General features: G+C 45.5%; 3 protein-coding genes across 13 annotated transcripts; 2 read left to right on the top strand and 1 right to left on the bottom strand.

Annotated features, from left to right (window-relative positions):
* Positions 1–14,239: 14,239 nt before the first annotated feature.
* SMYD1 (SET and MYND domain containing 1) lies at positions 14,240–40,124 on the top strand. 2 transcript variants are annotated; one of them, XM_039723864.1, is made up of 10 exons: positions 14,240–14,663; positions 23,832–24,008; positions 25,271–25,484; positions 26,926–27,056; positions 28,768–28,806; positions 31,495–31,687; positions 35,333–35,425; positions 36,422–36,585; positions 38,074–38,242; positions 39,664–40,124. In XM_039723864.1, the coding sequence occupies exons 1-10, from the start codon at positions 14,527–14,529 to the stop codon at positions 39,820–39,822; spliced, it is 1,476 nt and encodes a 491-aa protein (XP_039579798.1). In that variant the 5' UTR covers positions 14,240–14,526; the 3' UTR covers positions 39,823–40,124. The 2 variants fall into 2 exon arrangements, with proteins under 2 accessions (XP_039579798.1, XP_039579799.1); XM_039723865.1 differs by lacking the exon at positions 28,768–28,806 and having other exon boundaries at positions 14,241–14,663.
* Positions 40,125–42,377: 2,253 nt separating this feature from the next.
* FABP1 (fatty acid binding protein 1) lies at positions 42,378–45,718 on the bottom strand. The gene is made up of 4 exons (XM_039723867.1): positions 45,574–45,718; positions 44,127–44,299; positions 43,025–43,117; positions 42,378–42,493 (listed from the first exon to the last, which is right to left on the bottom strand). Exons 1-4 carry the CDS (start codon positions 45,638–45,640, stop codon positions 42,443–42,445), a joined length of 384 nt encoding a protein of 127 aa, XP_039579801.1. The 5' UTR covers positions 45,641–45,718; the 3' UTR covers positions 42,378–42,442.
* A 9,680-nt stretch (positions 45,719–55,398) lies between these two features.
* Positions 55,399–64,004, top strand: THNSL2 (threonine synthase like 2). 10 transcript variants are annotated; one of them, XM_039723973.1, is made up of 9 exons: positions 55,399–55,537; positions 56,188–56,412; positions 57,052–57,246; positions 57,496–57,648; positions 58,355–58,585; positions 59,402–59,550; positions 62,210–62,335; positions 63,258–63,397; positions 63,520–64,004. In XM_039723973.1, exons 2-9 carry the CDS (start codon positions 56,190–56,192, stop codon positions 63,752–63,754), a joined length of 1,452 nt encoding a protein of 483 aa, XP_039579907.1. In that variant the 5' UTR covers positions 55,399–55,537; positions 56,188–56,189; the 3' UTR covers positions 63,755–64,004. The 10 variants fall into 10 exon arrangements, with proteins under 10 accessions (XP_039579907.1, XP_039579908.1, XP_039579911.1 ...); XM_039723974.1 differs by having other exon boundaries at positions 55,409–55,537; positions 56,185–56,412; XM_039723977.1 differs by lacking the exon at positions 55,399–55,537 and adding an exon at positions 55,761–55,853.
* The last annotated feature ends 5,084 nt before the right edge of the window (positions 64,005–69,088 follow it).

The following is a 69,088-nucleotide window of genomic DNA, read 5'->3' as shown; positions in this document are numbered from 1 at the left end:
GTTGGGCAGATTTTCTGAGCACAGCAGCTCAGCACAGGTGGCTCTTCAAACAGACCCACCCTGGGGAAAGCACAGTCGGAGGGTGCACACCAACAGTCTGATGGCTTTCAGGTCCCACATCAAGGCTTCCAGGAGCTTTCCTGTGACCTGAAGACAACGAGAGAGACACTAAACAGCCTCTTATGAAATTGCTTTTAAATGATCCGTTTTCAGAACCTCACAGTTCTTGCTCAGTCCAGCAGCTTTCAGTACAATGTCACTCAAGCTCCAGGGGCTCTGCACAAGCCCTGCTCTGAGCCCTGCAGGCAGACTGGGCAATTCCCCTCTTTCTCCTGCCATTCCCTGCCTAGCCCAGGCCCTGCAGAAGCTGATGTTTGCAATGTCTCTGGCTTATTGAAGGTCTCACTCGTGAGTCGTGGGAGCAGCACGAGAGCTTGAACACTTTATGAAATTATAAAATCACAGAATAGTTTGGGTTGGAAGGGACATTTATAGATCTTGTAATCCAATCCCCTTCCCTAGATCAGGTTGCTCAAAGCCCAAATCCAACCTGGCCTTGAGCACTTCCAGGGATGGGGTATCTATGGCTTCTTTGGATGGCCTTTGCCATGGCCTCACCATCCTCACAGGGAATAATTTCTTCCTAATATCCAATCTAAATTTGCATTCTTCTTTAAAGCCACTCCCTCTTGTCCTGTCACTCCATGCCCTTGCCCAAAGTCCCTCTCCAGCTCTCTTGTAGCCCCTTTAGGCACTGGAAGGTGCTCCAAGGTCTCCTGGAGCCTTCTCCTCTCCAGGCTGAACCCCCCCAGCCTGTCCCCACGTCAGAGGTGCTCCAGCCCTCTGAGCATCCCTGTGGCCTCCTCTGGGCTTTCTCCAGCAGATCCATGTGCTTCCTGTGTTGGGAACCACAGGGCTGGATGCAGTGGGGCCTCACCAGAACAGAGCAGAGGCAGAATCCCCTCCCTGGCCTGCCCACCCTGCTGGTGATGCAGCCCAGGAGTGGTTTGACTTTCTGGGCTGCCTGTGCACATGTCCAGCCTCTCATCCACCAGTATCTCCAAGTGTTCTCAGCAGGGCTGCTCTCATTCCTTAAAAGTCAGGAATATAAGAGGAAAATCTTCTAGACAATCACAACATCACAACAACATTTCCATGTTGAATGGACTCTTTTTCCATTTAGAACTGGTAACTAAAAAAGCAAAGCAAACCAAAACCCCAATAGCAAATAACATGAGTAATAGTTTTGTTAAACTGCAGACAGGCCTATAGCAGTTTCCTACATTCCTGTTTTGAAGATTGTAATTCTATTCTAAATAAATATTTAAAATCACACCAGTTCTACATCACTCTTTTGTGGTTTTATTATTATTATACCTTCACTTAGATTTTTTTTAATGGCCAGACTTGATGATCTTTGAAGTCTTTTCCAACCTTAACAATTCTATAAAATGCTTTATCAAAATGCTTAATATGTAAGCAATTTTGATATTTAGCCCAGTTGCACAGCACTCTCTAAGAACTACATCTGAAATCACAACAAAAGCCATTTTGCAGTTAACAGTCAGCAGCCCTCTCCTGGGTGAAAGAGAAGGTACAAGAGCTTGATAATTCAATTCAATTCAATTCAATTCAATTCAATTCAATTCAATTCAATTCAATTCAATTCAATTCAATTCAATTCAATTCTTGTGCCAAACGTAAAATGAATCCTGAAAACAACACAATTGCTGAAGACCTGGCACTTTTCAGGATTAAGCCTTTGCCTTGTCAAAGGGAATCTTTAATTTCAGAGCACTTCCTTCTAGACTGAGCACTGCAGATCCTGTGCCAAAATAGGTTCTGCTACCCCCAGAGAACAAAATCAATGGGAAAACTGCAAAGGTTGAAGGACCTTCCCTGGGGTTGTCACTGCCATGAGAAGTCTAGGACTGCATCTCAGTTTAAGTAGACAGTGCCTCTTAAAACCATTAAACCGAACAACAACAAAAAACCCAATCCAAACCCAAAACAAGGAAAAATCCCCATAAACTTAGTCAAGTCAGTTAACAGCAGACAACAGGGCTCATGAAAAAGTCTGAAAGTGCAAACTACAGAGGAATAGGAACAGAAGAATTACTGACTTACTTAATCTGGTGTTTATTTAATGCCATGTGAGAATGGAGTTATGGAATGGATTTACTACGGAAGAAAGGTTGATATTACAGACAGGGCACAGGTAACAACCAGCCCCAGCTGCTGGAAAAAAGCAACCTGTAGGTTAGAGACTGCAAAAAAGGCACAAAATTCAAAGCACACCATGATCCCATCCTATGCAAGAGTCCTGACACAATGACATGAACAGCGTTTATAAAAAATCCAGCCTCTGCTGCAGTTTTACACTAGAATTGATAAATTTTACACTAATATTTATGAAGGGAGCTGGTAAGGTGTCCTGTTGCAGGGTAACCATGGCTTAAACATTAACAAAGAGTATTTCTGATGTCTGAAGTGATACAAGATAATTCCAGCAAAATGTTGTCAAGTGCTGATGAGAATAAACCATTCTGAAAAATTAAGCAGTATTATGGATACTCGACCCAAAGCAAGCACCAAGAGATACCAATCTAGCCAGTCCAGATTTAATTAAAATAAGATCAGTTTAAACATTATGTGAGACAGTATCACCCTAGGTGTGCAGCCCCAACGAAGAATGCCAAACTGGCTATCAAAATATTGCTGACTGGCATGGAGTGCCATTTGTTTCCAATATAGGAATTAATTTTCCAATAAAAACTTTATTTTTATGACACACAATGGGCCTGGTGGCTCATGTTTTAGAGATTCTGTATGCTGTGGTGTAAGTCACCCAAAAAACTTCAATATTCTACTTTTGCTGATGTTCATGCAGTTTAACCCCTTCAATACAGGAGTAAAGATGGACACAATAACTTGAGTTGATTCACACAAGAAAATCCAGTGACTAAGTTCTGACCATTAGATGAAAACCTTTCTTGCACACAAAATACATGAATTGCCAGTGTTTGTAGCAGAAAGGGCATTTACAGAGGAAAATGGCAATTTGCTCAAGTGTACTGAACTGTAAAAACAGCTACCTAGAGAAAGATAGAAGGAACAATATTCTCTGTTAAAAACTTCCCACCCAGTTAAAAAGGCAGTTAGGTACAAGCCTATGAAATGTTACTGTCATGGGCAGTATTCACTCCATTTCAATTTTCATAACTTCTCACTGGAAAATGTGTATTTGTTTCAAAGACAGGTTTCTTTATATGAATTAAGGACAGTACTTTCTGCATATTTTCCTTGAATTAGCAATGAACTGCACAGCTTTCTTGGACATAACCCAACCAAGTGCACACTATAAAAAAGCCCTAAAACTTTATAATGTAAATTTTAAAATGAGGTTTAGTTCAGTTTTTCTTGCTGACCACTCTACTGAAAATATTGGATTATAGGGAGTAACAGTCTGGTTGGCCAAGTAACATCTATTGTGCCTCCTGGAGCAATCCTGAACCCTTCTGTGACCTTGTCCTCAACATTTTACAGTAGTTGATGAATTGCACTGAAATATAGTCTAGGGACAGCTTCAAATATTACCCTTCTTTGTTATTAAAAGATCCATTTTCATTCCTTGGTGTTGTAAAAAGGCTGACAGGAATTAAGATCCTTTCTTCTTTGTAAATTCATCATATTTTGGTTCTCTTTTCATATTACTGTCTTTTCTCTTGCTCGTTAAGTCAATTTCCCACCTCTTAACAATGCAGTGCCTCTGTCTGTGCTCAATCTTTGCCAATATAAAATTAAGCTGCTACAGCTGAGTCAGCAGTGATGGATGCAGAGCTACAACAACCTCTTACCTCAGTATAACACTTGTAGTGCTGTTAAACACAATAATTCATTTATCCCAAGAGAGAAACAGCCTCAAAAATAAAGACACAGAATTCAAAACATTTGTGTCCACTTCGGAACCCTGAAGATTCCCTCTGCTCAGGCTTTCTGCATGCTCACAGGATGATGATCCACAAACGGGGACAGCAGCGGCTGCTGGGGATGGCTGGAAGCACAGCAGCATCAGGAGTGCTGGTAACCACTTTTAAAAAGCCTGATCTGGTATAATTTCAGCTTCAAACCACATGAAAAAAATGTACAAACACACGTAGCATTTTAATTTTTATTTCTGTGTAGTTACCGGATTTTTAGGCAAATACATGTTTGTGTGTATATATATATATATATGTGTGTGTGTGTGTGTGTGTGTGTTTGTATATGTATATGTATGTGTGTGTATATATATATAAAAAATAAATAAATGTACATATATGTACACACAGACATATATACATATATATATGTATAAAAATAAGTGTACATATATATGTACACACATACAAACATATGTATATACACACACACATGTATTATATATATGTGCATATATGTAATACCTGGGCAGGGTTTTTCTACATGGCATTCTGACAAACTGCACGAGACAAGCTCAGGAATAAACTGATGTGTCTCTCACTTAATTCCCAAGCAAGCAGTGAGCTGTAAATGGCTTTCACTTTGGTCTGGGACACTGCAGACTCCTTCCCAAGGGCACCAGGACATCCACAGCTGCTGAATGACACAGCCCTGCTCTCTCCCAGAGAGGGCTCAAGAACAAGCCTGGCCTTTCTCCTTCTAACTCTGCCTCAAGGCCATTTGTTGTTCACAAAACTGACAGAGCATGGGGAGATCCATGCTCCCACTGCCTGTGTGCAAGCAGTTCTAGAAATATTAAGCCAAATTTTAGGTTTTTTGCTTTCAGATTCACGAGACATCTTTCCTGGCAATGAAGAAAAACTTCTTTAAAAGGCTACTTGACAGTTTGTAACCACGTCATCAGAAACTTTTGAGAGAATCAATCAAAAGCTGTGGCCCTGCAGAACTGCCAGACTGACATTGTCATTTATATGCCTCCAAAATTTTTAATGGTGCTGGTGGTGTGAATTTGGAGTGGAACAAATTTCTGACATTAGGAAATGGTTCACTGCAGAGCAGACCAACTACTGATTGTCACAAAGGTGCACCTCTTTAATAGAAAGATATTGATAAAAATGTTTAGGAAATGTAAGACAAGATTTTAGTTGTTGGGGTTTTTTAATAAAAAATATAAGCATTCATAACACATGATGAAGTCAACCAATAATTTTCAGTGTAGTTTTCCCTTTCTTTTTAGTCTAAACAATTTGTTTGTCAACAGCCAAATGTCAGAGGGAAAACCAGATTTCTGGACTGGAGACATGGATCCAGCCCACATCTCCTATTTACCAGGATCTAGTGGCAATATCTCCTCATGTGATTCTTACTAAATCCTATGGTCTGTCCTTGCCACGGGTTCCTCAGCTGTGTTTTGGAATTTATGGCACCTGGCAGTGCCACAGACATGCTGTGGGAGTTCATGGCTTGAGATGTCCACTGACATACCACGGCTACAGCAAATATTAACAGCAGTTTAAGTATCTCAGAGGAATGCATAAGTGAAGCAGCAAACATAAGGAGTTTCTGGAAAACAAATTATGAATCTGATCCTACTGAAATGCTAAGAAGGGCTTGGCAGGTGATTTTAGCACAAGACATTTAGTCTCAGATACTCAGGAGATTCCATGAAGAGAATTGCAAAGATTTAATTTCACATTCATGGGAAGTGTGGAGCTGTAACAATTCCCTCTGGCTTCTGAGGTGAGAAATCCACTGAACAGATTGGTCCCTCTGCAGTTATGGCCCTGTTTTCAGTTTCACAGCTCACCATCTGCCTCACCTGTACCATTTGCTTTGCCCCATCATCCTTCCCAAGCACTACAGAAACACTTCACAGGGAACTGGGCTGCCAAAAGCACCTGTCAAAGCTGATTAGACAGAATGGAAATGAGTGTGCAGGCACCATCCAGGCATAAAGGGAAAAATCCAACAATAAAACTGGCAGCATCTTCCTGTTCTGTCATACTTAACTCGTGTTCCCAGAAAGTAAATGTGAAATACAGCCTAGACTTCCATGAATGTACTACCTAAAAGCTGTCCTTTAAATAGCAGATATTTGTGCCAAGAGAAACAAAATATTATTTTGTTTGGATTGTCAAGGCCAAAGAAAGCAGACCTTGAGACTACTGCTACCCATAGTGACATGATTCTTTTCACTACCAACTCTCAGCAGCCATATAGTATTTCCTGTGATTATTTTAGATCTATGATGATTCAAGAACTTAAAATCTAGGACAGAGAATTGGTGCCAAAAAGATATTATCTATTAAAATGCCTGCAAAATGCTGAAAAAGCAAAACACATGCACACAAAAGTCAATCTGTTTTCCTTCTTGGGCGTGTAACTATTCATTTATAGTAGTCATCTGAGATACTTGGGAATTTTAATAAAGGGCTGCTTTACAATCAGACTTAAATTCCAAATGTGTTCCAGAGGCTATGGAGCCCTAACAGAAAAGAAAGACAGGTGGGAGGAGGTGAGAAAGAAGAAGGCTGGAAAGTTTGTTTACGGCTCTGGACAGAGACAGGGGACAAGGCTTTGTCAACACCCTCAAATATACATTCTCACATGTAGGTACTTTTGTAAGTTTGAAATCTGGTTTCACTTCTGTGCATCTCTGAATCCTGCAAAGCTAGCACAGGAGAAATTAGTTACTGTAAAAGGATGAGTTAAAACTTAATTCTTATGAATGTAACTTTGGTGGACCTTTCATTATTACCCTAACCAGCAGCACTGGCATAAACAGCATCACTTAAAGTGGCTATTTTCAGTTGGGATATGAACAATCTTTGTTTGAATTCACTGGTTTTATCAGAAAACATGTGTTTCAAAACTGTTCAAAGTGCTTGACTCCTTTGAGCAAACACAGTCAGTGTTTTTGCTGCATCACTGCTCCCTCTCAGCCGATGTTAACCTTAAGTCACTCTTGGAGTTCTGCCTCATAATTTAACTTTTTACAATACCATTTTAAAAGCTCGAGATAGAGGTTTGTAAGGTAATAATTTGATTCAAAACTAATGCTTTAATGAGTTGGTCTCAGTCTTACAAGTTCTCCAGCATAAGACAAGCTGTGGATCACTGAAAATTTATTAATTACCAAAAACCACTCAAACTTTACAAAAACTGGTGGATGAAGAATTTTCTAAACACATCCACTTTTGCTCTCATAAAAATGTCTTCCCATTCTTATCTCCAATGTGACTTAAAAATGGCATGAGTAAATAGAAAGAAACTGTTATTAAAGCAGAATAATTTGTAACAATAAATGCATGCTTCAAACCACGCAAATTTTTGACTTGTGCATTCTGAGAGGACACAGCACCTAATACATCAGATGAAGTGAAATTAAAAGCAGTCTGAGATAATAGTGAATAGCAGTGAAGACAGAGAACAACTTCATTTTTTCAACGTTCAGACACAGAAATTATGGACATTGAGAAGGCAATGAGAACTTCAGGCTCTCTTAACAAAAAACCTGAAGCCCTTTAAATAAATAAAAAGAATAAATGTAACTGAGGTGGATTTTGAAAACCTGAAACCAAACAAGTTGCCTAATAATAATGAATCAGATTCTTACTGTGTGAATTGAAATATAATTATTTGCTTACTGTTTCTCTATTCTCCATTGTGATCTTAGAATCACACTCTGCTTCTTTTTAGAAGTTTTTATTTCCTCATTGTTACAGCAATTCCATAAAGCCACGAAAACTTTGATGTGAGAACACTTAAGAACATTTTAACATTATTATATTTGCATATTTTACTGCGTGAGAGAAGTTTGAGAATGTCTTTCCAACTTTAAACCATTGCTGTCTGTTTTCTTACTTTTGCTGCATTAATTGTAGAGGAATCTTTGTAGAATTGCATGTAGGAAAGGCAAGGAGAAACGTGTTCCCTGGGGGCAATATAAACATGGTAGGAAAAATAGTAACATTAATTAAAATATCAGAAACCAGGTAATTTTAAAAAGTCTGTTCACCCCAGGATTTTCTACCACTTGATTAAAAAGGAAATGCTCCCAGCTTTAGCCTATTATTAACTTTTCTTTCTCAGTACTTCAGGGCAAAGAAGACAAAAAACAGAATAATGGAGTAAAGAAAATGCCTACGCTAGACAAACCCTTTAAGGCAAAGACATAAAGTTTAGAGTTCAAGGTATTAAACCCACAAAATGACACGGCCAAATTGTACCTTCAGATGCCAACAGCAAACACAGCACTTTAATGAGAAGTAGGTGGATGTGCATGAATCAGGTCCAACAACTGCAGTTCCTCAAGAGCAAACACTGACTCACACCTTTCTGTTTATGAGCCCTTCCACACAGCACCTCTGAGGCACAGCCTCACAAGCCAAGGGTGTGGGAATCCTTACAATCAGAGGGTTTTGGGAAAGCTGCAAAAGGCAGAGCTCAGAGAGAGCAGAACTGTGATTTGGGCTGAGCAGAAGGCATAAGATTTGTCAGCAGAAATGTTATATGAGAATTAGACCGTAAGGACAACTAGAACTAGTCTGTGTATTAATGCTTGGCTAGAATAACTCCCTAAGCTACAGAAAAGTATATCTAGTGAGATATTAGGAAGTTCTAAGCTCAATAATGGAGCTCTGTGCATTGTGCTTTAAGGCTTGCAAGCAGGTATTGTATCCAAAATAAGCATTGTTTTAACCAAAGGTACGTGTGTCACTGCCATATTTTTTGGGAAAATTTCTTCACCAAGATTTCTCTCCTGGGAAGCTGAAAAGGCTCAGGGAAAAAGGAAAACAATATTATCTCATTTGTTTCTCCTGTGTTTTGCTGCTTTGGAATGCGGTTTGGACATTGTTTACCAACAGGACATTGTTTCATTGGTTTCATGTGAATTGTTTTTACTTAATGACCAATCACGGTCAGGCTGTGCTGGGACTTTGAGGTTAAAGTGAGTTGCAACATTGAGGTCTTTGTCTGCTGCCTGGATGTGAGCTGCTGGCATCTTCCCATTGTCATAACCATGGAATGAGGGTGATGCTGGACAACAAGCAGCTTGAGATGTGTCCCACAGCAGCCCCGTCCCATTTGTGACTTGTACACAGACCCCTGGCTGGCAATACTGGGGTGACACACCTCACCAGGACACCTGCCAGCCCCACTGTACCTGTGCATGCTCAAGCCTGTCCCAGCAGCACACAGAACAGGTTAATTTGCACCACGTGCACCTCATTAATCCACATCCATTTGTTTCACTCTGCGAGCAGCAAAGCAGTGCCTGCAGGCTGTCACTGTCTCAGCTGGCTGCTTGCAGTTCCACATGGTGTTAAAACTCCATTGCTTGTCATCAGGCCATCATATTCCTACTCCATAAAGGGAGGAGAGATTAACAAAAACTTGGATGCTGAGAGTATCAGGTGTCTCAAGCTGCAGGCAAAGAGCAGCACTGAATTCCCTTTTGGCTGTGGGCAGCAGGAAGCATGGTCAGTGCCCAGGAGGAGTCAGCAAACACAGAAATTCACTCAGATATCCACAGAAATTCAACTTAGGAAGGGCAGGCAAAGGTAACAGACTTTAAATCCCCTGTCAAGTTCACTGGACTGTGGTGTTACAGCTCTGAATTCCAAAAGAGGAAGGGATGCTCTACCCGTGAGATTTCCATTTCTGTAGTTAGGTGAAAGACTTTTCCCCAAGGAAACAATATTGTAGTAACACTAAATTTTCATTTTCTCAGTGAGTTTACTCACTGAATATATTTTCAGTGATTTTTGTTTTGTTTTCAAAGCTCATGGGAATGCACAAAAATGAAACAGCAAACTGGTTTCTGCTTGGAAATGAATGCTGTTAATGCTGGCACTGCATGTTTCCATAAACTAGTTTCATCACTCAAACCCTAAGAATTTTCCCCCACAGAATACCATAACAAGAGTTAATTTATAAGCTTTTATATGCATCTCTGAACACTACATTAGCATTAATTTGGCTACAACACAGGACTAAGCCTGTCCTCTGCTTCCTCCTTCCTATCACATCCATGAGAACTGGGTCAGATTGTCAGTGCTGCAGCAGACTGAAATCAGCTATTCTGCTTTTATCAGAAAAAAACCCTTTTTTGACACTTTTTTAAAGTGTCAAAAGATTTTTATTGAAACCAGTAGCTCAGGATTTCAGAAAACAATTTTTATTTCAGTTTCTGTGAGCATGGTTTGATCCAGCTGTACTTTTCTTCTTGAAATACACCAAAAACTTGACTAGGGTGCAGCAGAAAGCTGAGTAAATCCATGCTGAGTGGTTGATTCCTTCTAAAGAAGAATCCTTAGGGTGATAGACTCTTTTCCTTTTCCACACTGGCATGTTTTAGTCCTCCTTGTGCCCTAGGAACACAGTAAGAAACACACCTCACTTTGCAGGCTCTCTGGGGCAGGTTAAGACAAGGCACTTGTCCTTCTGCCCAGCTCTGTTCTGACACACAAATGCTCCCATTTGATTTTAGGAGAGCAGTTTGTACAATGTTATTTCCCAGCCTCCTCTCAGTGCCCTTTGAGAGGGGTTTGTGGAATACTGGGTGAGAAACATGGTCAGTAAATTGGTACCCAAACTCTTTCTCCTCTCCAGTAAGTGAATAAGATGTGCTGAAGAAAGAAGAGGGGAAAATAAGTAATTTCTAACATCTGAGAGCTATTTATTGAGCCTTGAAAAAGGATGCATGACTTTAATTACAGATTGACTCCATTCCTACAAAGGGTTTTAGCTTGTTAACACTGAGTCAAAAGAAATTCCTCATACTAAAACAAAAATTATAAATTCATTATAATTTTATCACACAGCACACACATGCTCCAAAAGGAGGATGTGTGTGTTGTGTGATAAAATCATTAAGAATTGTGCCATTGAGTCTTTCCAAGCTGAAAGTCACTGCTGATTTTGCATTGAAGGAAAGGATACCCTCTGTTCTCACAGATTCTCAGACCAGAAAGTACCCATGATATGCAGTTCCACACCTCTGTTTGGCAGAGGTATGAACTGACAAACACAACCGACAATCCTTGCTGTGTCTAGCTCATGACAAAACCTGTACCAGCTCTGCACTAAAAATAAGAGTGTGAGCTACCACTAAAGGTTAAAAATCACAACCCTCAGACTCCTAAAACCCCTTGAAATTTCCAGGAGCTCAAAGTGCTTCTGAAGTTGTTAATGTACCAAAGCAGATTTTGGCGTTCAGAAACACGACAATTCAATTTAGGAAATATGTGTGAAAATAGGAATTTAAACCTAAACATAGCAGGACCATATTACAACTTTCCCCAAGTATATTCCTTTGAAGAGCTCACATTCTTTCCTCCAGAAAGCTGACTGCTTAAAATAGCTGTCAGCTTTCTAAAGGGAGTGATTAATTCCACTGGAGTTATTTCTGCTTCCAGGAATAGCAATACATTTAACTGACAATGGGGAAAGCTGCTGCCAATGGATGTCTCTCATATTTTAAATAAAGCCCACATTTATGCATTGCTAAGTGTGTGGTTTTTTAGTTTTTTAACTTGATTTTCATTATACAACCTATCAGACAGTGCTTATAAACCACTGACCTAAGCCATTCAATGATTGCTAGTGAATGCTAGTAATTAATTAGTAACTGCCTGGTAATTGCCTCAGAGCTAGTAGAACCTGTCTAGTAATTCCCAGTAACTACTAGAGCTAGTAATTCCCTAGGAACTGCTCAGCAACTACAAGAAAAGTCTCTCAGTAACTACTAGGAAGAGTCTAACAACATTGCAATAATTTAATAATAACCATAATATAATATTAATATGATAATAATTGTGGTAACTGCTGGTAACATCTTAGTGCCTAACAACTGCTAGTAACAACTTTGTAGCTGTCTAATATCTAACATTTACTAATCTAAGTATCTAACAATTACTAATATATATCTAACATATACTAATCTAATATTTAACAATACTAAATTACTAATTACTGCCTTGTAACTGCCTAGCAAATAATAGTTACTGCCTAACAGCTCCTAGTAGCTACTTAATACCTGCCTAATAATTACTAGTAACTGCCTAGTTAATAGTATGCCTGATACCAGCCCTTCCCTTCATGGCCACATCCCTTTTCAGGGATTCCCCTGAGCCCCCATGGTTTCCACCCCAAGCAGAATGAGCAGAGTAATTTCCCCCCACTTTTCCCTGCTGGTGCCCCACAAAGGGGCTTCACTGAGATCTCAGCCTGTGAGGAGTCACAGTGGGTGTTAAAGCTGGATTGCAGTGGCAGGAGGACTCTCAGGAGCTCCTGCTTGGCACAGGGATTTTTTTTCCTCCTGCTTTTTCCTTTTTTCCCTCTCTAATTCATGGCTTGTGTGAGCTCTGCTAGTAACAGTCCAAAGCTGCTGCCATTAAATTTGATAAAATCAAATTTGGATAATTTTTAGAGGGCAGCAGAGGGTGCTGTTAGTTCTGCTCTTGGGAGGATGGGGACACTCACCCCTCCAGCCCAGGATCCAGACAGACCCAAAGCCCAGAATGATCTCCCGAGGGCTCAGCCTTGCTCCATGCTCCAAAACTGGTGCTCTTCTCCAGCTGGCTCTGAAATTCAGTGTTTTTTTCAAGGGGCTCAGTGTAGGTTCACTGCTCTAAATATGGATTGAAAAAGAATAAATCCCTGATATCCAGCATCTATTTTGAAAATATAGATTTTTTTTTGTTGTAATTTTATTATCCTGTTATTCTATTCTGTATTATTTGTTATCTGGGAGCCAGAAACAATGCTTGGTGTGATTAATGACTGTGTTCAATATTGCCACACTCCAAGCTGTGTGAATTTGGAGGAAAAAAACAATCAGCACTGATTTTGAGGTGCTGAAGTCCTTCTGGCAGTTTCTAAAAGATGCCTAGAGCCAAGGGAATAACCTTTGAACAAGAGATGAGAGCAGAGCAACCTGACATCACCCACCACACATGTAGAGCATTGCAGCTGAAATTGTAATTACTTGTAGGATTTAATTGCCGGTAGTGACTTTTCTGGGCTGCACAGGATGGGCTGGGAGGCAGTGCTGATGGCTCTGGGACAGCTCTGGCCTTCCTCAGGAGCAGTGGAGGTGTCTGGCTGTTATGGAAATGCTGCTCACAGCACATGAGTAGCCAGATCACCCTGAATTTATGGAGCTGTGGATTGATACTGTTTGTGCTTAGCACAGGCAGGCAGGCTATAAGACAGGGATTTGTTATGATACCAGACTTCATCTGCAGGCAAGAAACACTGCCAGAGGCTTTTAGCAGAAGCTGCTGAGCAGTCCTGTGTCTCAAAAAGCCCAGTGATACTTCCCACTGCCTTGGAAATGTAAAGGATTTATTTTACTGCCACAGGAGACACAGGATTTACCCTCTTTATTTCTCTGCATCTCACTTTTGCTGTTAACCAGGCAGATTTTCCTGTGCAGCACAGAGATGTGGGAAGAGGACTGCAATCACTGTTATCTGCACAGTGCTTAGAGCAGGAAACATCAGGTTTGGAGGGAGAGATTAGCAGGAACCAGCCCTGTGAAGTGCTGTTAAATGATAAAGAAATGCTGAAGGGCAGTGTGGGCTGGGTTCAGTTCTCACAGTGAGTTCACTCTTATACATGAGGGCTTTTTCTTGTGCCCCCTGAACTTGCACTGGTGCAGAGAGTAAACCCAGGGCCTTGCTGCTCCTGACTTTAGTCTCTCTGTTGGACTGTCCTTTTCCACTCAGGAAGATAAGATTCTCTTTCACAGCTAAGCACTGGAGGTGGGGACAGCTCTCAGGTGCTGGTTCTAAGAGGTTTAGTGCAACCAGGATGGTGAGAGTATCTGGGATGTCCTGCTTGCTCCTGCAGCCTGTGCTGAGCTGTTGGTGTCCTTCCAGCTCCTTCCACACTGCTCTGTACACACGCTGCCCCTGGCATTTGGGATGTGAATTCCTCTTTTCCTGGTGGTGACAGGATGCTGAGAATGTCAAGGCACATGTTTCTCTGTTATCCCTGCCTCTAAACTCGCTGTCCATCTCTTGGAGGGTATAAAAATAAAGCAGCTTTGTGTGATTTCTAGAAAAAGCCAGACGGCAGTGCAGGGGTCAGAAATAGGCATCCCAGCCCTCCCCATCCCACTGTCTCAGCTGTTGCTTCCTGAGAGACAGAAGCATGTGGTGGCTAAAAATACCCTGTGAAGAGAATACACTCTCTCTCCAATGGGAGAGCATAAATTAAGCTGAGTTGTAATATATACAACTTCTTGTGCCTGGGAGAAACACCTCCCAGTGTCACTTTTGGAGAGGGTTTTCCTAATGAAGCAGAAAGCCCAGCCCTGTCCCATCCCTGCATAGTTCAGGGATATTGAGCAGAGGATCTCCTGCCTCTCCTGCTCCCACCCCCTGGCCCTCCTAAGGGAATCCATGTGGCCAGGGGAGGGGGCAGACCAGCCCTGCTTTTATAAGGCTGGCCCTGCAGCACGTCCAGGTTGGCAGGAGTGACAGGAGGTTTGGCTTGCTCTGAGATACCCACCTCCCAAAGCCTGGGGTCCCTGGCATGACCAAAGGAGGAATGGAGTCAGTGGAATTGTTCACAACTGAAGGCAAAGGCAGGGGTTTGAAAGCCCAGAAGGAGTTCTTGCCTGGGGATGTCATCTTCGCAGAGCCAGCCTACGCAGCCGTGGTGTTTGACAGGTAAGAGAAAAGCGCTTGGAAAACTCAGACCAGAAATAATCCCGCTGCAAAATTTCACCTAGGTGGTTGTATAAAAGTTTGGAGGTGCCTGGATGACATCAGAGAAGGGATCAGAGGGAAGTCAGAAGTGCTCCTGGGAAGACACATTGACAGCTTGTAGGGAATGTCCTTCCCAGGGCTCAGATCAGCTTGTTCACTTGCACTAGGTGCAGTTTGTTTCCAGGATGTGACCTTGCAAGGTGCTTGGTGCTGTAACCTTTCAGAAAAGCAGTGAAAGTTGCATGGATTCAGTGCCTCACAGCCCCGTGCTACACTGCAGAGAACTGCCTGGAGTCAGGGAAATTCAGGTACAGGAGTCTCAGATCTGGCTTTGCTGAAGTCTCTGATGGGTTATACATGATAAAAGTGAGTTCTGCTGTGCTCTGCTCACAGTACCATCCCCAGCTGCACTTCCAGCTTCATCACCCACTGCCCTGGAACAAGGAGCTGGTGGGGATCAGCAAGTGACACTGTTTCTGTTAGAGATTTAATATTTACAGCTGGCTGAGCTAACTGGAGACAAACGTCTGCTGTTGCTCTTTCACAAGACTGGTTTTAAATTTATGTTCACACTGATGTAGCCAAACTCTGAGTTCTGGTGCAAGGATATTTTTCTTTTCTGCTGCTTGTTTTAAACACAACATTCACTCAACCTGCACTGCTGGTGTGGCTGTAGATGTCCATTTCTGCCCTTTGGATCAGTGGAAGATTCACTTAAATAACCTGAAAGAGAAAAGATGCAAAGAATGGATTTCTATGTTGATTTCCGTTGGGTTAAATCTAAATTAAAGCCTCTGACACAAATGAAATTTCTTCAGCTTTATAACATGGTAACTGAGAACAGAATGTGGCCCAGATTTTTAAGCTGAGGACTTAGATGGCAGCTGAAGGTTTAATTCTGACCTTAAGAAAGTCTTGAGTGCTCTTCAAGGGCATCATGGTGAGTTCTGAGACTGAATTTTTAGCCCCAAAAAGCCAGTGACTTCTGTAAATACCCTGCACACTAAACAGGGCTGTGAGCAATTCTGCTCAGCTGAGTTTGTCTAATTAAACCAGCTCTGCTAACGAAGTCTGGGGCACAAGCAGAGGTTGTGCTGCTGTATTAGCCCTGGTCATACTGTAGCTGAAGCTGATCAGTGCCACTGATATGGCAGTAGCAGAGAATTGGATATTTCAAAAAGCCAGTGACTTCTGTAAATACCCTGCACACTAAACAGGGCTGTGAGCAATTCTGCTCAGCTGAGTTTGTCTAATTAAACCAGCTCTGCTAACGAAGTCTGGGGCACAAGCAGAGGTTGTGCTGCTGTATTAGCCCTGGTCATATTGTAGCTGAAGCTGATCAGTGCCACTGTGTGATCTGGCAGTAGCAGAGAATTGGATATCAAATAGGCAGAGGAAGAAATAAGTTTTTTATGTGTCTTTCATTCACTGTTGCTTTGTCCTTTAACTGTCACTGGGTGAAAATTATTATGAATCTTTGCCATAGCAGGAATGACACCTTTAGTTTTTATTTTAATATATCATTGCAAGAGCTCACATTAAAAATGTCGTTTTTCACTTTAAAATGTTGAGTTCTTGAAGTCTTAACCCTGAGCTCAATTACAGGAGTTGGTGACAAAATAATTTCTCCTTGATGTGTCCTTTTAGCTCTTGAGTCAGTACTTCAGTTTCACTCGTGTCACTAGCTGGAATTTTCTGGTGATTTGCTTCAGAAGTGCCTATGGACAATTATTTCTCTCATATGCCTTATTAAAAATACTTTTTTTTTTTAACCACTGACTTTTGATGGTGGGTTAAAAATATTTTTTCTTCCATGTGCAATGTTCCACCATGCACAGAGCAGAGCTGCCCGTGTTGAAGAGCTGCGACTTTGCTGCATTTTCAAATGTCACTGGTGTAATGTGAGATAAGGGCAGAAGATATCACTGCACAGCTCACACTGAGACTGTGTCTTAGGCTGAGCTTTCCAACAGAAAACCTCAGATGTGTTTCCCTGCTTCTCTCCCTTCCTCCCCAAGCTGGGCTTGTTTAGCTCCCAGAGGGCAGGTCCAGAGGTTGAGCCGTAGAAGTCAAGGTAAACACAGCCCTTCTCTGCAACTGTTGTGCAATAATAATGGATTCTTACCCTCCCGTGGCACATTTCATCTCAAAGCACTGAATATGGGTCAGAGGTGAAACACAGTCCCAAAATCTCTGAAACAGACTTGTTGATTAGAGCTTGGCAGGACATAGCCTGGGTGTGAGATATAATGCAAACACACATTTTTCTTGTGGAAATTACCTTGATGCTTCTCTTCCACACCCAGGGCTTTGGTTTTAGAGGTCCCTTCTATTCAGCTGCATCAAACTCCATTTAATTAATTGCTGTCAAAGAAGGGCTGCCTGCATCCTCATATTCCTTACTCCTGCAAGATTAAATCCACGCCTGGCCTTGGTAGCTGGTTTTGCCCTGTAGGAACTGCTGTTGCCTCTGCACAGATGAAGAGCCCAGTGAAGAAGCATGTGCTTTTCCCAGCCCACAAACACAGGTGTATAGGTCCTAAAATTGCTGTTGAGTCTACACTATTAAAAAAGGGTCTCAGCCTGCAGGGGAACCCAAAATCCAGAGTCCCTCATCCTAATTCAACTCAGTATCCCCCATGCCTTGCTGAAAGCACTGTGTATGTGTACTGTGGAAAAGGGACTCAGATATGACAGATTGCTGGGTTTAAGTTTTTTGCTCAGGCCTTAGCAAATATGTGACCAGATTTTCCAGAGATCTGAGCTCTCTTGTGCATAAAGACCACACAGATCCACAAGAGTGCAGAGCTGATCTCTATTTCCCAGCCCTTTGAAGAACTCAGTCCTTTGGGAAGTGTATTCCCAGTCTGTGGGTGTTGAGACCCTGAAATCCTTCCCCTGATTTTGCTGCTGAAAGGTGTTTGGAAGGCAGCTGTAGTGCAGAGGCCACACAGTGATTTCTGCACGACTGCATAAGCTGTGCAGGCAAAGCAAAGATCTGTCTGGGATTAGTAGGAGCAGCTCTGCAGAGATGCAACACCACTGTGCTCTCCAGAGCACAGCTTGGAATGGAGATCACACTGGGATATCAGCCACCATTTACCTGGCCAATGACCAGATGGTCAAGTTTAAAGTCAGTAACAAGTTACACGTGGGAGCTTTGACAAGCTGCCAGGCAGATCAATGCCCTTCCTGTACTTACCCAGAAAGTCAGGGCTGTTATCACTGCTGGTTACCTCCACCACTGCTGGGAGATCTTTGGAGAGGCTCTTCCATCAGCCCACTGTGGATCCAATCGATATATATATATAAAAATATAGAAATAAATAAAAAAAATATATATATACAGTGGATATCACAGTACAGACTCCCACCTGACTTATATATGTAGACAGAGATGGATACCTAGACAGATACAGTCTGTCTAAGTAATTTGTCACCCAACTGCACTTTAATGATGTCTTTCAGTAGGAGGCTGTTTGAGGAATTGTGGGGATTTTGTTTGGGAAAAAGGACAAATGTTTCCTTTGACAAAACTCTATCATGGGGTCTCCCTGCAGAGCCTAACACTGGAATTCTGTGTCCAGACAGGTGAATCCAACACTAAATGCTGATATAATCAATGGATCTCCATATGTGCAGTGAACAGAGACATCTACCTTTGAGCTGAATGGCTTTCCAGACCCCACTGAGTGTGGTGAGGAATCTCTACTCACACACAGGGTACAGATGAGCACATTTCAGTGCCTAAATCTACAGGCTGTATCACCCTGGAAGCCTCTGAAGGTCACAGGGACCCTGAGAGCCCCTAAAGTTGTTTTAGTTGGTGAGGGTTTGTACTCTTCAGCCTCAGATGGTCATCTGAGCAGCAGTTTTTTACACAGTGCCAGAGACTTTTAATCTAGAAGTATGTAAAACTCAAAGAAAAATGAGGTTCCTATAAACACCAGCCAGCTCACAGTCAGATTTTAAGGTCAGAGTATGACTCACTAGGATAACTCTGTTCATTTCAGGGGGGTTGGACTGGGACTAGGTGACCTTTAAAGGTCCCTTCCAACCCAAATCATTTGGATTTTATGATTTTATAACTTAGTTGCTTAATGCAGTGTATACTTAGCATTGACTCCTGTATCAAGCCTGCTACTTCTACCTGAATGAGAGCAGGCTGCTTAAAGAGAGGGTGAATACTGAGGGCAAAGGGGTGCAAAAGTCTGTGTGATTTCCAGGATAAAGTGTAGACACAGCCTGATCTCTGACTTAGCCTTGCTGTCACCAGCTGAAATATCACCCAGAAAACACCACTGTCAGGCCTGCTTTGCCCTGACATACAAGCAGAAAGCTGGAAATGCATCCTCTCAAGGGATTCTTTGCTTTTGTTGGTGTAGTTTTTCAATTTGCAAAGGCTCTGAGCCTCTCACTGAAGCTTTCTCTAATCCTCCCTCCCTGTTTGCTTTCTCCTTGAAGACCCCAGGTCTCCTTTCCTCCATCACCTTCATGTCCATGGCATTCCCAGTGCCTGGGCTCCATGTACTGTATGTGACCTTCTCCTCTGACACATCACTTGGCTCTCAGGCCTGCAAGAGTTTACATTTCCTATAAGCAAGGGGATGCCTCATATGTCTCTGTCAGCCTTTGCCAGGAGAAGGTTTGCTCTTTAACCAGCAGGATTTGAGGGGCAGTAGCCAAGGAAAGCAGTGTCATGTGGTGGAAAGTCGAGATCACCTGAAGATCTGCTTGATGAGGGATCTGCAAATTGATAAAAACCTGAGATCGTGCAAATTTTGCATGTCTTTTGATGTACAAAGAGGTTGAAAATATTTTCCAAGGAAATGTGGGGAGCTCTGCTATTGTAGTTAGGATGACCTAGACATATAAGAAATCCAAAATTTTCCATAACAGCATAACTGAAAAGATTATGGGAACAAATTCTTTGAACTGACACCGATAAAAACTGAGAGCTAATGTGATTGTATTCATATTTTTAAAAAATGTTCTGGGGTTGGATTTTTTATTACTATCTCATTTGTTCAAAAACCTAATTAAAACCTGGGAACAAATCTAGATTTTTTAAAGAAAATCTCACCCACACCTCTAAGAAAAGGAAATCTTGTCATGAAAGACTAAAAATAAAATAGTCAAAAATTAATCTAAAATAAATCCTCCTCTCAAATCAGAAAAACTAGGATATATCATCCCTAACATTTTAAAGATGAAAGTACTAAGCTCCAACTCCTTTTAAAAAGAGCAAACCCATTCTTATGCTAATAATTCATCTTTAGGTAGCAGGTGCATTTTCTTAGGCTGTTGTCTTTAATGAAGTGTTACAGCCTCTGCTTTGAAAACCCAGGAGACTTTGCCCTACATCCTAAGTTGTTCTTATGCTGTTCTCTGTAGCAGACTGGGGAGAGAGATGCCCTGCCAAGCAATAATAAATAGGATTTAGGTGTAAGTTGGGCCATCTCTGTGTATCATCTGTGATGTACAGGATAGCAGGGACCCATGTTTAACAGTTTGGGAGCTGCTCACTGTGTCCATCAGCTACTCACTGAAATCCTTCTCTGTTCTTTGCACTAAAGCCATCTCACCTGGCTTTTCCAGGCCACTGAATGAGATGTTTTGTGTGCTGGATGGCAGATGTTTGGGCTGTGCATGTCTTGGAGATGAGGTTAGTACATTTCCTGTGACAGTGCTCAACCCTGGCAGGTCCAACAGACCTTAATCTGTCTGAATCCAATCCAAGCAGTCACAAGAGTTATTTGTTTCTTGAGCTTTCACTGCAAGCTGTGCTTGCAGGAGCCATGGTTTAGTTGTCAGTGCTGTGTTGCCTCTTGCATTTGTTGGCTGGCACATTGAATCACTGTTTTTGTCACGTAGCTGCATTGAGGATTAGTTGTAGTTGTGTGTCCCACCTAAGTAACACCAGAGCACGTGAGCCCTTCAGAGTTCAGCTCGGTTGATGCTGGGGTGGGAGGCCAAGGAAACCTGAGGCTCCCCAGAAAGTCATTCAGTGAGTCAGTCAGTGGCATCTGCCCTCTAAGTCAGCCCTAAATCCTGACTTGGCAAGCTTGTGATGGTCTGGAGGCATCACTGTACTAAAGAAGATCCTGCTTTTGGGGAGGGTGAGAACCAGTTCTCACTATGTGTGGAAAAGGGCACTGATCACCTCAGAGGTTGTGGTGTGCACTGAGCAGAAATCAGTTGTGTTATCCCTGTGATGAAGCAGGGGAAGCTGAGCAGCAAGACCAGAAGGGTTCAGACCTCCAGAGTTCCTTGGTGGGTGCCACAGCAGAAGGCAACTCCCCAGGGTCCTCTCCAGGAACTTTTAGTGCTGCCTTTGTGCCTCAGGGTTTAGCTCTTATATTTTTCAGATTCTGTGCTGCTTTAGTGTGTAATTCTGAGCTTCGTATCAGGGGATGGTGAGCTCTCTGCACAGAGCAGGGAGACAAAACAATTCCTGCTCCAGCTGGGCACCAAGGACAAATGATCCAAATCTCAGCCCCAAGAGCACAAAAAACATGGACTGAAGAGAGAAAAGCAAGGATGGGACTGCATGGGCTAAACTATAATTGGACTATTAACTCCAATATGCAAATGGAGCAGAACTGATGAAAGTGAGAGACCCCGTGAGCGCTCGTGCAGTTTGTGACCATTTTGGTTCATCTTGGGTGCAGCCCTGGCTGGGCTCTTGTGCTGCCCAAGGTGGATCCATGGAGGCCTTTTAATAAATCCCTGCTTTATTCTTTAACTCTGTCCAGCCTCTGTTCTAGGTCAGCCTTCCCAAGACATCAGCCTGGCCATGCAGCACACTGCCCACATGGGCTGCTCTCTGTACTGGAGAGGAGATCTGGGGTACCTGGACCATTTTGGGTTGTGCTAAACACTTTCTAGGCCAGACAGAGAAGGTTTCATGGACTAATGATTTCCACAGGCTGAGAGGCTTAAATTTAATCTCAGCTGCTCCACTTGGAGAAATTTAACCTTACAAAGGAGATGAGAGAGGAGCCTGTGAACCACTGAAAGCCTTTGGAGTTTGGGTGCTGTGTGTCTTCAGGACAGGTGGAAAGACCAGAATCCAGCCAAGGGAGAGCCCCACTTTGTCCTTCCCTTTTGGGGCATCCAGCTCTGAGCTCCTCTGAGCTCTACAACAGGAGTTTCACAACTGCCAAGGGGCACCTGGGGGATTTAGGTGCTTGCAGATGCTTAAGCAATGCTAGTTGAAGTTTTATGGAATGGATCTCAAATACTTGTGTCTCCTGATTTTTTTACTGTGTCAAGAGTTGAGCCCTGGCCTCTGGAGTCCTGATAACACAGAGTATCCACAAATCTAGTCTTCTTTGAAACCATTTTGGGGCTCAGAGGATCCCATAATGGTTTTGTAAGAGCTGTAGTATTTCTTACCCTTGCCAGTCAGATTACCTGGGAGTTATTGTCTCTGCAGTTTCAATACCACAAGGTCTGTTCCTTCTCTTTTTCAGAAAGTCTTGTATTACATTTTTGGTGCATTTCTGCAGCTCCTCAGAAATGAGGGATTTCCAGAGCCCTGGAAAGTTCTGCCAGCCAGGTTTGCTTTGGAAAATCTGGACACCCCATGCAATAAACAGCAAAACTCAAAGTCAGCATTTTAATATTTTTTTATCCTCAGGGTGCAAACTGAGGAGAGAGAAGCACTTGTTAGAGAACTTGGATTTTTCTGCACCATGTTCCCTTCCAACCTGTCATTCCTCTCTACAAGGAAACTTCTTTTTCTTTTTTCTTTCTGACTGCCCTTAAAACACCCAGGTGGCAAGAGGGATCCCCATTCCCCACATGAGATATCTCCCTGCTTCCTGGCACGATGTAACCATGTGGGTTTATCAGCTCTCTGGCTCTGCTTTGCCTTACAAGGAGTGTAATCTCTCTTGCACCTCTCTGCCCCCTGACCTGACAGCTGACAGAGCACAGCCTCACATTTCTCACCAGCTCCCAGCTCTTCCATTGGACACAGTGGAGCTGGCTGCATCCCCCTTCCCAGACACATTTCCCCCTGCCCCATCCCAGGTGCTGGCCTTACACTGGGCTCCCTCCAGCACTGCTCACTTTCCTAAACCTTTTATCTAAACCTCATTTTTGCACATGGTTTTGTCTGATGTGTGTCATCCTGCTTTTAAATCTGTGTCCCTCTTTATCCTGCAAGAGACAAGGCACAGGGTAGATTATGCCAGCAGCTCACACAATATTTTCAGAGAAAAGAAAATGCCTTTTAAATGTACTGTGATATAAATATAAACATGCATATGTATGTGTGTACCTATATATAGGTATAGGTATAGTAGAGAGCAAGGACAATCTTTGGGCTGGATTCTCTGGGGCTGTCAGTCTGATTCCTGCTTGTGGCACATCCTCCTTACAGGCTCATCAATAATTTTTTTATTTCCCTGTGTCTCAGTTTCCCCCCTCTGCGCTGTGCACAATTATAAATGTTCCTTTGATCAGAAAGCCCCTGTGGCCTCTGAGCTTTTTGCAGTGAGGAGAACCTCCCTTCTGGCACCAGCAGTGGCTGAGTGATGGGAATTTAAATTCTCCTGTACTGTCAAGCCTGGCTGGAGGCCCAGATGAAGTGGGCGGTTGCCTGGAGAAGCAGACAGCTGCAGACACCAAATCAGGCAGTGAAAAGCCTTTTCTAGCAGCAAGGGGAAAGTCCCAAAATTTTTTGGACAGGAGACCAAAGTGTCTCCCCCTCCTTCTCAGTGAATTAAGCCCTAGGAGCAAAAGCTGGACACCTGAACAGGGATATGGGGGAGGTTTTCCCTCAGCCTGGGACCCTGGACACTCTCAGAAGGAGGATGTGAAGTCAGACTCCTTCATCAGTATCCTCCCTCACCCTTGGTTATGGCTACATGCCTACAATTGTAGGATGCTTCTTGGAAATCCTGTTTTGAATCCTTCAAAGATGAAAGTCATTCCATTTAACAATTTAACTTGCAGCAAAAGCACCAGGCAAGAACACAACCATTAAGCTGGGTGGGACCTTTCTCCATCCTCCCCAAAAATCTTGAGGGGTTCATTTGTGTGCAGGGGTGCAAAACTGGCAGGACCTTGACTGGGCAGAGCTGGGCCTCGCTGACCCACGGTGTCCTTCTGTCCTTCCAGCCTGACACACGTCATCTGCCACACCTGCTTCAAGCGGCAGGAGAGGCTGCACCGCTGCGGGCAGTGCAAGTTCGCGCACTACTGCGACAGGACCTGCCAGAGAGCAGCCTGGCTCAGCCACAAAAACGAGTGCTCGGCCATCAAGAGGCACGGCAAGGCACCCACAGAAAACATCAGGTGAGAGCTGGGCCCTGCGGCCTGGGAGAGGACAGGGCAGGCCTGGGGCACGCTCCTCTCATGGCAAAGAACAGCTGGGTGGCCTGATCTGGGCAAGGTGGAGGTGGGAGAGGGTTTGGGATAGGCCAGGAGGATCTCTGAGACAGGGAAGTGTTGGGAACTCCCCATGTGTGGAGACACGAGGCTTGACTCTATTTTTAGAAGGCTGGTTTATTATATTATGATATATATGATACTAAAATACTACCTAAAAACTATACCAAAAGAACAGAGAGAAAAGGATGATTAGAAGGCTTGAAAGAACAAGAATAGAATGCATAACAAAATCTTGTGACTCTCAGAGTCCGATGCAGCTGCATCTGTGATTGGCTCTTAATTAGAAACAACCAACATGCACCAATTGCACCTGTTGCATTCCACAGCAGCAGATAGTTATTGTTCACATTTCTTTCCTGATGTCCTCAACTCCTCAGAAAGGGAAAATCTTGGCAAAAGGATTTTTCATAAAATATCACAGCTACAGGGAAGATATGTGGAGGAGCATCAGTTGTGCAAGAGGTGTGCTTCTGTTTGGTTTTTTTGGTGCTGAGCCTCAAAAACTCTGAACATGGTGATGCAAACCTACCCTGCATGTTTTAGGAAGTGTGGGAGACTGGGAAATAGGAGGAAAAGTGAAAGAAGAGATGGGTTCTTCCCCAGCTTGCCTCTAGGATACATTAACTTGTCTTCACATTCTGGCTCCACCATAAAAAATGAGAGGAATCCTCATGGAAATGGGAGCAGCTGTGGAGGGCTGGGGACCTGGGGATCTGTAGAACTTCTCCAGATGAGAGCACAGGTGCTGGGACAAACCCCTGCATCCCCCTGTCCTTCAGAAGGCTGGACATGCTAACTATCCATCACCCATCAGATGCTGAGCCTGCCTCAGCTGATCTGCCTGCACGCCATTTCCCCCCAGGAGAGGAATTTTGATGAACTTTGTGTTCTCCATGACGAATTTTGATGAATTTTATTCTCTCCATGATGAATTTTGTTCTCTCCATGACGAATTTTGATGAATTTTATTCTCTCCATGATGAATTTTGTTCTCTCCATGATAAATTTCAATGAATTTTGTTCTCTCCATGATGAATTTTGTTCTCTCCATGATGAATTTCGATGAATTTTGTTCTCTCCATGACAAATTTTGTTCTCTCCATGATGGATTTTGACGAGTTTTGTTCTCCCCACGTGGTGCTGGTGCCGTGGCTGTGCCTGGCCAGGCTGGCTGCCCGCATCCTGTGGAAGATGGAGCGGGAGGGCAGCGGGCTGTCCGAGGGCTGCCTGGTGGCCATCGAGGAGCTGCAGAACCACGTGGACAGCTTTGGAGAGGAGGAGAAGAAGGAGCTGCGTGCTGACGTGGAGAGTTTCCTGGAGTTCTGGCCGCCCCACAGCCAGCAGTTCGGGATGCAGCTCATCTCCCACATATTCGGGGTGGTATGTCCAAGGGATGGCAGTGCACGTGGGGAGGGTTTGTAATGCCAGCTTGGGGAGAAGCTCTCCAGCTGGCCTCATGAGAGGATGGCTGGCTTCATCCCATTCCCCACCTGCTTCTCCTCTGCACTGACTGGGAAACTGAGGCATGGCAAGGGCTGAGACATTTTGTCAGTGTAAATGTGCAGACAAGTGGTTTGCTCAGTCATAGGTGCTGCATTTTCATCACAAGTCCCACTGGGAATCTCTCTGCACCTGGGAGAGCTGAGAAAATATATTTTTAGTAACTACATCTAGAATGTATTTGAATATAGAAGATCTGTTTTAGTAGATTTTGATTTAGATGTCTATTAATATTGTGTGCATTCGATTTTTTATATTGACATAATATATACAATAAAAACAGTAAAAAATGGAAATATATTTAATAATATCAATTACGAAGTTGTTAACTACAAATTTTTGCTCTCAGTGTATCAGAGAAGGACATTCCAGTTCAGGCTGAGCTGCTCTGCTCCCAGCCCTGGGTATCCCTGCCCTACCCCCTCAGCTCCCAACACTGCCAAGAGGGGACACAGGCTCTGCTCACCCCTCTGCCAGTGGCTGCTGTGCAAGGCAGGCTGGCCTTTGCCACTCTCAGTACAGGGAGAGGACACAGCATGCTTTGGCACCCACACCACAAAGAAAACCCAGTCCACTGGACACAGGGAGAACCTGTGCTAGTGACCAGCACAGCTTGTCTGTGACAAAGAAAACCCAGTCCACTGGACACAGGGAGAACAGCTTGTCTGCACAGGAGCAAGGAAGTACAGAAAAACTGCAGAATAAGTTCACAAAGGAAATAAAACTATTAATGGGGTAAAATAATCAGCAGCTGAGTTAATTATTTCCTTTGGTTTATCCTATCACGTTTTCTCTTTGCAGATATTTCCATTATTTATGCTTGTGACTAAAAACTGCTCTGTTCATAATAGTGTATCATATAGAAAAGTGAAATAATTAATTCTTGGAATATATGCCATGCAAAAGTAGTAATTCTGAAATTCACAGCAAAGAATAGTAGCTGGCTTTAAGAGCTTTGAGGGCAACCCAGCAAACATGACCAGGTTCAATACAGCAGTCAAGGTTAATTTCTAACTGATACCTGTTTTCATAAGTGTGAACTTTGCTTTCTGCTTGAATTGCCTCAAAGTCATTTTCCTGTGACCTTTTTCTGAATTATTTTCAGGAACCAAATATAAGGAAATCAATGCATGGCCAAACCAAGTTTATCTTAGGCATCCCAAGTGAACACTGACAGCAAATATTCTGTAACACTGACTCAGCTCTGGCCTGCTCCCTCTGCACAAGCCCTGCATTGTTTCTCTTCTGATGTTTTATCCCAGCTGGAGTGTTTCAGCTTTTTCTCCTTTAATGCTTCTTCCTGCCTGTGTTTTGGGACTAGATCAGCTGCAATGGCTTTACCCTCAGTGACCAAAGAGGACTGCAGGCTGTTGGTGTGGGAATCTTCCCCAACCTCTGCCAGGCCAACCACGACTGCTGGCCCAACTGCACCGTCGTCTTCAACAATGGCAAGTGAGTGGATTTCTTTCCTTTGGTGCAGCAGGGATGCATGCTAACAGCCAACTCAGCAGGCTCTGCCACCCCCAGTGTCAGGTCCCTGCCAGAAAATCTATCCATTCTTCTTTCCTTCTCTAGCTCAGAAAAAAACCCCAAGCAGTACTTTCTTCCTGAAGACAAACTGGTTTTCCCCCTCGTTATTTAAAAAATTTTCATCTGATGCACTAACAAATATACAAGATTTGGACCCCAAATCCAGCAACCAGCAAAGAATTTTTCCCTGGTTTCTTATGAGTTTTGTAACTAGACTCAAAATAGGTAGCTAAAGTAGTAAATAGCTGTTTAACTCACCCCTTATACTGAAGTCTCATTTATAGACAGCTAAGGAGTAATTCTACTTGCAAATTATCAAGGATTATGCTGAGTCTACAACCCAAGAGTTTCTCCTAACCAAAGCTTGCAATCAGTGTGTTTATAACCATCTCTAACACAACCCCCATCTGGTGAGTGTGTGCCATCTCAATTAATCACTGATTAACCCTTTAGCATCAGGACCTTAGTGGCAGATTGTTATCTGCAAGCAGAGTCGCCTGAGGTGCAGAATGCTCTCAGTCTCTGGGCATTCCCTATTCCCACCCCAGTCCTGTCAGAAAACCTCTGCAGGACGAGTGAGATGGAAAAAGATTCAGTGGGAAATGGGAGATGCTTCACCAGAGCTGGGAGTGGAGGTAGCCCACAGGAGGGATGCTCTGCCCTTCCCAGTTTCCAAGCCATGGCAGGTATAGACTGCTGTTGATTCAGAAAGTTGCAGTGTGTGCAAAACATTAACTGTGGGAAATTGCTTGCCAAAAACTGCACAGCCACAGGATTTTCTCTGATCTTTCTTCTACTATTTTACAGCTATCTGTCCTCACTAAACTTTACTGCTATAACTTAACCTCCCCTCTTCCCCCAGCCTCTCCTTTTTTAACTAACACATTGGTTCTACACTCCAGTTATCACTGCTGGTTTTCCCTGATAAAACTGCACCAGCATTTACCAAGCAGCTAGTAAACGAGCCAAGAGAAAACAAAACTGGATTATTACTTTGGTGGGAAATAGGGTCTGATCCAAAGTCAGGCTGGAGTCTGTACTATGATATCCAGTTGCCCTGGATTGGATCCACAGTGGACTGATAGGAGAGCCTCTCCAAACAGCTCCCAGCAGTGATAACAGCCCTGACTTTCTGGGTAAGTAAGGAATGGCATTGATTTTCCTGGCAGCTTGTCAAAGCTCCCACATGGATCTGGTTACTGACTTTAAACTTGACCATCTGGTTAATGGCCAGGTAAATTGTGGCTGATATCCCAGTGTGATTTCCATTTCAAGCTGTGTTCTAGAGAGCACAACTGCTGATGTCAGTGGAGACCTTTCTGTGCAGGAGATCCAGTCCCCTTGTTCCTGCCAAACATCATGAGCAGGTTTTGCACATTCCCTGACCAAGACCACTCCCAAAATCACAGTGCCAGGGCAGTTCTCCACCAAATCCTCTGTGGCCCAGTGATGGACAATTTGCCCCTGGCAGCTGCACATCAAAAGGGAAGCTCTCATGCAGTGCCACATGAGCCAGGCACAGGCAACCCCCTTGTCTCCTGTCAGTACAGTGTCCAGTGCTATGCCATGTACCCATTTTTTTGTTGTTGTACTTGTACATGTGTAAACTGCAGATGTTTGTTTTGTCTTTCAGTCATGAGGCTGTAAGATCAATGTTCCACACACAGATGAGGTGGGTTGGTCTTGAAAGCATCATTCTCCTCCATTACCCTGTACCCCTCATGCCCCATGTCTAATGGAAAAGATGCAAAGACCCCCATGGGGCTCCCTCTGTTTACTCCAAATTCCACTTTTCCTGTTTTCTAAACTTCTCCTCTTTCCCTGTGTAAAGCCCCACTAAACCCAAACCTCACTTAACTCTGCATTTTGTAGTAAATTAAAACAATAGTGGTAATAGACTGTCTTCCCCAGGGTGAATTCCCTCTCTGCCTTCCCACCCTCTCCCTTGGCTTCCTCCCTGTCAGTATTTCCCCTCTCCACTTCTCATTTCTCCTCCCCTGACCATGGCAAGAGCATGAAAGTCAGAACAAGGTCTTGCTAATCTTGTACAGCCCAAAATAAAACCTTGCATATTAGGAGATGAGAAATGACTGTGTTACTGACACACTAAATACTCCATGTTTCTCCTGCAACAAACTGTGCCCAAGGAATGTGTTGCCTACAGTAGCAGTACCATGAGATGTAGATTTCAATTCCTTTTTATCATAATCCATCATTAATGTCCCACCTTTTAATGATGCCACTGTTACCTGATCCAAACTAAATAAATTAAAAAAATATGTTCAAAAAAAGTCTTTGCTTAACTCACGGCATTTGGTATATTATAGTCAGTGTTGTTAAGGGGACACTGTTGTCTTTAAATTTTAATTTCAAGCAGGCATGCATTTTCCTCAAAGAAGATGTGAAATACATTTGAAGTGCTCTTCTTCACCACTGAATCTTACTCAGTACATTACAGACAGGGCCATAAAAAAGGGGGAAAAGACTTTCACTTCTGATTAGAGTTGCTATTTGGGGCAATTTGAGTTTTGAGCTATCAAGCACTCACTGTGCCTGTGCATGCAGCTATCAAGGTCCCTGCTGCTCTGGCAGACGCTGGGGAAAGAGCCCTTGACAAGCTCAGTGGTGTGCTCCTGGCTGACAGTGTCCCTTTAACTACAGTATTTAAAGTATGCCATGTGTTTCCTGGCTTACCCCAAAGGCTATCAACCCCCTCCACACAAGGGATGGCTGCTTAAAATACCCCCACGGTGCTTGGGCTATCAGGGGCATCATGAAAGTCAGAGGCTTGATTTCGCTTCTCTGGTTGCATGACTCACTTTGACAAGGATCCTGTGAAGTGTGAACAGGAATGTTTATATGTGTAAACTTCTCAGATGGGAGTTGCTCTTTTTTGTGCACTTCCTCCTGTGGTAGCTGGTTGCACCTTTCTCTGTCTGGCACTTTCCTGTGGTTGTGACATAACTAATAGCTGCCCTTCGTGACAATGGCATGTTTGGTGGTAAATTGTGTATGGAATTTGTTGCTGATATGGCAACACCAAGAGAAGATCAAGACCAGCCTCGGGGAAGAATTTTGACAGCAGCTTTAGCAGAGCTGGAAGATGCAGAGCTACGCCCTTGGTACTGAGAGCCTGTAACAGGAATTCCAAGGGAATTTTAGAAGGAATTACAGGAGAATTACAATCCCTTTGCAAAACATGATCACACAGAATAAGGCATGTCCTCCCCAAAAGGCTAACTTCTAAAGCACCTGGTGATACCTGTGAGTCCTCTGCCACCTCTGCCTTTAGTGAGGCTTTTGTTGGGTTCCACCTAGATCACCTCATGTTCAGGTGGGAGCCAGCAAGTCCCCCCCAGCTCCATCTCAGGGCAGATACGTACATTAAACACACTGTTGAGCTCACTAGTAGTTGGGAGAGGAGGTGGATACAAAAGAACCACCTCACTGATGGTATTTGATGGATTTTTTTCCCCATTCTGGCCAAATTCTCTAGCCAGTTGTGCCTGCTTAGCCCCCACATCTGAGAGGTGGCCCAGAGTAACTGGGACATTTAGTATGTAGAGTGAAAGAGCAAGGGAACACTTCTAAATCTCCACATTATTTAAGACCTTTTGCAGGGAATGACATGAGGGAAAGGCAGGTACAAATGTCTGGATTTCCAAATCCCATCATCAGGGGCTTGCCATGGATCTCAGTAATAGAGATTGGCAATTGAACTGTGGTAATAGGTCAAAAGAGCTATTTAAAAATAGACTCTCTCCAGATAATTACTTCTAAGCTTTTATGTGGAAATGCGTGAACAAGGTGAGGGCATCTCTTATGCAGCACCCAGAGGGAATTTGTCTTAACTTTTCAAAGTGAAAATGATACCAAAGGCAGCAGAGCTCAGGATCTGGGAGTATAGCCAGGGGTGTGTGGGCAGCATGCAAAGCAGCACTTAAAAAAAGATCCCAAATCCAAACTCAGCATTTTGGTGTGTATTTCTGATCTCAATGTTTTTTTTTTCTTCTGGTGAGATCTCCTGCAACAACCTAAAAGTTGATGTCCAGGTTGAGCTCCCATATGAATAAATTAATGGAGCCATAACCTCTTTATAGCTCAGACCTTTACATATTCCTACCAGGGACCTGTAGAGGGGCAGGAAAAACTGGTGTGACAGTGTTGTTGCTCTGTATTCAGTTAACCAGCCTGCTGTTCACCTCTGCACTGCCTCCCTGAAGACTTAAAGCAGTGCCTGAGGGCGAGGGCTCACCTCTGCAAGGCAGGGCAGGCTGCAGGATTGTCCCTGCCGGCTCTGTGGCTGCACTTCTGCTTCTGCTGCTTCTCCAAACGCACCTCCCATCTCCTGTGCCCCCAGGATCGAGCTGAGGGCCCTGAACAAGATTTCCCCGGGGGATGAGCTGACGGTTTCCTACGTGGATTTCCTCAGCCTGAGCGAGGAGCGGCGGAAGCAGCTGAAGAAGCAATATTACTTCGACTGCACGTGTGAGCACTGCAAGAAACAGCTCAAGGACGACCTGATGCTGGCAGTGAAGGCAGGGGACAGCAAGGTATGGGTTGTCCTGCACTCTCCAAACCCAGTGGTGGCCGCATCTCCTCCACTAAGTCATCTGTGGGTCTCTAGGACTGTGGTTTCCCAGCAGTCTCAATAGGAACGTATTCAGATTTTGGCAAAAGCATGACTAATGCCAATGTGAAAAAAATGAGAACAGAACTGACCCTTGATTGGGCACAACAGCAATTCAAGCCCAACACGCAAGGCCAGCTTAATCTTTATTATGCAAGATAAGTACAGTTTTTAATTTTAAAAAGCCCCCAGAAGTTGTCTTTAACCTAAAAGTCCAACAATAGAGAGGAAGTATTGGAAAAATATTGGAAAATTAGGTCCAGAGCTGGGAAAATAAAAATGCTGACATTTAGATTGTGGAGTGGGGTGGTTTTTTGGTTTTTTTTTGTTTTGTTTTTTTGTTTTTTTTGTTTTGTTTTTTTGTGTGTTTGTTTTGTTGTTGTTGTTGTTGTTGGGGTTTTTTGTTTTTTCCTGAGAAAATGCAAGGGAATCTACATTTTGAGTGCAGAAAGAGCAATGTGTTGCAGGTGATCCATGGTGACAGGACTAATGAGAGCTGCTGAGGCTCTGTGGTTTGTACCATCTCTCCAGTTCCAGGAATGTGGGGAGCCTGAACTTACAGTCCCTCTTTGCAAAGGCCTGTCACAAGGAGTTTGCACCATCACTTGACATTTTTGCACACTTGCTGTGGGCAGACTGACTGTGAGGAATTAACATTGAACTGCTCATTTCTAAGTAATCTTTCTTTTCCTTGGAGGTCTCACAAGTCATCCAGCAGGAGGGTATAAGGCTGTGTCTTGCTGTTGGCAGTGGGATGTGTTGCCTGGCCAGCAGCTCCAGTTTATGAGCGTGCTGGCAGCTCTTTTTAGTTCCACGGCCCAAGGATATAATTCTCATAGGTTTTGTGATCTCTGGCAGTCTTAGCTTGGGGATTTCTGCTCCTGGAAGCCTTATAAAGTGAATAAGGGAAGGCAAAGCAAGGCAGAGCAATAAGTGCATCATCAAGTCACTGGTCTGCAGTGTTGAGCAGTCCCACCATGAATCAGAGAGTACAGCCCAGGGGATGATGTGGAGCAGCTGGGAAACAACACAGAAAAGTTGGGATGAGGAAATGTGACCTCACAGAAGCAGTGTCACCAGGAGAGGCCCAGTGAGATGCATCTTCCTGGGAAGGAGCACAGAACTCTCAGCCTCCCTCTCAGGAGGTGCCAGGAAGCCAAGCCCAGTCCTGTAACTCTTCTTTCAGAGAGATGGAGCCAGGAAAGGCTGGATACTGCAGAGTTTAAATCTGTCCTTGGGAAAAGGTTTAGAGATATAGTATTGAGCTGATATAAGGGAGCTCCCTCATAGGAGACAGGAGATGGGACTAGAGAAGACCCTTTCCTTGCTGGGTCAAGTTCTCCTCTGCTGCAAAAGACCCTGCTATAAACCCATTTTAAATTATCAAGCTTCATCTTACAGCTAAAGCTGACAACTGTACCTCTCCACTTTTAATATAAAGCTGTTCCACAGCTCAGTTCTCTGCTGCAGAAGGATTTTTATCTGGCCTTCTGCAGGAGTATTTTTGAGCACATGCTCCAGTAGACAGCATTAAAAAAATATCATCCCTCATTCAAGACCTGCTACCAAGTCTTGTCTGAACAGTGAGACCATGAATCACAGAATGATTTGGCTTGGAAGGGACCTTATAAATCATCTCATTCCATCTGCCCTACCATGAGCAGGGACACCCTTCCACCAGGCATGCAGCATCCCCTTTTTGTGAGCATCAGAGGTGCTGTGCAGCACACAGCAGGAAAACGTGCACTTCTGGGGGAAAGTCCCCCACAGTCTGAAGCGCTTGTGCAGAAAAAGCCAGTGAGTATGCAAGGTGCATGATTTCAGCTATTAAAAATACACCCCAATATACATCCACAGACAATAAGTATCTAGTCTGAAGCGCTTGTGCAGAAAAAGCCAGTGAGTATGCAAGGTGCATGATTTCAGCTATTAAAAATACACCCCATCCACAGACAATAAGTATCCATGCTGACCTCACCCGCAGAGCACGTTGGCTGTGTCACATTTCCTGGGCTCAGGCACAATTGCCTGGGGGCAGCAGCACTCACAGCTGCATGGAAAAAGTGCTAGGAATACATGGGAGATGGACAGCTTCCATCCTCAACAGCTGCTCTGACCTCCAGTCCTTCACCCCTTCCAAAGAGTAGCAAAGCTCCCATTGTTTTTAGTGGCAACTGACTTAGAAGTCTAGTAAAGGCAAGGGAGGTTTTTTATTAGACAAAGCCACAGTGGAAATGCTGTTTAAGGTGCTTATTCTGGGAGTCTTGACTCAGAGAGCACAGCAATGTGATTTGTACTGACATTAACATTGCCTTTGGATGTGCTCTGTGCCCCAGAACACCCTGTGTGCTGCTCAGGCAGCTGCCCAAATGTGTTTAGCTGCAGCAGCTTCATTATAATGCTATAGAATAATAAATCAAAACACAAATGTTAACATAATAACATCTGTAACAGATAGGGGTAAATGGATGTGAAAATTACGGGTTTTCCTTCAATACTACACTTTGAAGAGGATCTCCCAACTAGATGAATTTCAGATTCCTCAAAAGTCTAATTGACCAAGTGTGGAAAAAAGACAATAGGACAGTCCTACAGTCCTGACTCCCAGTCTTTGCATCCTTCATTGCATTATTGGGACTCTGCTTTTGATCTACACCCAGAGATCTTTCTTGGCTGCTGGCTCTGCTGTGTGTCTCCAGACCAGGCTCTTCCCAAAAACTCCCAGAGTCACATGACTATGGGCTGTTTTCAGATTTCCTCATTTATGAAAAGGAAGGTCATGATAGCTAGAATAGTTGGGAAATGCAAATTTGAAGGGCTCAGAGAAGCAGAGGATGAATGGTTGTGCTGGATATCATGTTATATTTCAGTTTTAAGGGAATAAAGAAGTGGCAGCTAATTATGAGCTCAGTAGTGTTTTGCCAGGTGTTCCTAGATGTGCTTCATGTCTCTAAATGCATGGTGAAACACAAACTTCTTTGAGGTGTGCAGGAAAACACATTTCCCTATCGGGGTGCAGCTGAAATCTGAGCTCAGCAATCTTAGGTTATTTGGAACCAATGACAGCATTTCTCAGGGTAGGTAAAATTCAGGGTTTTTTCCTGTTCCACTGATTTCTCATTCAAGAGCCTCATTTCTCTCTAGCAGCTGCACTAAGAGCACCTGATACTCACCAGCTGGTGGCTTTCACAGCCTCTTTGGTATCTCACAAGACCTCCCAGTTGCAGGGTGAATTCTGCCCCTTCTCCAGAGGGGAAGAGTGGTGGGGAGGGTTGAGGAACCTACTCATGCATGTCAGAGGCACATGGCCACTAGCCTGATGGGCAACCCTCTCACTGAAGTCAGCAGGACCTTCACCTTGTGACCTGGAACTGGGACACTGCAGCCCATTTCAGCCCCAGCAGGTCTGTAGGGCACACTGGGATTTGCAACCAGCGGTAGGAAGTGGTGATGTGGGAAAAAAGCATCCCACCAAGCTGATTTGGACCGAGCATTCTTTCAACCAGCTCCCCTTGGCATGTGTGAGGCAGTGCCTTTGCCTCACTGGTGTTCCCACTGCTGTCCCCAGCCCTCTGCAGACACGGTGAAGGAGGTGATCCAGTTCTCCAAGGACACGCTGGAGAAGATCAACAAAGCCCGCATGGAGGGACATTACCACGAGGTGAGTCCTGGCACTTCTGCTCTCTTGCTGCACACACACTGCCCAGGAAAGGAGGCCTTGTCCCCCTCTACACTCACAATTTATGGATGAAACTGTAAAGCACAGCCATGTCTGAGGCATCCCAGACTAATTTCTTTTGATGGCACAGAGAGATTCAGGTGACTTCCAGCACCTCTGACCGACACAGGTGTTGAACCCAGGGCTCCTGGGTGAAACTCATGAGTTACAGGGCAGGTGTAACAAGTCAGCTCTGCCAGGTAGCCTCAAAAAAAGAAGGACAGTGTGTTTTGAAGTGGAACAAGACCATCAGGGGTTTTTGTGTTGATCTCTTCAGTGTTCTGTGTTGCTCATTTGTGGGGTGCTGAGGATAGGGGTGTGGTTTGGGTGAACCATGTCCCACCTTGGGCCCCAAGCTGCAAGGGCAACAGGTGAGAGAACTCAAGTAATTTCTTTTTTTCTCCCTCTTTTGCTCACCCAGGAAATTAATTGTTCTCCTGAGAGAGCAGCACTCCAGGTTGAGTAATGACCTCTGGGTTTTAACTGTCTGGGAAAAGGCTGAAGCTCCCTGGAACAGAAATCTGGGCACTGACTCATGGCTAGAGCAGGCATGGAGCAGTGCAGCTCTGTGTCTCCAGCCCCAAGGGGTCATTAAGAGTATTCCTTACATTGAATATTTTCAGGAGCCTGGTGGATGGCATTGGGGTGTGAGTCTATAGGCACTTGGTGTCTTTCTTCTCCTGAGCAGTAGACATCACATTTTCCTCACCAGTTTTAGGAGTGTAACCCTGAGAGAGAAAGCTGTGAGTTCCAATAATTCTCCTAGGCTGATGTTTCTCAACAAATCAAAGCACATCCTCTCTTCCCCAACCTTCACAGAGGCTGGCTCAGCCTCTGGGACTGGTATGGACTGTACAAACCACAGGGTCTTGGGGTGGCAGCTTCAGGCCCAAAGGTGCTTGGACTCACCCTTCCTGTCCCTGCTTCCTCCACACTCAGGTTGTGAAGCTGTGCCGTGACTGCCTGCAGAAACAGGAGCCTGTGCTGGGGGACACGAACATCTACCTGCTGAGGATCCTCAGCATTGCCTCCGAGGTGCTCTCCTACCTCCAGATGTTTGAGGAAGCAGCTGACTATGCCAAGAGGATGGTGGATGGCTACCTGTGCGTCTGTGCCCTACTCCTGGCAGCTCTCTGTGCTCTCTGTGCCATGTTCAGCAGTGTGTTACAGCAATAATTTTCTCAGTCTGCTCCCATGAAGGCAGTGGTGGCAAAATTCATATGGGAACCTTTTTGTACCACCAGATTGAGAGGGGTCCCTTAAATCCACAAGCGCTCCCAAACATCTTGATTTACTAAACTGGAACTGGCAAATGTTTTAGGAACATCTTTCACCACCCTTTTTGTTTTGTCTCAGAGGCATCTCAGGGCTGCCCTGATAGCAAGACACAGAGCCTGGGCTGTGTCTGCAGGAGATGCCTGTTCCCTGCACCCTGCAGGAAGGAGAGGTCAAAGAGAAACTATGTCAAATGGCTGTCACTCAATATATCCCCTCACTCCTGAATATTACATGGATTTTGTCTTGGCTCACTATATAGTCCTGTAGTAAAAGCTTAGTGAGAATAAAGAAATTCGGTTTTAGATCCAGGGTAAACATTAAAAATTATGTACTTTATTATTACTGAGGTTTTATAACAGGAATCATGAGTATTTAACAGGAGGGGGGAAAAAAGGAAAGACAGAAAAATAATGGAAACTGTTGAGTAGAGAGAAAAGCCTAATTTATCATCTCATTCACCCTCCTGATGAGGACATCTTACACTCATTGCTTGTCTTTTTGTCAGTTCTACCCCAAAGGCCTGTTATATTTTGTTCTTTTGCAGAGGGGTGACAGAGTCACCTCCCTGGCTTGCAGGCCTGACAAGAAACTTCATGTCCTAGCCCTGGTGCTGAGCTAATTGACTGAGAGAAAATTCTTTCCCCTCTGTGTTCCTGTTTTTCTGACCATAGTGAGGACCTCAGTAGTTTCCTTTCTTGCTTTAAGTGCAAATTCAAAATTCAAAAGAAGCCCTTGAGGGCAGGTTTCCAGCTAAGTCTAAGCAGCTTCTAACTCTGCTTCAGCTTTCAAAGTTGCATGGAGAGGAGAGGTTTCATTTTTCCCATCTTAGGTACTGAAAATTCCCAGATGAAGAGATGCATCTGCAGAGGGTGAGATGAACATTTCTGGAGGTTCTGGAACCACCTGTTCCTCCTCCTGCTTTGAATGAGGAGCTGGTGATTGTTGCATTTTACCCCACTGTGTCAGGTTAAGCTGGTGCCAGCTGAGCTGTAGGGTCAGATCTGTGCTCTGCTTGTGTCAAAATATTGACAGAGTGTGGTTTTCTCTTGGCATGAGATGACAGAGCTTGGCTTTCTCCAAGCCAGGAGTTGAACTATCCCAGTTCACATCCCATCTTGCATAACTCGTGTCCCTGTACAGCTCTGTCCTTGAGTAATGTGTCCCCAATCCCTTCTAAGAGGGGCACAAGGGCACTGGCTGCAACAGACCCTTCACCTGAGTAAACAATCTGCTCTTTGGCAAACACATCATGTCAGTGACACTTTTGGGAACCCAGATTTCTCCTGAACTAAAATTACCCAATGTTTTTCCAGGAAAATTTACCATCCCAACAACGCGCAGCTGGGGATGGCCGTGATGCGGGCGGGAGTGACACACTGGCACGCTGGCCTCATTGAAGTTGGCCATGGCTTGATCTGCAAAGCCTATGCCATTCTCCTGATAACCCATGGACCTTCCCACCCAATTACCAAAGACCTGGAGGTAGGTGCCATCTCCTGTTTTGTCTCTGCTCTCTATCTCGGCAAGATTACAGTCAAGCTGTAGAAACAACCGCCCAAAAGAGCTGAGAGATGTAGTAAGTGCTGACTGCTTCTTACCAGTGCTGTGGTTTTATCTAGATTATGTTACATTCTGCTGAGAAATGCATCTCCTTTCTTACTGGAAATTTTCATCCCTGGAAAACAGCTTTTATTCTGCACCAGAACATACATGAGAAATGGCAGCCGAGCCCCTGAATCTTCTTTGAAATTGCTGTGCCAAAATACAGAGCCCCCATTCTTCCAGCAGGCTGATTTCACAGCTCTCAGATGGATGACATTGAAATTTGAGTATATCAAGTTACACCTGGTGGATGTGCCCAGTTTCCCTCCTGATTTTCTTTATTGGTGTCCATTCTTCTGTATTTACCACTCCCCACTCCTCCTCAGCAGCAGTGTGTTTTTTCCTCAGATGACTGATAGGTGCATTTCCTAGCAGAGTCAAGAGTGGAGATTGGGAATTGCATCTGCTCAGATGTGAGGAATTATTTACAATTGCAGCTGGGGATCTATTATTTCTTTAGCCTCTAATTCACTTCATGTGACCTGGTTGCGTTATAGCATTCTCCTTTATTACCCCACAAAAAATTATAGGATACCAGATTAAATCCTTTATTGATGTCTTAGTCCCCATATAGCAGAGCTATAACCTTTACTGGTGCAATTTTATATGTTCAGAAAAATTAATATGTACTACCTAAAGCAAACCTGTCGACTGCTTCCATATGTGTAGCAAAGGATGAGATGCCTCCATTTTTTTACTTCCCTTCACATTTTAGGAAGAAAATAGCTGGTATATGATGCATGATTATCTCTGTGCTGCTAAATAAAGGGTTGAATAAATACCCAGAGAGGTGTAAAAATACATCCTAGAATCCCTTCTGATTCTCTGCTATAATGCAGCACAGGTATGACTGCTGCTGATGAATCCTGGGGTCTAAAGGGTGAAACTGTGCGACTGAGCAACTCTCTTCTCCCACTTGAGGTGACCCCACCCTGGTGCTGGGCCACCCCAGGGGCCTGGCCCAGGGTGTGGATGGGAAGTGCACTCATTTCCTGGCTCTGCACAGCATCACCTCTAGGTCCTGCATCACTTTTGGGAGCGTGAGGCTTCCCAGCGGCCTCTGGAAAAGCTGGATGTGGGAAAGGCTGATGCCTTCTTCAGCACAGAGGCAAATGAGAGTGAGAAAGGAGCAGAGTGTCTGTGTCCAGCCTGCTTTGGTCCTGCTGGTGGGACACCGAGGGCAAGGTGCCTCAGTCACTGCATGGCCTAGGACATCTCTTGGGGACAGTGCCCGAAATTGGGCACATGTTTTGAGGTCCCCTGAGTCACAGGGTTTGTAACCTGCTGTGTGTGTCCCGCAGGTCATGCGCGTGCAGACGGAGATGGAGCTGCGCATGTTCCAGCAGAACGAGTTCATGTATTACAAGATGAGGGAAGCTGCCCTCAAGAACCAGAAGATCCAAGTCATGCCTGAGCCCAGCAATGAGAATGCACCAAGCCTCTTCCACAAAAAGGAATAAACCCAGAGCTTGACACCAATTCATGCCTGCAGGGTAACATCACCCGTGGCACTTCCAAACATTGGGAATGTGATACAGCAATGGGATATATCCACAAGGATTGTTTCCAGTGGCACAAGTCTGACAGCGTGGACCTGCTGTGGGAGCAACCTGAAAACTCTTCTGAGGGCTTAAAGTGGAAGAGGTCCTGGGCAGAAACAACATCCCCTTTTCTATCACTAAGGCATTAAATAATCAAAGAAAAAAAACCCTGTCATAAAATTATTTACATTTTTATTGGAAGTGTGTTTCTCTCTACACACGTCCTGGTTCTGAATTCCTTTGTTATATTTTGATGGATTTTTCCTAAGGGGTTCTACCACTTCCTTGGCATGACATAATTTCTTTCCCGTGGTGTCCAAGGGATGATAGAAGTGGGAAGCCAGTTCCAAGAAGTGTCATGTACACCTGTAGGCAATGAATGCAAACTGAACAAGTTCCACAGATGGTGTTTTGTGTTAAATGATTTTTTTCTGATGAAAAACTGCTGGAAAATGATTTTGCAGCTGGCACAGGTGCAACATCAAACTGTGGGCCATTTGCAAGTGAGACTAACTGGAATCCTTACATCAAGATAAGTTAATTGAGATAAATTATTCTCCTTAGTTACAAATCAGAAAATGTCCACAGTGATGGATGGAAACCCTGTCATAAAATTATTTACATTTTTATTGGAAGTGTGTTTCTCTCTACACACGTCCTGGTTCTGAATTCCTTTGTTATATTTTGATGGATTTTTCCTAAGGGGTTCTACCACTTCCTTGGCATGACATAATTTCTTTCCCGTGGTGTCCAAGGGATGATAGAAGTGGGAAGCCAGTTCCAAGAAGTGTCATGTACACCTGTAGGCAATGAATGCAAACTGAACAAGTTCCACAGATGGTGTTTTGTGTTAAATGATTTTTTTCTGATGAAAAACTGCTGGAAAATGATTTTGCAGCTGGCACAGGTGCAACATCAAACTGTGGGCCATTTGCAAGTGAGACTAACTGGAATCCTTACATCAAGATAAGTTAATTGAGATAAATTATTCTTCTTGTTACAAATCAGAAAATGCCCAAAGTGATGGATGGTCATGGGGCCATGCCAGAAACCAGTTGCTATTGCCAGTTTGGTGCACTGGCTCTGTGGATTGTTCTAACTGGACAAGCAGTTTCCAGGGAGGGGAATCCACTCTTCCTCATCTTTAGGGTGAGCTGAGGGCTCTGTGCCTCAAAACACCTGCCTTTTATCTTAGGTGTTTAATCAATTTTGTGCTGAGAAATGAAGGACAGTCCATAAATGAGCTGCCAGTGGACTGCCAACAGAATTAAGGAGAAGTCTAACGTCTGAAGTTGGATTTCTAGATAAAAAAATGTATTTGTTGTCTGCCCATATGTCTCCAAATCCAACTGATTTCCTGCAGACTTTTAGTGGCAGCCAGGAGAGGAAAAGGTTTATTCAAGAATCCCCTACTTGCTCCTAAGCACAATAGCAAGTAAAAAAACCCAGATCTTTTCCTCTTTGACATTTCTCAGTAATTTTGCTGATGTTTCTCCAGATCTGAGTTCACTAAAGACCAACACCTGATTTCTAGGCACTATTTAGCTAAGCCCTCCCATTTGTCTGTGAGGTGCCTCTGCTGTCCTGTGTGACAATCCATACTGGTTCAGTTCCTGGCATGAGGATCAGTGTTGATCTGCAATATCAAAACTTTTCCTGGGCACAGAGGAGTCCTGGCAGCATCCTTGGAAAAGGCAGATAAGAGGAAAGAGTTTCCTTTCCTGTGTGCAGCAGAAAACCACCTCTCCATTTGGCCTGAAGTGCCAAGCAAGAGTACAGGAGATGACTTTAGTGCTCCCTCTGTCTACACTGTGAGCAACCAGCCCAATTCTCCTGCCAGGAGAGAAAACCTGTATTTCACCCTGGAAGAAGTGTTTAATTCCAGTTCAACCCAATTTTTCAGTCTCAGCTCGGGGTGAAACACACACTGGATACCTGAAGGGAGTTGTGACCCTCCTGCTGGTGGGAAGGGGTGGGGAGGAGAAGGGGATGGGGTGGCCAGAGCTATAGGGATGGGTCCCACTGCAGAGGTGTGAGGATGAAGACAGCAGCTGGTAGCCCATGCTGCTTCTTTCCCAAGGCAGCTTTCCAAACAGGATCACTGGCACTTCCTTGACTCCACCGAAACCACCCCAAATCCTTTGGCCCTGCTGGTCATTCTGATCACTTGGGCCATGTCTGAAAGGAAAGGGAACAGAGCCCTTTTCCTGCCCAGTGCTCCCCAGCCCAGATCTGCCGTGGGTGCAGGACCCACCAGGGCATCCCCAGCAGCACCTGTTCCCAGGAAAGGGCTGGAAGAACACTCATCAGCATGTGTCCCTCAGTGGCTTGAGCCTGTGCCTTGCCTCAACTCCATTCTCCAATATCAGTACCAGCCTTAGATCAGTTTGTTGCCCAATTTCTACCATTGCTTCCATGAGCTTTGGAGGTTTGTGTCTATTTATAGTAGCAATGAAGAGGTTGATGACAATGAAGAGGATTCAATACAATTTTTTATTTTAATGGCCACATTTTACACTGTAAACTGTGTGTAATGTTTCTAGATTCTCTTGCTGACTCTCTTCAAGGTGAGGTCACCCATGGTCATTGTCTGAAAAAGAAATGGAAAGTGTTAGCTTTTTATGAATTTGTAGAATCATTGAATGTCTCAAGTTGGAAAGCACACATAAGGATCATCATGGTTTTTAGCTCCAAACTGTACTTAGGATCTGGTCTTGCAAATCAAAACAAGACTGATCCCCAGTCTATCTCTCATAAACTGGATTTTTAAAGCTTTGGATTTTTTCATGAATACCCCGAAGCACATAGGGATAAGCTGGCATCCCTCAGCTGGGATCAGTTTGCCACATTTTCTGCTCTAAGAGTGCCAAGCCCTGGCACATACCTGTTCCTCTGGGTGGCTGAGAACATGTCCTCACTACCCAAAACTTTGAAAAGCTGTGCCTAAACTGGGGTCCTAAAAAGTACTTTCTGGATCATACTCTAATGAGAAACTGCCTTCAGCTGCTGGCTGCAGAGCCTGTGTGCAAGCACGTGCTCTGCTCCAGCACCTCCCAGTGCCTCTGTAGGGCAGGCTCCTGAGGCAGCCCTGCTGTTCCAGCCATTGCCCTTCTACACTTACGTAGGTGATGGTGTCTCCGTTGAGCTCCGTGACGGATTTCATCCCTTTCACCTGTGTGACCAGTTTGTTGTTACCCTCCATCTGCACAACAGCCTGGTGGAAGACAGAAGCATTCATGTTATTGCTGGAGACCACCTCGACCCCTGCATGTTGTCCTTCCCCTGCCACAGCAGGAGGGGACTGCAGAGACACCTGAGCTGCACATCTGAAAAGGCTACAGACAGCACCAGCACTCCCAGGGCAGATGTCACTGATCAATGAAATTAATCAAATAAATAAGACAGCAAAGCCCATTTCTGTTTATCTGTCTTGCTCAGATATGAGATGTGTTCATTTGCCCTTGAGCTGCTGATGTACAGAGGCTAAAAGTCTTCTAATAACTGTTTCCCCCTGGTTTATGCCAAAGAGAATGCAGTGATGCTGAAAATCATGATGCAGCTCGTAGTGCTCTCCGGGAATTTATTTGGTGATCACCCTCCTGCTTTCAAAAGTCCCTGCAATTCCATCTTCTCCTGAGGCAGAGATGAGAGGCAGATTTTGCCAGTGCTATTGCCTTGACATTCATTGGAAACTAATGTCCAGGAAAGGGAGCACCCAAGTTCAAGGGTGGTAACTCCTCACCTTGCCAAATCATCTCCCCCAGGGTAACCTGAAGCAGTGGGAACGGCTTGCAGAGAAGCTAACAGCTACTGGGACTTAAAAGGAGAGATTTATTGGTTTATGATTGATTATCTGATTTTCCCGCACTACCGTTGAGTCAACAAAATTAAGGCAGAGGTATATTTTGTGTTGCATCATGACACAAAGTCAATCCTTTTCTACCTCAAATCTTTCAGAACTCTTCCTGTCAAAAATTTTTACCAAAGCATCTCTATCCCCCTTTTCCAAATGGGATATTAAAACACTGGTTTTTAGTGTTTTCCAAAATTACTATTGAAATAGATTCAGAAATACAAGGCTTCTTCTTCGGGAAGTGCAGTGCATTAATTAATACCTGTGGTATGGTCAGTCCCTTTGCTCATATGCAGAGGGAATGGCTGGAATGGAAATTTAACATCCCTGAGCACCCATGGCCCTGGCAGAGGAGGGGCTGCTCACTCACCTTCACTTTCTCTCCAGTCATCAGCTCTATCTCACTCTCCTCCCCAATGGTGAACTGGTTTTTCATCACTTTGGAGCCAGTGGTCACAGTAACCGTGAACTTTTTCCCATCCTGCACAATTTCTGAGATGCTCTTGAGGTCCTTGCCCTTCTGGATCTGGTCCTCAGGGAGCCCTGCCCAGGAACAAGAGACATTGAGTGAACGGTGGAGCCACCTGTGGGCAGATTGCTGCTGCTGAACAAATCAATGTAGCAGGATTTGGGGATATACAGCTGGGAAAATTCCTATTCTAGTGTGGAAAAACCTTTCAATGATGGTGCTTCCCCAAGAGCCATATGTCCCTGAGTCTGCTGGGGAGGCTGAACAAATCAATGTAGCAGGATTTGGGGATATACAGCTGGGAAAATTCCTATTCTAGTGTGGAAAAGCCTTTCAATGATGGTGCTTCCCCAAGAACTCAGGTGTCCCTGAGTCTGCTGGGGAGAAAGATTAATACTGTCATCCTGAATTTTGTGTGGGAACTAGACATGTCCCGTGTCTTGCTGACCTGACTGGGAGCAGAAACACCACCTCCCTGTCTAAGAATAAATCCTGCTTTCCTTCCTTCACTGACAGGCAAGGAAAAATGGATTAAATCAAGACGAAATAAAGGAACAAAGTGGTTTGTTTGTTTTTTTTTATGACATTCAGGGTTACTCAGAGCCAATTTATAAAATCTTTTCCCAAAGCCAGGCAAGGAAAAATGGATTAAATCAAGACGAAATAAAGGAACAAAGTGGTTTTTTTTATGAGATTCAGGGTTACTCAGAACCAATTTATAAAATCTTTTCCCAAAGCTGAAGGTGATCTGACAGGTAGAGCCCTTCGGGCACATAACTGTACAGAAATACTGCAAAGCCCCTGGATCCCTGCAGGACCACCTTCCCTGTCACAGACACAAGTGAAAATCTATCAAACACATTCATCATCCAGCATTTAAACAACACCAGCTATTTTTCTGATGAAGGGTGGGATGTGAGGCTTTGCAGCATCGCAGCGCAGTGGCTGAGCAATGTCCTGCTTTGCTCTCAAATTTCACAGCCTGATGGAGCAGGTCTGCAGTGCCCCTAAGCCACCAAGGTCCTGCTGGCTTATCACGTGTGTGCAGCACTCAGCCACGCTGGCCAGTGGCTGCAGAACCTGCCAGGACTGACTTCCTGCAAGCCATAAAACTTCACCCATCATCTCCTGACCCCCCGCCCCAGACAGAGAGATGCTTTCTCTTCTATTTGAGATCACATCTCCACACAAACGTATTTAAAATCCCAATAATTACAAGGTGACAGACAGAAATAGGAAATCTCAGAGATGTCTCAATCGACGTCATCAGCACATCAGCACAGCTGGCTCCCAAAAATCAGTGGGATCTGCAGAGACAAAGCAATACATAGCACATGCAGGCACATACCAAGGGCTCTCATAAAGGGCTCAAAGTTTTCCTGGTGCTGGAGCTCGTATTTTCCAGTGAAGCTCATGGTGGAAAAGCTCTCTGTGCTCCTAACACAAGAGAAGGTGCCTTGTTGGTGCACAGAGCTTGGTTTTATATCATCCTTCTGCCTCAAAAGTTGGCCAGAGGTAAGATGATGTAATTGGTTTATTGGCATGTTCAAACATTAACGTAAAACTGGGCAATGGTCAGTGATAAATTGTTCTACATCTTACAGACTACAATTTACAACGTGGGGGCAGGGAAAACCCCATAAAATACATTTTATGGAGGTTGCAATATGGCATCCATAAACAAATGATTAAAAAAAATAATAATTGTGCAAAGAGGCTCATTATCAGAGGAACAAGCCAAATCATCTAATGAGTCTGCAGTCTGGAAGCACGTATGTGGAGGAGGAGAATGGGGTGACTGCGTGTCCTCTGGAGCTGACACTGGGGGATTTCTGCTCACTGGTGTGTGCACGGTGGGTCATTAGCCCTGGCAGAATAGTGGCTGCACACTGGCAGGGACTGAGTGACTCACAGACCTGTGCTGGTGGGGTTTGGTATAACCCAGATGCAGCAGCAGCACAAACCCATTGCTGTCCTCTAAGAAAAATATTCCAAATCAATTCCTGGCCTTGCACTGGCCCACCTGAAGACTACAGTTTGAATCAGGCTCTACCTCTATGGTTCTGTGTGGAAAGGGAGCTGGTGTCATTAGTGATCTACCAAATCACTTTCATCTCCTTTTTCCACAGGAGCCACAGTCACTCGTGTTCTGAAAAAGCATTCCAGCCCTTGGAGCTGCAATTCTCCCAAGTGCCACATCAGAAGAAGGGCCAGCAGTAGCCTCCAAGCTGAGCCCAATTCCTACCTCCAAAGCAGGACTCAGAGCTGGGCTCCTCTTCCAGCCTGTCCCTTTGGCTGAGCACCCCAGGATTGCTTCATGGCATCTGAGCATCCATACTCTGGTTCTGAACTCCCAGGCTGGGCTTCTTGCCTCAAAAAATTCCTCCTCCCTCCCAAAGCCAGCTCACATCTTTGTCCTTTTTTGAAGTGAAATAATGTATAAGAATGAAAAATGTCTCTGTCCAATTTGGAGATGCAGTCAGAGCCTTCTGCTGCCATCTGTCCTGCTGCTGCCACCTCAGCCCCACTCTCTGGGCTGCAGCAGTGAGCCTCAGTTTCTGGTTAATTAGTACAGGCAAGATGAGGCAAGAGAGGGAAAACCTTGGCTGGTGGGACGGATAGTGGATGAAGTTGGCTGGGAGGGGGGAAAATCCGCAGGGACATCATCCCTATGCACCATGGAGGGAGCCAGGCAAGTTCAGAGAGCATTCATGGAGGGGTGGATTGACTCAGTAATTTCTCCAAAAAGCTTTTTGGTTTTTTTTTCCCATTTTACCCCTTCAGGAATTATGTCACGTTAGGAACTGCATTTCATTTTTATGCCTGCCTCAGGTGAATAACCCAGTGTCACATGGGGCTGTGCTGACATGTCCCTTTTCGGTGTCCTCTTCATGGGGACAGAGGTGACTGACCTTTTTTGCTGTGTCCTGGCACCACCCTGAGCTGCCAGATCCCTGCCTCCTGTCAGCCAGCATTTTCTGGCTACCATAGGCTACCTGGAAGCACACGTGTGCCTCCCACATTTTCATGCCCTGGACCTCCAGCTGCTCCTCCAGGCAATTCAGGTTCCCTCTCTTTGCACGATGGGGAGAGAGATTAGGCTTGAAAAAACTGCAGAGTTCCCAAGCCCACAGTGTCCATGGAGATGAAGTTCCTAAGGGCTGGATGTCACTCATCAAATGTTAAAAGGGGAATATAATTCTCCAGGACTCTTGGTAACAGGGCAGAAATTTTTCCATTCACGGAAATGGACAACTCATGAGAGAATTCACCCCATTTGGAACCCAAGTTGTTTTCTGTAGGTATTCTCTCCTCCTCTGCTTGCTGTAAATAGCTATAACAAACCTGTGCTCCTTATTTGCTATTGCTAAGTGGGGTCACTGTTAGAAAGTTTGGAAATGTGACCAGCTGATTTTTGATCAATGAACAAAATTAAAACCTCTTTGTGTTCTGTTGGGCTCAACGTTCTTTTATTTTCTTTAGCAAAGATATACAGTTCTAAAGAAAGGAGAAATGTTTATTGAATGAAATTTGGCCAAGGTAATTATTATCTAGCCGGGCCTGCTGAGCAAATGGCAGGTGAGATAAACTTAATCTCAATAGCAAAGTTCAGAATACTTGTACATCTCCCCAACAGAATATAGCATCTTTTAAAATATGATATAATTTTAACTTTCCAGGACCAAGAAAACGCACTTGATTTGCATTAACATAAGGCCATGTCAACTGATAATTTGATTAAAATAAATCCATACCCTAAAACCTGAATCTGGTTTGTATAAAGGGAAAAGGCATGGATCATTTTCAAAAATTTTTGAGGAAGCTACATCTTGAGGGAAGCCAGCAGGTACTTCTGTCTTTAAGGTGCTTTGAAAATAAAGCAGATGGTCTTAGAAGCTTGTCAGGAAAAAAAAAAAAAGAAAAAAAAAGAGTGAAGTATCTTATTTTTGCACCTGAAACAGAGATAGGAACATACAGAATGTCTTAGGCAAGAATATCACCAGTGGATCAGCCACGGTTTTGGCCAAATTTTAAAAGCCACCTCCTCTGCCTACCTGGGCACTTATTCTGGCTCTCCAAGACCCACTTCTTGAAGGAGAGGTGCTCAACCCAAACCTCCCAAACTGCAATTTGTGGCTGGTGCCTCACGTTACATCTCCCATAATAAAGAAGAGTTTGTCTCTGTCACCTCTGCAGCTGCCTGTGGAGCTGTTGCATCCTTTTATGACACCCCCTCAACCCTTCCCTGGGATTCCTGAGCTCAGCTCTCACTTTCACTCAGTGTCTGGGAAGCCACCCTCCTACCTGCACTCCTTGGTGAGTTGGACATTATACCTAGATTTTGAGGTTTATGGCTCCTAGAGAAGAAAAAAGTCTCTCTGCCTCCTCCAGTTCAAACTGAAACTCTTAAGTTCTGAAGTACAAAAATGACTTTACAGCCAAAGTATGGGGAGAGGCACTTCCTGTAGCCCAGGGAAGGGTCCCTGGCAGCCTGGAAATGTCTTCATGCGTCTCTCCTCTATCACCTCACTTGCTTCTCTTATCTATCCCACCAGTGACTCCCCAGACTCCAGTAAGCGCAGCACCTCAGAGCTTTGGGAAGCCAGGGTTGGGCTCTACACCAGGATTTTCTTGGCTCAAATGTGAAAGGCTACAAGCAAGGACCTTTGATGATTCAGTCCTGGATTTTTCTAGTGCAGGTCCAGTTGAACACCTCAAAACCCCTAGCCATTTTTTAAAAAAGCTTGGTCTCAAGCTTGACAGTCACAGATCCCCAGGTGGGCTCCCCTCTGTCTCAACCTGTAGTATTGTTGGGTAATTCTATTTCTGCTGCCCTTGAACCTGGAATCTTGGTCTGCTGCCAGGTTTTCACATCTCTGGTATGATTATTTTGAACCTTGAGGAACAAAGGTTTCTTCATCAGGCCACATGACTGCATTGCTTTGAAAGGTTGGATGGGATGGAGAAGATGCTGCTGCTGCTGCTGAGTGCCCTCCATCCCTCTTGGATTTCCTTGTGCTGTGCTACCAAGACAGCTCTGAGATTAAATACAGCATCTTTCCCAGATTCTTCTCTTTTTAAAATGGCCTTGGCTGTCTGCTGAGATTCCTGCCTCCAAGCTGCAGATATGCAAGCACCATTTCCTATAGGTTTAGATTAGATATGTCATTATCAGAGCCTTGATAAGAATGCAAAAGCAGTAGCTTGTGCAGAGAGCTGCTGCTTGAGAAAGCTTTCCATCCATGCTGATATTCAGAGAAGAGCAGCCCTCAGCCCTCGTCATCTTATTGCAAAGATGCCAAAGAGAGCAAAGGGTTTGTATTGCTTCTTCAAGGTCAAGGTGGCTCTATCACTGATAGCACAAGACCCTAAGCTCTTTTTATCAATGATCACCTGGGGACCAGAGCTTACAGAAGAGTTGGACTTTGCTGCTGGGATCTTGCTTTACAATAGGAATAAATCTGCTGACTCTGCCACCCACTTCTCATTTTCTTGCCTCCAACAGTGGTGTAGAGCTGTGGCCTCTCTCCAGGCACAGGGACTCTCTGTTTATGTCCTCAGAGAATGGGTATTGTCCCAGCAGGTTTGGCTTTGGTGGGGTGAGGCTGCCCTCCATCCCACAGCACAGCTGGTGGAGTCAGGGTAAAGGACTGAAAATGGTGCTCATTGCTTATGGAACTAGTTTGTGCCAGGACAAGGAAAGAAAATGTTGGGATAAAAATGGAGCCATTAGCAGTCAATGTTCTTGAGTGAGGAAGGTCTGGAAGAGACCCCCAAAGCAGAGCCAGTGAAGATTTAACCAACAGTGCATCTTACCCCACCACATATCTACAGTGCAAACATTTCCCTCTGATCCAGGCACATGAAGAGCCCCTGAGACACAGTGGGGACAGGAAACTCTTATCTGAACAAGTGCAGGAGACTGGAGTGTTGGCATGGAAAGGGCAGCAGCCTCCAGGTGCCCACAGGTGGTCAGATGAACTCCAGTCCTGGAGGGACACCTGGCTGTCACTGAGGGCCAGTACTCACCTGTCCAGCTGTGCTCCCCTTTGTCCTGATTTATCAAGCACAGTGGCTCCCTCAGTGCTCCTCACAGAGGGTTGCAAGTGATTAGTCAAGGAGAGCATCTCAGGGCCAGACAAGCGTGGGGAGGAGCCTGTTCCTGTCTCTCCCTGAGGCAAATATATAACCACAATCTATAATCTATAAAATGAAGGAAAGTCCAAGCAATAACCAAGACCTTCCCTAGCAGACAGTGATCCTTGGCTGGGGATGAGCAATGAGCCAAGAGTGATACCACAATCTATAATCTATAAAAAGTCCAAGCAATAACCAAGACCTTCCCTAGCAGACAGTGATCCTTGGCTGGGGAAAGCAATGAGCCAGGAATGATGCATCATCCAGAGGGTCAGTGCTGAGGCAGGACACAGCTGTGAGGAGGGCAGAGAATTGCAGGGAGTCTGACAGCAACTGAGCCTTCACCAGGTTCAGGGCCACGGAGGTGCTCCATGGGGAACAACCATGGTGCCAGCAAGACCAGAGCTGTGGACAAAGCCCAGTCACTATCCATGTTCCACTTGGTCCTGTCGTGTTTTTATAGTCGAAGTGCCTCCCTGAGCTCAGGTATCCTCATTTTGCACATTATGGAGCCTGACTTTTGCAAAGTCACCTGGAGAAGCTGATAAAGCATCTTTGTCCACTCCTAACTGTGGGTCACAGAGCCCACATGCTATGGGATTGCAGATTTTGATAAAAAATGTGGCTACGGGGTACAATGTGAATTTCAGCATAGTAGAACCAGATTGCACAACCTTCTCCAGGACACAACAGTTCCTCCAGTATCCCACCAGGGATGCCAGCACTGCACAGTTCCTTGAGCTCCCTTTCTGCTCCTGCCTTTATGAGTGGGTCCTGCACTTTGGCCTACAAGACCCAAACCACAACACAGATGTCCTTGACTGGTTGTGAAACACCTTGCTCTGAAGCAAGAGTGCTGCACCCAAATGTGGGGAAAGGGCCAACATGCTGGCAGCTCCTTGCCCTGCAAAATCACCAGAGGTGGAAAACTCTCTGTGTGCACATTTGCAGATGAGAGGAGGTGATCCATGTGGAAGTTCTGCCTCACGTCAGCTGAGATATTGGCAATTTAGATCAGATTTAGAAAGTGGGGGAAAGAGCCCCTTTGCTGTAACAAAGATGCAGCTTTGTACAGTTTAATTTATTTACAGTCATACATTTCTGTCTTATATCTCCTTGACACGAGGCTCAAATAAACAATTCGGGGTGCATGTTTGCCTATGCAGATGCAGACATTCTGCAAACTTCCTTAGCCCCCTTCCTGGTGTAGATTCTGACTCTGACCAAGTTGTGCCTGCCTCTAAGAAGGAACAACTGAAATACTCTGATTCCTGGCCAGAACCTTGCAGTTTTTACCTAGAATCTCCCTGTTCTCTCTGTGAAAGTTCACACTTCTCTACATGAGAGGGCAGGGGACACATAACTTCAACAATCCCCAGTGATAAGCTCCTGTAATTTTTCTCAGCCAACGTAACACACTTCCCACTGGGAGGTACTCTGTACAGGGCAGTAAATGGCATTGCAAAATCCCAAATATCCTGGTCACTGCCTTTCTGGACCTGCCTGGTGTTGTCTGGGTCACCTACATGTCTGAAAGCTTTTGCTTGAATGCAGTTTTCAAACCCCAGACAAATTGTGGGTAAAGACGGACTGGGAGTAATGGGGACATTTTTTTCTGCTCAGGGTTATGTGTTACTTTCTTATGAAATGTGGTGCTTTTTGGACCTGCATGAGAGTTGGGGTCCTTTCTGAGTATCTCACTGGGGATAGGAGGAATGGAATTCCAGGATGGAATTCTGGAGAAGATGGGTATACATGAAGAACCTGAGGAATTCTGAAGAACCTGAAGAATTCAGGAGAAGGTGGGTGGACATGAAGAACCGATGAGCTCTTGCATCAGCTTTGCATCCAACCTTCCTGCCGCAGGACACCACATGCTTCCTTTTACTCAGCTCCAAAACTTTGTAGAGGTGTTTCCCGGCTTTCGCTGGGACAGCATCAGTAACGTGAAGGGCGGAGGGACCTGTGGGAGGGTGGGAAAGGCTGGAGAGGATCAGGGAAAGGGATGTGCAGCTCCTCCAGGATGCCTGGACGCAAGGCACTGCCGCCATCTAGTGACTTGGGATTCGCTGTGGCTCCGGCGGAGCCGCTGGTCCACGGCGCTCCTGGGGATGCTCTGCCAGGGAAATGCTCCAGGGACCCCGGCACAATGTGCCTCTTGTGCCTGGGACATGTAGAGGGGGACACTTTGCTGGAGAGGATGGAAAAGCTGCTCAGCAAACACGAAGTTGAGCGTTTTGCTGTGCTTGTCTTTGAGTGCTGCAACGCTCGGGGCTGAGACATGCTATTTTAGGGGGATTGGTGCAGGAAAAACCCTTAATTTTTGTTGTTATGCATGTCTTTCTGCTTCCTCAGTCCTCATCATGCTTTGGGATGCCTTTGGAGGTGGAGAGGTTGAGGAAATCCCCTGGAGGGATGAAAAAAGATGCATTCCAAAAAAGAAAAAAAAAAAAAATAATAAGAAGAGGGAAAGGCAAAGTCTGATGGCAGCTTTAGCTGGGGTTTGCAAATACAGGTGATTCCTGACATATGAGTCCAGAGACCATGAACTGTTCAGGAATGGGCAAAGTCCAAAGTAGAATTGCAAATCCCAGCAGGAATATGGAGGCAGTGAGTAAGACCAGATTAATTAGAGGCTATTACATTTTCCAGCTCTTCATCTGTTGCTGCAGTGGATGAGCCCTGACAGGCAGCATGGGCACACTCCTCCCCTCCTTTTCTTAAAAATTCAAAATAATATTAAATAATCATAGAGTGAATCATGGAATCACAGAATGGTTTGGGTTGGAAGGGACCTTAAAGATCATCTGGTTCCAACCGCCCTGCGATGGGCAGGGACATGTTCCACTAGATCTCAGAGCTCCACCCAAAATGAAATGCCACTCTAAACTGGAGTTCATGGAAATTGTAGGGCTGAGCATGGGAAAACCTCTCCAAGTAAATGGCAGTGTCATCCTGGTTCGTGTCCCAGGCTGTGTTCTGTGCTCACCTGTGACTGCCACATCAGCAGTCCCTGCACCCAGCATTAACCACTGACCTTGTTAATGAGGGTTTGTCACTGCTGATAAACCCAGGGCTTGGACAGACTTGTGGCAACAGCCTCTTTGCAGATACAAAGCAGCAGGTAACCTGGTGTAATAAAAATTTTTTTTACAGGGCTCCTGCATCCCAGAGGGAGGTAATGCTGAAGGAATCATCAATGTCATTGTAAGCTCTTCACTTGGAAAAAAAAATTGCATGGATTAATGAAGTAATTTCACATAGCTAAAACATACATTAAAAAAGTTAAACATATGGTAAGTGAATGCCCAGAGACATGAGGTCCCATGCTGGTGGGAATAGGTGAGGTCTCATTAAAGTGTGCTGGGTGACTCTTGCAAAGATGTACATTAAATACTTGCATTGGTAATAAAAACTATCAGCTTGTGCAGTTCTTCCTATGGATTTGATCCTGTCCTTGTTCCAGCTCAAAGTGTGCTCTGCCTCTGCATGGGCAAGGAAGGAAAATCCTGAGTTCACCTTGCCACACCATCATGGGAAAGGGGAGTGGTTAGAACAGAAGAGGCAAATCACATATCCTGCAGCTTTTGCCCTTTCTTTTATTTCTAATATTTCATTGTTTTGTCCAGAGATACTAATTGCAGTTTTTTGTGTCAGCTACCACTGGAGCATGTTGAGGAGCTGAGACTCTGTTTTGGAGAGATCAGCCACTCCCCTCAGCATCTAAGTAAATCATCACTGGGAGCTTCCAGTGACTCCAGAGATGGTGATGGGGAGGTTTCACCATCAATTTAGGACCAGTCTCTGGAGAAGAAGGTCCAGGCATTTGGCTTGCTGTTTTATCCAGAGCCTTCTGAAAAGACCTGGATCCACATCTGAGATGGGGACAGACCTCCATTACAGGGTGAGCTCCCCACTGCATGCCTGGTGACTACAGATACAGGGAGGACTGCAGGGCCACAGCAGGTTTGGGTGGCTCAGGCCTCATCTTTGCAATGTCATGAGGAACACTGAGCACAGAGATGTGGGGAGATGCAGGCTGGCTGGTGATATAATTTATATAATTATAGATAAATAGCTCCCTTCCTAGCTAATTTCCTAGAGGTGTGGTCTGCCCTGGCCCACTGCTTGAGCTCAGATATGTTATTAAAACGCTTCTGTTTGCTTCCTGCTCTGCTACTGTTCAACCTTCAGCAGCACCATTGCAAGCAGCTCTGTCCAGAGCCTGAAATTTACCTACTGTCTCTAACTAAAGGCCCTGCAAAAAGAGTCTTTTGGGATGTTGGGTGTAGAAAAGTCATTTTTCACACCACTGCCCAGGGCAGTGACTGGACCACTCTCCACCAGATGTTTTTCTCATTTCTCCAGTTAGAACCATAAGAATAAAGAGAGGTGATGTATTTAGTGTCAGACTCCAGTGCTTTGGCAGGTGGCATGTCCTTTGCTGCAGATGTGGGCTCCGTGGCTCATAGCAGGCTGTTATCAGCCATCCTTTGTACCTCCGCTCCTGCCTGGCTGGGCTGAAGTCCTTCTGCTTTCTCCAGCACTGAGCTGTGTCCTGGGTTTGTGCAGCCACCGGTCCTGCGCTGACTTTGCCCTTCAAAAAACGCTGATTATATTAAAATGAAAAGCAGCTAAGGAATGCACAGCTCTTCCCTGCAAAGAACTGGATTTTTTTGCACAAGCCCTCCCATGTCTCCTCTCTCCCCCGTGCCTCAGTTTCCCCGTTGATGTGCCAGGGCTGTTGGGAGGCTGAGCAGAGCTGAGTTCCAGACTGATTGTGCTTGCAAGGGATTTCTGGGGTTTCCTGACCCAGACCCTTCTTTAAGCAGCTTCAACCTCAAATTTAAGTCCAAACTCTCGGTTCAATCAGGTGTCTCCACGTTTCCCCACTCGAACTCAGAATGTCTCCAGGATTATGACCCTGGACAAGAGACCACAAGGTCTCCATGCCCTGTGCCTGATCACTCTCAGGTTAAAAGCTGTCTCCTAATATTTAACCAGATTTCCCCCGAGCTGCAGCTCGCACCTGCCGCCCCTTGCCCCGACTCCTGGCGCCGGCAGAAGCAGCTGAGCTCCGTCTCTCCCGAATATTCCCACCCCAGGCTTGCTGCAGGCCGTCTCTGCCGGCGACACCGGGAACACGGGCGGGTGGCACCGGGGACACGTTTGCCGTGAGCACAAGGGCAAAGGGTGGCCGGGCTGGACGCGGTGGCCGCAGTTTCTGTGGGCTCTTCCCTGCCGCGCTGAGGGGCGGCAGCGCTGGCCCGGGGCCTGAGGCGGGCACAGCCCAGCGGGACGCAGGGTCAGGGCCGGTCCCAGCAGCGCCGCCGGGATTTGCGCCTGTCCGGAGGGTTTAGCTCAGCCCTTCCTACGCTGCGTCAAATCCTGTCCTTAGTTTAACCCCTTTGTACAAAATCAGCCTCCTCTGAAAACGTAGCGATCTCTTTTTTAACTTAAAGCTCCAGCTTTTGCGAACAGCCCACAAAGGTTCATGACGTGCTTCTGCAGCGACTTGTGCGCCGTCAGGGCTTTTCCTCGGGCGGGAGGTGTCTCCCCGGGCAGGGTGCAGGGACAGCCGGACAAGGAGGCTCCAACCTTGGCACAAACCCAGGCAGCCTTTCCACCCTCCTGCAAAATGCCGAGTGCCCTGCGCTGACCCTGTCTGCTCCAGCTTCCTGTGGGAGGAGGTGGTTTGTTCCCTGGGGAGTTCTCCCTCTGCCCACAGGGGAAGTTTTGGAGGGAGTTCTTTTGGGATGCGGGGCTGTTGCCGGTGTGGGGGTGCTTTGGGTCGCTGGCAGTGATCGCGGTGCCTCCTCAGCAGCCATGGAGTATGTCAGCACACGGGGAGGCGCGAGGGCCGTGGACTTCGAGGGAGCCCTTTTCTCGGGCTATGCCCCCGACGGGGGCCTCTTCATGCCCCGGCACATCCCCTCGCTGCACAGGGACACCCTGCAAAGCTGGAGCAGCCTCTCCTACCCTGGGCTGGTGAAGGAGCTGTGCTCCCTCTTCATCCCGGCCACGCTGGTCCCACCGAACGCGCTCAACGGTGAGCAGAGTGGGGACGTGGACAAGGATTTGGGGGCTCTGGATGCCTCTGCCTGCCTTTCCCCCATCCTCTTCACAGCCCCCAGGAGAAGGAGCCTGCTGCACATTGCCTGCTCCTTTCTGTAGCCTGCTCTCCTCTGTCACCTTGCTGGCACTAGTGGAAAAGGTGTCCCCTGTGTAAAAATAAGGGTTCTGGTGACAGCAACAAGCTGATGTTGTGGCCCTGCTCACTGCCGGGGCTCCCTCTACGGCTTTCTGCTGCTACACGCTTGCCTAGACATGTTTTTAAATGTTCTTAACACTTATGAGCTATCTTTTCCACCAGAGGGCAGCTGCAACCTCTGTCTCAACAGCTCGTTGGTATAAAACTCGGGTTTCCTGTATTTTATGTTTTAATATAGTTTTCTGATTGTATGGCATGCCCCCTGGGATTACTTAGCACAGAGTTATCAAACAGCATGAAGCTGGGCTGGTTCATTGCTAATAACCACAAATAACCTTTAGGGTTTCTGTCACTGCACAGAGCCTTTGGTTGTGCAGAAAGGTGCCCAGGAGCACAAAGAGCACAGATGCAGGAAGCCACGGGTCAGAAAAAAACACTCCTTTCATTTAACAGGCTATTTAACCATTTTCCCTCTAGAGCTGATCGACAGGGCCTTCAGCAGATTCAGACACAAGAATGTTGTGCATATGTCCAGGCTGAAAGATGGGCTGAACATTCTGGAGCTCTGGCATGGTGTTACCTATGCATTTAAGGACCTGTCCTTGTCCTGCACAGGACAGTTTTTACAGTATTTCTTGGAGAAAAAACAGAAGCACGTCAATATTCTGGTGGGTGAGTATGACTCCTTGGAGGTAAGGTTCTTGGGCAGGCCTTTACCTTGAGAGCCATCATCCTACAGCCCTCCCCAGAGATGACCCAGCATGTTATTGCCTCATAATCTCCAGGCAATGCCAAAGTGGCTGCTCTGGCCACAAACATCTCATGGAGCATCTCTGCATCTTTTTCTTGAAGTGCAGTGATTCAGGTTGGATTGACACAGCAATTCTTTGCTTTTCTTGGTGCTTCCTCACTTTGAAACAGGGACTTCAGGGGACACGGGGAGCTCGGCCATCGAGAGTGTGAGAGGGCAGAAGAACATGGACATCTTTGTTCTGCTGCCCAAGGGGCTCTGCACCCAGACACAGGAACTTCAGATGACCACTGTCATTGAAGACAACGTCCACGTCTTTGCTGGTTGGCACTGCTGTTTGGACTGTCCACTTTCTGTCTCTGCTGTGTCAAAACCTTGACCCTAAAAGTCTGAAGGGGCCGCTCAGTGGGATTTGCAGCTTTAGCAGCTGCAGCCAGCTGGGTCATTGCTCTTACCATGCCCAGACATCTGGCTAACAGGAGACAACATCCCCAGTTTGACAACCAAGCAGTTTAAGGCTTCTTTTTCTCCTGGCTGTAGATCACAGCTGCCTCCATTCAGTTGGTTGGTGTTTGTCTGAACTAAATTCAGCACCATTTTTTGTCACTAAAATGATTTGGAGCCACCCCTTCCCTCTGTCCTCTTGCCTTCATGGGTGATCCACCTCCTACCACCGTGCTGTCCACATGGGTTGGCATCACCACTGGGTGCTTGAGCTGCTTGAGTTCCCATGGACTCCTCTGCTCAGCCTGGTCTCACCTTGGGATCTCACAAGGGGATGCAGCATTTGCCTTCCTGGCAAGTTTCTATTTGGTAGAAGCAAGAACCCAGAGTGCTGTGTCTGCAGAAACCACCTGACATCCACAGCGTGCCACTCAGGCCCTGTTCACACAGCCCCCAGGGCAGATGGGCACCTCCTGGCCACAGCAAACCCCAGGGCTTGAGACCAACCCTACTTCTGAGCAGAAACACCTCGTGCCTGATGCACTGCTGCTGGCAGATCTAATCTTTCCTTTCTCCTTTTGACAGCTCATGGGAACAGCGATGAAATCGATGAGCCGATCAAGGAACTGTTTGCTGATGTCGATTTTGCTGGAAAATACAACCTGATGAGCTTGAATTCTGTCAATTGGTCCAGGATTATGGTGCAGATTGCCCACTACTTCTATGCTTACTTTCAGTGCACCCCATCCCTGGATACCACCCAGCTGCCAACGGTGGAAATTGTTGTGCCAACGGGAGGAGGAGGAAATATCACGGGTAAAGGGAAAAAGAGATGGGTTAGATAAGAGAGAGAGAATGCTCTGATCTATGGACCAAAAGCACTTTGCAGATACTGGGTATTGCTATTTATTAAAACACCCACTCTCTGGTAGGATTTCTTCAGAACCACTTATATTTTATTACTCATGTATGGTTATTACTCAATTTAGGTGTCACTGATGATTTGCAAGGTGCAGAAAAACCCAAACCACTCTTTGATGATGACTGTAACTATCTTGAGGATGGGCACATTAGGAGAGGACAGAATGCGTTTGATGCAGAAAAGAGGGAAAATGCTGTGGCTCTGATTTCTTAAGTGAGACATTAACAGAGGTGTGGAGTCCTGCCTGGTCCTCTCTGGTTTGCATGGTAATGCATGGTCAGGACAACCACTCTTAATTGCATAATCTGGCCTTCTAAATGAGAGTCCTTGATGCCTCAGTCCCAAAATAGGTGTAGAACTGTCTTATGAAAGCAGTGAAGGATTTTATATATTCACTGCTCTTCCAGGCTGCCATCAGAGAGGCAAAAACCCAAAAACTTCATCTCTCCTGCTTGCCTGTCAGCTGCCTGAACTCTGTGTCCCCTGCCTATCCACCAGCAAAAGTGGAGATGAGCAAGGGTCTGTGTTCAATGTGGAGCGTTGCATCCCTGGATTTTAAAGTCAGATATCTCAGAGTCCACTAGGGAATATCATTTGTGCCTGCTTCTGAACTGGATGCTCAATGAATTTGTACGATGATTTCTTTGCTAAATCTTCTTCAACTGTTTTTTCATCAAGCACTCATGCATTTTTTCACTTTTTTTCCCTAGCTGGCTGTATTGCCCAGAAAATGGGTCTCCCAATTAAACTTGTTACTGTGGTAAACAGCAATGACATAATTCATAGGACTGTTCAACATGGAGATTTCTCACTGGCAGAGAGCGTGAAGGCTACGTTAGCATCAGCCATGGATATCCAGGTATGTAGTGAACTGGGCAAAATGCAAAAATAGACGATATTGCTGTTTTTTTTAATCTTGTACTCTGTTCTGCCTGTCAAATTCTGCCACTCGATGCATTAGGAGGTGTGACTCATATTGACCATTTATGCTACAGACTGCTGAGCTGAGATAGATCAAACTCCTTCTCCCTCACTTTTCAGGGTCTGACTTTCTGATCTTCGTTGTTGAGTTGAGGGTTTCTGGGGATCATTCTGTGCAAGTTTAGCAAGACAGGGACATTTCTACAACACGAGACAACTAAAGAAGTAAAAATGCCATCATGTCAGAAGGGTTTTGTTGATGTTTCTGAAAAGCTCCACAAAGAGCAAGAGGAGAGACTAGGAAGGAGGTAGAGAAGTCCAGAAGAAATGTCTTGTTCATGGCTGCCTGCAGCTTGCTCAGAGCAAAACAAGTCCCAGCAGGCAGGGAAAGGCCTTGGAGAGAAAAGTCATGGAGGTACAGAAAACAAACACCTGGAAGCACATACCTCCCTTTTCATTCCCACCCTGGGATCCCCAGGGATTGGATCTGCTTCCAAACAAGTGATCAAAGTGGGAAACCCTTGGTGTTGAATCTCTGTGGTCTTAAGCTACCTGGATTTTCCAAAAGTTATTCAAACACACAGGGAGGACTTGGGAGTCTGGAGGGACTGCCATGCTTTGTAGTCACTAAGTCGCCATGTTCCTTTCAGCAGGCTGTGCTCTGCAGCTTGGCTTTCCTCCTGAGCCAGGAACTTGTGGGGCTTCTCAGAGCTCCAGGGATAACTGGGGTTCTCTTTCAACCCATCTCCCTTCAGTAGCACTGGTCAGCAAGTGCCAGACTTTGGGATCTTGGGGGCAGAGTCAGGTGAGGAGATTTCCTGAGATTCCTGAGGAGCTACATGAGTGAATCCCTCTGCACATTCCTCTCCTTGGCTGCATGGGATGTCACTGTTCACATATCTGAAGCATCCATGCAAATGTTTCTGTAGCTAAAGAGAACACTTGTTCTGGAGGGGAATTTAGGAGGTCTCTGTTTGGGACTTGTTTAAAGCAGGTTCAGCCTTGAGGTCAGGTGGGATTGCTCAGGGCTTTGTTCATTTGGGTATTGGAAACCTTCAAAGATGGAGAGTGCACAGCCTCCTTAGGTTGCTGCTTCTGCAGTCTAGGATAAGGCAGAGAAAACTTTCCTGTTAGATGCTGCCTGAAGAGTTGAAGGTGAAGCAGAAAGTCTGGTGTGGATGAACCTTGCAAGGAGCAATCCCAGGACAGTCCCAGCAGACACCGTGTCTCTGCAGCCAAGCAGGGGCTTTTCTCTGTCCTTGAGGTCAGGAAGAACCACAGAGCTCATAGCCACACTCCAAAACTTTGTCCCCAGCATGACCTGGCCTCCAAACTGGGCCTCAGCATTCTCCTGGAGAGCTCTGGTGGTGTGGGAAGAAGCAAAAGCCTTACTTAGATGGTGAGGCTGGTACTTCACCAGTGCCCTGGCCCAGTTCAACTTACAGGTGTCAACATAGTGTTCTGTAATGGAAACCATAAGGCTGGTGGGAATGGAGGGTGAAGGGGAAATGTGGGAAGAATGTGGGAAGGATGTGGGAACAGCAGAAAGAAGGACAGGAGAAAGGGTGTCAGGAGCACAGTGTTGGAGGCATGTCCAGGAGCAAGTCATGGAAGTCCAGGCACACTGACCTGTATCTTCTCAGGACAGCCTAAAACAGGGGACAGCCTAGAGCAAAGGGCAGGGTACACCCAGACTAGACTGAAGATTAGAGGCTGGAGGCTCTGGGAGATGATGGTGGGAAGATGAAGAGCAGAACTGAGCCCATAAGACACCCAGATAAGGACACAAAAGGCTGAGTAAGTCCTGATGACTCGACAAGGTAGGACACAATGGAGTGACAAAAGGTGACAGGTAGTGTCAGCTGCTAAAAATTATGAAGAGTTTGTCCAAACCCAGCACTTGAGCCCAGGAGGTGAGATGAGGACTCTGTAAATTGGTGCCCTTGTCCTGTCTGTCCCTACAAAGTATCTCAGCCAAACCACCTGGATGAATATTTCTTGGTGCTTGTAAATGTGCAGGAATGAGACAGGGCAGAGAAGTTGGTTTGGGACCCTCCTATATGGTCTTGCACAGAGTTCTGCTGCAGTGTTGCAATGCTGATTGCTACACAGCCATACAGGCCAGTCAGGCCCTATATGTGCCCTATAAATTCATGGAGATTATCAGGCAGCCCTGCAGCGAGCCGGGTGTCTCATTAAGTCACGCAGGAGCTGGGTGACTCACAGCAGCATCTGCAACACTGAGTAAACAGCTGGATATGTCTGGTTCTCCAATACACAGTGTGTTATTAGCCTGGGCTCCTCACAGTGATGGTACAGATGTGGTCAAGCTGTTGATTCATCAGCCATCCCTTCATTTTCTGTTTTAATCTGATGGTCACTGTCAGACTGCTCTGACAGGTCAGAGGTTCAAAAGACATTGTGTTCCCAAAGACTTGTCCTCGGATATAGGTGAGCAAAGGGAAGACAAAAAGCCCACCCTGGCTTCCACCAAGAAAAACAGTGGTAGGACCTCAGCCCTAATGAGACATCAGAGAATCCACAAGGATGCTTCCCCCTCTGTTTGAATTTCCTCACCTCTTGCCTTGTTGTCCCAGGAGCCTTACAATGTGGAGAGGATCCTCTGGTTGCTCTCAGGCTCTGACAGCCTCCTGATAAAAACTCTGATGGAGCAATTCAACATCTCAAAAAGGCTGAAGCTGCCAGAGGATTTGCACAAAAAGGTCAGTTCCTCATCCATACAACACTCTGTCAGTGTGTGTGTGTGTGTGTGTGTGTAAGATTATTGCTACCAGGTATTTCCAATTCATTTTCAGAATAAAAAAAAATCATAGTGGAGAGTATGCAACCAAAAATTTAAGCATGACTCCAGAACAGTTTTATATCAATATGTGTGCATGGAGATACTAAAAATCCCTTTTTATTTTTTTTAAAGAATGCTCTGTCTTTTTCACAAAAGTAACTTAAAAATTACCCGCAGTCATTTAGGTAGCATATGTAATTGGCCAGTCCTTGACCATGCCCTGAGGCATTGTACAGTGGATGCTGGCACAAATTGGGTGTTTGGGAGTGGGTCTGTTGAGTTTGGTGCAATTCAGCCTTGCTGTTACAGCAAAGGGGAGCACAGACACAAAGCAGAGAGAGATACAAGAGAAAACAAAAAATCTGAGTTGTGAGAGGGCCAGGGGCAAAATCCTGCCTTTTCCTGTCCAATTTCCAATGTGCTCTCCCTCACAGAGCAGCCTTTGCCCAGTGCCTGCTCCTGCTTGTGCTGCAGAAAGATAAATGCTAAACAATTTTGTTATTAAAAGCAAGAAGAGCTGTTACACTGAGATGGATTTTACAGAAAGTCCCTCAGAGCATGGAAATAGCAGTGCGGGAGGAGGAGCTGAGCCCTGGCTCCTGCTCACCCTCACTCACAGCACCTGTGGGTGGAAACCCCTTGCCCACACTCCATCCCTGTGGTTTATTCCAGCAGTGCCTCATCCCCAGGCTGCAGCAGACCCCCTTTTCCTTCAGTCTCTGGGGGAACCCATCCTCCAGCCTCTCTACTTCCACCTGCTTTGCTGAGTGCCTGTGACACAAAGCCAGCTGGGCACACGTTGGGTGGTGGAGCCCTGTGTGAACTTCCCTGTTTCCCCACAGCTCTCCGAGACCCTGGGATCGTGCTCAGCCTCTGACCAGGACATTGTGGGAGCCATGCGGCGCTGCTGGGAGGAGAACCAGTACCTGCTGTGCCCCCACTCTGCCGTGGCTGCTCACTACCACTACTCACAGCCACACAGGTAGGGAGAGCCATGGTCAGGAGCACCAGGGGCTGCACCATCACTATCCCCTTGCTCCTGCAGCATCTCCAGCCCCAGCTCGCTTACACCATAAATTTTCTTTGCTTGTCTTTCCTTTGCAGCATCCCCCGGTGTTGCTTGGCTCCAGCCTCTGCAGCCAAATTTCAGGATGCCCTTCTCCGAGCTGGCCTGGCTCCCCAGATCCCCCCTGAAATCTCTGCCCTGTCAGCAATGGAGACCAGGTCCACTCCCCTGGAGCGGGGACAGGACTGGGCACAGGTGCTCCGGGGCCGGATTGAAGCTGTGGCACAGCAGTGGGAGGCACAGGTGGGTCAGTCTGCACCCCTGGGCAGGTAGTCACATGGACCTGACTGCTGGGCACAGCTGGACAATGCCTCCCAGGGCTCATTCTCCCCTCCCAGAAAAGCCCTGTCTTATGCTGGGAGTCTCCATGCAATGATGTATTAGCAAGAATTCACTTCCCTCTGTAATTGTCTATCTCATGACACTTTCAGTAAAGAGTTCAATTATATGGACAATTTCATTTCACTAAAGAGCAATGCAATTGTATCCCTTTTTCCTAATAAATCATAAAATCTGATTGAAACTCTGAGTAAACCTGGCTGTTCCATTATTACTGTTCCATTATTCTGCTGTTACAGAAAGCGGTCAGCACTACCCACAGCTGCCTGCCTCTTGAGCATTATCCAGTGATTCTGGCTCTGTGCTGGGGTGTTCAGCCAAACAATTCCAATATCACCCAAAATGCTCAATAGGAAGCACATACAAGAGTGGAGTGGATCCACTTTACCCATCCCTGTAATTTAAGCAGTGCCAGGGATTGTTCCCAGGCATTGAAACTTGCTCTGAGATAGTTTTAAATAGCAGATGTTTTCCCTGGACAAGTTTATCTTAAAGAGCTGCTTTCCTGTGCTGTATCTCACAGCTTTTGGTCCTAGTCCTGCTTCAGACTCTTCCCAGGCAACTTCCACTGTAACAAGTAGGAAATGGGAAATTCCCTTTATCTTCTGCCTGAAACTTCAGGTCTTTCAATACCACGTTCTCATCATATACATATAAATACATAAATACTTTGTGTGGGAGCTGCCTCCACAAGTCATGCATCTGGCAGGAATCTCTTGTGCCTAAAAAAGGGGAAAGAAAAATAGGAATAATTATACCAGGGGGGAAAAATCCCCCTTTGCCATCAAAAAAAAAAATTCCCCCTTTGACATCAAAGGAAGTCCTGTAATGGGAGGATTAATTTGAAGGTTTAGTGGCATTTAACAGGGTAAAAGTAAATTCTGTGAAGTGATTCAGCTTGGGATGTTGCAGAATGTGCGGGAAGAGTGGGAAGCTTGGCCTGGGCTGCAAACTGCCTTGCTGGCATCCAGGCAGCTTTTTCCTTGGCTCCCTCCAGCACAGCTGGCTCTGTGCCACCTCCTTCCATCCCACCGAAACCCTGCAGGAGAGGAGGGACCTGTGCCTCCTCCAGGGTGGGGGCTGAGGCTGCCCCATCCCAATTATCAGGGATGAGGGAAACAGCTTAGCTGAGAATGATGTAAAACCCACAGGACTTGGATGTTTTTGATGCTAGCAGCTCTACTTGCATGGATTGAGCAGCTGGGAGGTGGGGTCCAGGAATGATGTTTCATGAGGCCATCATTTACCCTTCTTTAAGAGCCAAACCAGCAAAACACCTCTCATTTAAGCAGCACCTTCATCCTCACCAATAACCCTTTCCCAAAGCACAGCTTTGCACTGGGGGTGGTGCAGGACATCTCTGGGCGTGGCAATAAAAAACTTCTCCATCCCTTTTGACCCCCATGATCAGCTTCCCCTTTCACTGATGCAGTTGTTATGCTCATTGGACCCCATTGCCCTTAACAGCTGCCTCCCCAAATCTTGCTGTTCTCAGCCAGGCTCAGTTGCAATTTAGCCCTTAATCATACCTCAAGGCACCTTGAGAGAGGGGAGAGGCCTGAAATTGCACCCAGTTCTGCACCCAAGTGACAGGTTGCAAACTTGGCTGGCAATTCCCCAGCCCCTCACTTGGGAGCACTGTGAAGGATGGGGTGAGTGGGGCTGGACTTGCAGCCTGCCAAAATCCTGGTGTGTTTTGCAAGCAGAAAGCGTGACGAATACATTCCATGCTCCCATCCCAGTGCCCTCAAGCAGTAGGATGAGTAAAGGGTCCAGCCTCATTGCAGGGTGAAAAGGAGTTTAATTCTCAACCATCCCTGAGGGTACCCTTATGGGGTGAGGATGCTACATCTCCCCCAGCCCAAATCAGACTTTTTTCAGGGCAGGACACTATGAAACCCTCTCTGAGATCTCTGGAGCAGAAGAACAGCAGGAAAAGCCTGTTCCATGCCTGGAGCCAAGGCAGAGGGAGCAAGACAGGCTTGCCTTGCAGGGGGCTGTGCTCCCACAAAGGGCAATGCACAGCCACGTGTGCCAGCCATGGGATGTGGGAATGAACCTGGCTCCATGGGTGTGCTTTGTCCCACCACCTGCTCAGGGACCATGGCATCAGTGGCCACTCTCACACCAGGAGTTCCCACTCTGTCCCCAGAACTGGTGCTTGGGGCTCTGCCTGCTCATCCTTGGGTCTCTGGCTGAGAGGGAAGGTCAGCCTGGCTTGATAGAAAGATGGAAAATGGAGGGAGGAAAGTCACACAAAAAGTGGTACCTCCTCACCCAACACTGATGGGTGGCTGCAGGCTCTGGCAGCTTCACATGTTCCCTGGGTTAATGGTATTTTAGTCCTGCACCTTCCAGAGCTGATCGCAAATCCAGGACAGGCTTATCAAATAATTGATCTCATACATCAACTGCTCGTGCTTTTCTCCAGCAAAAATTCCAGTTTCAGGTCCCTGACCCCAAGCCTGTCTGACATGTTATCCAGGAGAGAGTGATGCCCACAAACTGGTGACCATACTCCATGGGTACACTGTATTCCCCCACTGAGGGACATGGCTGGGACATGTTCCCAACTCCTACCTCAAGGAGAAAGTCTTAGGAGAAAGTCTTAGGAGAATGTCTTAGGATGGAGATGCAGTGTGTTGAGATAGAGGAATAGGGTCATAGCTCAGCTGGAGTTTCTACTCAATAACTCACATGTTCCAAAGCAACTTGCTGTCCTGAGCCAAACTTATTTGTAGTTGGTGTGTCCAACAAGGGATTGGGGCACCTGTCCTCGTGTGGTTTGGGATGTGTTGGACTACAGGTGGGGTCTGCCCTCTAAGCCATCTGCCTCTGTGCCCCATGGGGACTTCATCTGCCAGCAGAGCCGTGCTGTGGTTCAACACTCCAATCATTGAGAGTGCCATTAAGAGATCTACTTGCTACAGGAAGACATGGGATGACTACTGCTCTGCCTGAGATAAAATTGTGAGGAATATAAAATCCTGAAGGAGCTGTGGGTGAGGAGTCTCTTTCCCATGAGCAGAGCAGTCCAGCCTTCCCCTGTGCTTTGTCACAATGTCCATCCCCATCTTCCAGCTTGTGGCCACACAATGAATTGATCTTTGGACAATTACTCCACTGACTGGGCTGTCACGTCCTTCTACTCCATTTATGAGCTGGGAGGAGCCCACAACGTGGTGAATTATATGCCAATGCTTTAAAACAGTGTTCTGAAGGTTTGGGAGCTGAATTATTATTTATAATGCCCTGGGGGCCCCATGTAATTTATGGACAGGTATGAAGACAAGTAGACGCTCAGACATGGGGATGAGCCCGGTGTAAATGCTGAGATAGAAGGATAGATAGATGGATGGATGAAGATAAGCTTCTTGGCCAAGAGAGCTGGAGATTGAAAAACTGGAGATGGAGGAGGCTGCTCAGACATCTCTGCTCTCCTAGGGTGACACCTACTATCCTACTACTCTCACTCTGAAAAATGTCATCTCGAACGTGGTGCAAATAATTTGTTTACTCTTATTTTTTTGAATTTATCCAAAGTGCAAGGAAAAAAAAGTAAAAAGGAATTGCTTTGTTGTTGCAATTTGCTGCTAGGCATTCCTATGTGTGCTAATGATAAGTATTAATTAAATAGTTTTCTGTTGTCTTTTAAATGCAGTTCTTTCAGGCTGTAATTAAAAACAGACACCCAGCCCTTTCTGTCTGCATAGGAAGAGGCAGGTAGGCCTCTGGAGCTCTGCACTTCTTTCCTTGTAACAGGAGAGAAGTGGAAAATGAGGCAAAACCAGTTTCCATTGAAAACTCACTACCCTTGACAGGGAAGGCAACCAGCCCAAGGAAATTAAAGGAATGTGACTTCCAAGATCTCAGCCCTGCAATCAAAGTAAGTTTATTTGCCCTTAAGATCTTTCAGCTTCATACATTTAAAAGGCAGAGGAGATCACTTTGTTTGATCTCTGGGCTACACAGGCTGCTGAACATCCTCCTGATGCATTCACCATGCCCAGAAGAAACTTGTTGCCTTATGAACATTTTGATCTGAGTAGCTGGAGATAGGATTCCATCCCTCTCACTTGTTTCTTTCTTTCCCCAGTTTTTTTTCACTCTTGCTGTGAAAAACCAGGCTCTGCTGTAAATCCCCATCCCTGTGCTGCTCTTCTGGTCATTATAATTCTCCCAACTTAGAGTGTGCTGCTCAGGGAAACTGGAGCTCTCCCCAGCCCTGCTGCCCTCTCCCTTTCCCAGCTTCAAATAGACTAAAGCCCTCTAGAAATGCAAATAAAATGTCAGATACTCACATGATGCAAAGCAACCACCAAATAAAATTTCCCATTTGCCCACAACACTAAATGACACCTAAGCCCAAATTTTTTCTGCCCTTAAAGGCAACTGGGCTTCACTTCTCTAAAATGCTGCTGTTAATCAATAAATACATGGAAAGACAATGGCTGCTGTGCAGCTTGAGAGTGGTGGGGGAAGATGCAGCTCACTCAGAAGATGCCTTGGTCAGAGATGGCCCATGAAAGAAAGGTTTCTGTGTTCAACAGCTGCATATACCATTTATTTTTTTTGTGAATGGAAACATTTAATTATGCATTTGAGTAATTTATAACCTGAGATGTGTAGAATTTGTGTAATAAATACACAGAGGATATAAGACAGACACATTGCCTGTGAGGGGATCCTCGATTTGGGGCAGTGCAGCACTTTGGTCACCCAGGGTGATGTTCCTCTGCCTTGGTAACTTCTCACACAGTTCATAGAACAGCTACAGCCCTTTTGGGGTCCTAACAACCCAAGGCTGGATTTGCTGTGGGTTTTTCTGTCTCCCTCAGCCCCATAGCTATGTCTGTCTTGTGATTTTGATGCAGCTGGACAGGGATCCACAGGGAGTTGGGAACACAAGAAGGGGTCTGGGACACTGCAGACTCCTTCCCTGGTGAGGGGAGCATGGGGCTGGGAGCATCTTTGGGGCTGGTGGTGGCAGCAGCAACAGAAGTGGCTCAGAAGGGATTTTTTTTCTAAATTATTTGCTTTTTAAAAATGAGAAAGGGGGAGAAATGAGATGGGAAAAGCAGGGGAAAAAAGGTAAGCATTCAGAAATCAAATAATTAATTTAAAAGGAGTTTGAATTTGTTTGAATTGAATCAAAAGATTGGGTTTTTTGTTGTTTTCGGCAAACACGAGCTTTTTTTGAGCAGAAAATGAAAAAAAAGAGCCTTAAAAAAGGTGGTTTTTTACTTAAGCAAAATTACTCACTTTTAG

Source organism: Passer montanus, unplaced genomic scaffold (assembly GCF_014805655.1).
Source record: "Passer montanus isolate IOZ18808 unplaced genomic scaffold, ASM1480565v1 scaffold51, whole genome shotgun sequence".
Lineage (NCBI taxonomy): Eukaryota > Metazoa > Chordata > Aves > Passeriformes > Passeridae > Passer > Passer montanus.
This window is presented reverse-complemented; position numbering and strand designations above follow the sequence as displayed.

Bases quoted from the DNA above. Each gene is read 5' to 3' on its own strand.
- SMYD1 (XM_039723864.1), top strand. From the start codon at position 14,527: ATGACCAAAGGAGGAATGGAGTCAGTGGAATTGTTCACAACTGAAGGC. The intron at 27,057-28,767 runs GTGAGTGGATTT...TTTGTCTTTCAG, and splicing joins GTCGTCTTCAACAATGGCAA to TCATGAGGCTGTAAGATCAA. The intron at 28,807-31,494 runs GTGGGTTGGTCT...CTGTGCCCCCAG, and splicing joins ATGTTCCACACACAGATGAG to GATCGAGCTGAGGGCCCTGA.
- FABP1 (XM_039723867.1), bottom strand. From the start codon at position 45,640: ATGAGCTTCACTGGAAAATACGAGCTCCAGCACCAGGAAAACTTTGAG. The intron at 43,118-44,126 runs GTGAGTGAGCAG...GTCTTCCACCAG, and splicing joins TGACTGGAGAGAAAGTGAAG to GCTGTTGTGCAGATGGAGGG. The intron at 42,494-43,024 runs GTAAGTGTAGAA...TTTCTTTTTCAG, and splicing joins ACGGAGACACCATCACCTAC to ACAATGACCATGGGTGACCT.
- THNSL2 (XM_039723971.1), top strand. From the start codon at position 55,858: ATGACGTGCTTCTGCAGCGACTTGTGCGCCGTCAGGGCTTTTCCTCGG. The intron at 57,247-57,495 runs GTGAGTATGACT...ACTTTGAAACAG, and splicing joins GCACGTCAATATTCTGGTGG to GGACTTCAGGGGACACGGGG. The intron at 63,398-63,519 runs GTAGGGAGAGCC...TTTCCTTTGCAG, and splicing joins CACTACTCACAGCCACACAG to CATCCCCCGGTGTTGCTTGG.